The 72,089-nt window shown below is 42.9% G+C and overlaps 1 protein-coding gene and 1 non-coding gene across 3 annotated transcripts; both read left to right on the top strand.

Annotated features, from left to right (window-relative positions):
• Positions 1–23,333: 23,333 nt before the first annotated feature.
• On the top strand, positions 23,334–59,302 carry LONRF1 (LON peptidase N-terminal domain and ring finger 1). 2 transcript variants are annotated; one of them, XM_040966504.1, is made up of 12 exons: positions 23,334–24,162; positions 36,743–36,861; positions 38,442–38,564; positions 41,120–41,269; positions 41,864–42,104; positions 42,201–42,297; positions 44,203–44,317; positions 47,338–47,459; positions 50,300–50,458; positions 50,571–50,733; positions 54,588–54,740; positions 57,971–59,302. In XM_040966504.1, the coding sequence occupies exons 1-12, from the start codon at positions 23,439–23,441 to the stop codon at positions 58,127–58,129; spliced, it is 2,325 nt and encodes a 774-aa protein (XP_040822438.1). In that variant the 5' UTR covers positions 23,334–23,438; the 3' UTR covers positions 58,130–59,302. The 2 variants fall into 2 exon arrangements, with proteins under 2 accessions (XP_040822438.1, XP_040822439.1); XM_040966505.1 differs by having other exon boundaries at positions 42,234–42,297.
• LOC121146925 lies at positions 37,436–37,599 on the top strand. Its single transcript, XR_005882296.1, has one exon. It is a non-coding gene; the product is annotated as a U1 spliceosomal RNA (small nuclear RNA).
• Positions 59,303–72,089: the final 12,787 nt, after the last annotated feature.

Here is a 72,089-nt window from a genome sequence, read left to right on the forward strand (position 1 = left end):
GGAATCAGTCATTTCCCATCTGTACCAATATGCCGCAGTCATGCTGCCTTGCACGTATGCTAGCTCACACTGCTCCAATTCCTGGATAAACCCACAATTATTTTTTACTTATTTATGGCAGTGTAACTCCAAAAAGAATTTGAGACAGCCTGAAAAATTGATTAATAACCATTGGAAAAACAGGCTCTAGGGCCAATGTTGGGTTTTATCTGGAAGCAAGTTTCACCACAATAAGCATAACATTTGATCAATGCCAGGAGTGAGCTAAAAATTGTTTGGAAAGACTCATTAATACACATTATGCACTCTTTGGGGGCTTTAAAAATATGAGTGCACTTTAAAACGTCATAATATAGCAAGTTACATCAAGCTAGACCATTTGAAATAATGAAAATGTTGTTGACAGCTTCAAATATAAAGGACATTCATGTAATAAAATACACAAAGCTTGCCTTTAAATAAGAGCCACTTCTTGGCCAAATAGAAAGTCAGTCCAGCTACAAACAAAATTTTCCTATGAAGGAAAATGTGAGATTTGCTGATTTCATTTTTCTGCCAGTTAGAGAATTACCATTCCAGGAAGTTCTTCTTAAAATATGGCCACAAACAGGCAAAGAATCACCCCGTTTCCTCCAAATAAGACATGAACTAATGGGATAGCAGTTCACTTTATCGCTTGGAACATTTTATTGTGAGGAAATGAAAATATTTCTAGTATCCAAATATTCTAGCCCAAATCCCATTATTTCATACTTGGACGATAGCGGTAGCATTCCAAGTGTTGTCTTTTCTTCTGTGTAACAGCATCCCTGGCCGGCTAAATACGCAATGTTGGTAGAACACAAGCTGAGATATGACATTTTTTGGATTAGCAGTGATTGTACAAACTGATGGGATGCAGCGTGGCATTTCAGTCCCCGTATACAGAATGTACTGATTGAATCAGGACAGTCAACATTTCCGCTTCTGACATTATTTTATGATTGGCGTCCCAGGGCTTATTTGTAGTGCCTTAGAAAACACATAGTAGATTATTATGAACTAGAGTTGCCAACTCTGCTGAAAACTTCCACCTAAGTTCTAACTGTCCTGATGTGTTTAATCCAATGCCCCTTTCTCCCCATCTCACTCTACACTTCCCCTCCTCTGGCAACAGTTTATTCTGTATTGAGACTGAGATTTGTACCCCTGCATATGAAAAAGAACATACAGTTTTTGTCTTTCTGTGTTTGGCTAATTTCAGTTAACATAACATCTTCCAAAAGTGTGTATATATGCCACGTTTTCTTTATCCATCCTATAAAGTTGGAGCCTTATAAGGACCTATAAGAGGTGGCAGTTCCTCTAGGTGCCAGCTCTTTATAGGTCCTGTCATCTCACCACCATCACCCTGGGTGCCACACTTCAGCACATGAAACTCCTAGGGATAAACGCTGGCCAAACCATAGCAAAAGTATTATCTTCAGAATCATAACATTTATTATTTATTTTCTTAAATATGAAAATAAGAAGCTCATATTTGGAAAGGATTTTTAGAGAAGTGCAAAGAACAAAAGCTAAGATAACTAGTCTGCCACCATTCTAGCTTTCATCTACGATTTCCAGTATTTTTCCTGCTTCAATCAAAAAGGTCAATTCTGTGAGTTGACTTTTCTGATGTTAGTATATCGGGCAGGCATTTATCCTTTTCTGAGATTTTTCTATACTCTCATTTTATTGATTTCAAATAATTATGCCATATAAGGGATGGTTCCAATAGGCTAATCCTCTGTCTTGCAGTGGCAGCATCCCTGTCTGAGCTGCTCCACTTCCCATCCAGGTCCCTGCTTATGGCCTAGGAAAGCAGCGAAAGATGATTGAAGGCTTTGGGACCCTGTACCTGCATAGGAGACCTTGAAGAAGTTCCTGCTTCCTGGCTTCCTTCGGACCCTGCACCTGCTTGGGGGACCTCAAAGACATGTGGAATTGCGCACATCAGCCTTTGATGCCTGTCAAATAAAAACAAAATAAATCTTTGAAAAAAATACCTGTATTTAGAGGTTACGAATTATTTCATGTTAGGGGGAAGCAACAGAAAGAGATACATTTTAAATTCAAATGTATTTAAAGTCATAGGATAAAGTGTTTGGATCTTACCAAGACCAAACAATAAAGTTACCTTTCAAAGGAAAACTAGGAAAGTTTCACCTGTTTCTGAAACTCTAGATTAGAAGATGAGACATTTTATGTGATATTCAGTTAGAAGATGCTGAGATATAGTTCTTTGTAGTCAGTCCATTTGTCATTCAGGTGAAATAAAGATTTAGTCCGAAGTGGAATAATTTTGACAAAGTGTCACTCGTGTGATATGTGAGGAAAAGATTTACTTGATACAATTAGGTTTCCTAAGAATGGAGCCGTTGATTTTATTCCTTCTTTATGGTGTAATTCTTTTAAAAATGCATTTTATTAGAAAGGCAGATTTATAGAGACAAGAAGAGACAGAGAGAAACATCTTCCACCTGCTGTTTTGCTCCTCAAAATGTCCAGAACTGAGCAGATCCACAGCCAGGAGCCAGGAACCTCCCCTGGGTCTCCCAAGTGGGTGCAGGGTCCCAAGGCTTTGGGCCATCTTCTGCTGCTTTCCCAGGCCATAGGCAAGAAGCTGAATCGGGAGAACAGCTGGGACATGGACTTGTGCCCGTGTGGGATGTCAGTGTCTAAGCAGAGTCCCAGCCTGCTATTCCATAGCAGCAGCTCCCAAACACAGGCATTTGATTACTTTTGCAAAGCATTTTTCTGACCTTTCTCCTGAAACCTAACTTAATGCATACAATGCTCTCATTTTCTGTTGCCTTCCTTTCTTTTATACTTTACATCTGTCCACGTCACTTGCAGTCTGTGAGAACTCAGGTTTCTTTCATCCATTGTCCTCCATTGAGTTGTGCCACACACTCCTTCAAGAGTGATTTTACATCCCATCGAATGTTTAGTGTCATTTTGGCTTTTTCTATAACCTTCTCCCATTCCCTCTGTTTCACCATTAAAAAAACATCTTGGAACATTCATTCCTTACACTTACAACTTTTATTTCCTGGAAGCCTTGTCATTTTACATTGTACTTAGGGTGGTTTCTTCTGATTTCGGCAGTTAACTCATGCTTTCAGATGTGCTTTTAATTTGTTTTTATATGATTCTTCTTTTCATCGTCTCTAACCAAATTTTTATGAACTCCATTTATTTCTTGTCTTTACTTGTAATAGTACCAACTCACTCAATATTTGCCAAGATATTGCATTCATGAATCACTACTGCACCTCTCTCCAAATGCAAGTTGTAATTAAATTCCTTTCTCAGATCTTTGGTTGAGGCAAGCTGAGAGCAATTCCACATTTCTAATTTATGTTCGTCTACTGCAAGATAGTATGTTGTTTTTCCACTCTGGTTCTCTGATTTTGTGTAACTGTGAGTGATGGAAGAGATAAAATACAATTTCCAGCAAACTTCCTTTGTCCCTGACTCTGACGCATGCCACTCTTCACCTGTGAGGACCACAGCATCATTGATGTGTCAGAGTGACTAAGGAATCACAAGTCCTGCCTGCTCCTCGCAGCCAGGTCACTCACAGCCAGGTTATTGAGCTCGGTTTCCCTGCAGGGAGGATTCCCGCTGGAGGAAGGTAAGTACGAGTGACAGTTATCCCTTCTAGGTCCAATGAAGTAGTAGTGCCATATGTGGTCTACTCCTTTTCCCTCATCTGCTCCCTGAGTTTGATGCTCAGGACAAAATTTTGGAAGCCACCTGTGTAAGGGGGCAGAGTCTTGGGCTGGTAGGGTGGCATAACATGCTAATCCTCTGCCCTGTGGCATCAGCTTCCCATATGAACACCAGTTCTTGTCATGACTGTTCTACTTCCCATCCAGCTCTCTGTTTATAGCCTGGAAATGCATCGAAGGACAGCCCAAGTCTTTGGGCCTTTGCACCCAAGTGGGAGACTTGAAAGAAACTCCTGGATCCTGGTTCAGCTCTGGACATTGTGCCCATTTTGGGAGTGAACCAACAAATGGAAGATGTGTGTGTGTGTGTGTGTGTGTGTGTGTGTGTGTGTGTGTGTGTAATTCTTTCAAATTCAATAACTTTTTAAAAAATTATTCATTTTTTAATTTAAGCGGCAGATTTACAGAAAGAAGTAAAGTGAGAAAAACATCTTCTGTCTGCTGATTCACTCCTTAAGTAGCCACAACTTCCAGAGCTGGGCTGTTCTGAAGTCAGAATCCAGGAGCACCTTCCGGGACTCCCAAGTGGGTGCAGGGCCATCCTCGACTGCTTTCCCAGGTCACAAGCAATGAGCTGGGTGAGAAGTGGAGCAGCCAGAACATGAACTGGTACCCATGTGGGATTCCAGCGCATATAAGGCAAGGATTTAGCCACTGAGCCATCATGCTGAGCCCAAAATTCCAAAATTAAATAATTCTTTAGAAAGAGTAATGGAATGAGGAAGGGAGGGTTTGAAGGGGGGGGGAATGAGACTGAAGACAGAGAGTGTGTGTGTGCATATTGAGGTACCTGGATTCCTAAATGACTATGATATCATTATCTTCATCATCATCACATCCAATTTGGACTGTGGTGTAAAGGAGGAACCCCATTTGGGGTTAATGGAAATGTTAGGGTTGTTTCTTCAGTTTATGTACTGAAGCCAATATGCACTTGCTTTCTGCTGCAGCGTTGGTTCTGAGAGTTGCTGGATCTGGGTAGGCAGAGAGGGACACTGGAGAAGCAAGTGGAACTATACAGTGGGGATGCCAGGGCTTAGATTGCTCTCACATCACTACCGTAAGAATAGGAAGTCTCATTTGTACAGACAGCGTGGTTTTGAGTTATGTAGCAGGTACATTTAAGTACATTTTTTAATACTTCAGATGGCTTTTGGCTTATGAAGACTGGTCAAGAATGTTATGTGGACATGTTATGTGGGCCAATTTATTTTAGGGTTGGCATTGGGACTCTGCCCTCATTCTGTGTGTATTTCTGGCAGCCTTTGGTTTCTGATAATACAAGTGCTTTAACTTGTTGGGTTCAGAACAGACACCACTTGAACCTTGGCCCACTGTACAGATGTACTTCTTCTCAGGGAATATGCTAGAGCAGTCAGGGGTTACGAGGAGGAATGGTCAGTATCTATCCTTGATGGGAAAATGCCAATAAATGATTTATAAGTAATTTTCTTCAGCAAGTAAAATGAGAATCCAGGGGAATAGATGTGCCTTCTAGCCAAGTACAGTGTCTTTGGTGGGTAGGTGAGGGGACAGTCAGAAGACACCCTCCAGCCCTCCCTTTCCTTGACCTTTTATAAACTTGTAACTCTTGCCCAAAAACAGACATCCCTCACCAGTTTGTCTCTGGTGGTTCTGGGACTAAAGAACACTCAGGGTGACCTCGGGACCTGCTGGTCAGGAAACTCCCAAGAAGTATTATTAGGAATATTATCAACAATGATATCGTTAGTAATATTAATATTATCATTAGTAATCAACAGTGATCACTAATAGTAACTTCATATGGATAATGTTGGAAAGTTCACAGATACCGTTATGATAAATTTTCTCATTGGCTAAAAATCATCCATTGTACATTCAGGAAAAATACACTGGAAAGCTATGTAAATTCACATAAAGACATAAGCACAGATACACATAACTTGCATTTAGGTCGATTTGAATATATTCTTGAAAAATATTATTTTTTGTATTTTTATTTTAAATTATGTTTTTAGATGCAGAAGAGGAAAGTGGTCGAGTCGTTTTTCCCTTCTTTCTTCCTGCTTCTGTTATTCTCATTTCAACCTAGTCTCTAAGCCCCAGGCATAACAGTGTTTCAAAAATATAAGAGAACAAAAGTTCAGTTTGTAAGTTAAGTCCTCTCTTGGGATGCATGTATATCGCACTGCAGAGAGCCCACTTCAAGTAACAGAGCCTCTGCTTCTAACCCAGCTTCCTGCAAAGCAGTAGGGGAAGGCTCAAGCACTTGGGTTCCTGTCACCCAGGTGGGGACCCTGGCTGCAGCCTGGCCCAGCCCTGGCTGTTGTGGATATTTGAGGAATGAACCAGCAGGTGCAAGATCTCTTTCTGTCTTTCAAATAAAATTAATAACCAACAGAAATAAGATCCTATCAATCTTCCATTAAGAATTTCTTGATGATTTTCATTTTTTCTTGGAGTGAAGTCCAAGTTCCTGACTCCCCTCCAAATGCTTTCATTTCTACACTTTTCTTCTTTCTTCAGAAATGTCTTCAGTCACACTCTGGCCTTCCTACATGCACTTGTTCAGATATGTTGAATTCTTTCCTCTCTGTTGTCTTTCTCCCCCGTTCCTCTGTTGGCCTCAAGTCGCTTGCTGAGCCCTTCTTCTCTAGACTTGGGTTGACACTGCTGGGTCTTCCATCCCTGCAGCACATCTGTCACAGCACTGAGCCACACTGGATTACCTGGTCAGTGAACCAGACTGGTGGTTCTGCTTGTCTATAAGCTTCATGTAGGCATTGCTGGTATCTGTTGCACTCAACGCCATAGCTGCCGCATGCAACACAGGGTAGGCTCACAGAGAAGTTCAATAACATGCATTTTTAAATTGAGGTAAAATGCCCAGAGCTGAAGATCTTGCTATCACAACCATTTTGAAGTGCACAGTTCATGGGCAGTAAGTACTTTCCTATTGTTGTGGTACTGTCATCACCACATAACTCTTTATGTCGCAAATGGGCTCAATCAGATTTGCAGAAACACACAAGAAGTCCCTTTTGTAAGTTGGAGAAGCCTTAGTAATAAAAATAACATCTTCCCCAGTTTAGCCATTACAGAAGTTCTGACTTTCACAAATCTGTTTTTCTGACAAAGAAATCTCTAGAGAGCAACTTACAGACCTAGAAACCTAATACACATGGACTGGAAAAATGAAGGGTTTTTTTTGTTTTTTTTTTTTTGGTTTTTTTTTTTTTGGCTGATGACTGTTGGGGGCTAGCCAGCAAGAGAGTAGGTAAATTAGAATAAACTGCAAATAGCATGCACATTTAAATTCTTAATTAGCCTCTCCATGCTGTAAGATTGTTTATTAATGAATGCTGATTTAGATGTTATTTTTCCTTTCAATAGCAGTTTTAATAGGAGGCAGTTTGTGACCTTTTGATTCTATAAATAAATATTTGGCAGGTGGTTTATCCAAAATAACTATCCAATAGATGACTTGTATCTAGGAGGAGTCATTTAGGTATGAGGCGACTACCAAAACTACCATACTGTATCGTTAACTGATTCCAGCTGCTGTTATGCGACAAAGCACACACACACACATGCCCAGTGTCCAGGGGTTGGTGCTAGAAATGTTGAGGCTTGTGGAGACAGAAATGTATACCCAGCCAAAATAATAATACAGTAAAAGAAAAAAAAAACCACCAAAAAACCACTTTCAATGTAATAAAAAGGAGTCTAAGAAAATTAGAGGCCATTCAACAGATATGCACCCATAATTATATATTTACACACTATGCCTAAATACCAATTACGCTATGTATTGAAGTGATGAGGGGGACTAAAGTAATCTGATTGTATCATGAGCAGGTTTAATGAAAGACAGTCTCTCCAAAACACAAGCGATTTAATATCAATATAAACACTTTCTGAACTCACAGGGTAGGAAGGGACTCAAATCAGCATCCTTCAGATAAAAGAATCATTCTGAAACAGCATTCAGCCCTGAGGGCGCCAAGGTAAATCTTTCTGATAAAATTCTTCACAACAGTGCACTAGCACAAGGCACTTTTACAAAGGTCATTCTCGGATAACTCAAGGGATTTTTTAGATATCCTTAAATCAAATCCAATGACTAAATAAGAATTGATAGTGGGTCACAGCCAATGCAAAAAAAAAAAAAAAAGCAGCCAAAATCAATGAAGTGATGGCAGATGTGCAGGAAGAGTGTTCTCAAGGTGAGTGGCTTGTTACCAGATACCATCAGAAGGCAGCACCATGAAGTGCTGAGCGTTCCTGTTCCTTAGCATAATACCACTGGCTCCTTAGAGGATAGTGGTGTTATGTAACTTAAACACTTACATAAGGAATGGAGAGGGAAACGAGCAGCCAGTGCAGAGCTGTGCTAGCTGCTGATCAGCACCATTCACAGCATGAATGGTTTGGGTTGTGCTTTTGAAACAACACAAAATATTGCTTTAATAGGCTTATACAACTGCAAGCTGCTAGGGAAGTGGCATCAAAACACACAAGGCAGATGTGCATTTACCTCATTTCTTCACCTGCAGTGTTGCTTCTTCTTTTCTTCTTTTTAGCATGTATTCATATTTATTGGAAAGGGAGAATTACAGAAAAAAATACAGAGAGATCTTCCATCTGGTGGTTCACTCCCCAGCTGGTCCCAACACTGAGAGCTGAGCTGATCCGAAGCTGATCCAAGAACTTCTTCCAGATCTCCTACACTGGTGCAAGGTCCCCAACGTTTTGGGCCATCTTCTACCACTTTCCCAGGCCACAAGCAGGGAGCTGGTTTGAAAGCAGAGCAGTCAGGACATGAACAGGAGCCCAAATGGGATGCCAGTGCCACAAAAAAAAATTAGCCTGTTATGCCAGCTCATTAGCTCCACACTGTCACTTCTTACGGCATGATCATAGAAATATATGATGACTAGTGACTAAATATGTAAGCTTATAGGACAACTAATTTAATATTTTGTTTAAAAAAACATGTTGGCTATAGTGTTAACCTATGCCTGTATCTAAAACTTCCTCATCTTTGAAATAAATGTTTTTGTCTGTAGTTCACATGTACAAATTTCTTGACACTATTCTCTAAGTAATATAGTAGGATGACTATGAACAAAGCTTCTGACATTGTACTAGCTAGTATAAGTAACCTAGAAATAAAGTATTGTACATGAGTTTTGTACAAATACTACATGATTTTATCCAAGAGACTTGAACATCTGTGGATTTTGGTGTGGGGATCCTAAAGTCAACATTGATGGAAAACTGTCCATGTACCTAAGATCTGTGAATTAGCATTGTACTTGGACTTGATGATCCTGGATAATTCTCTTTCTCTAAACCTTTTGTCCCAAATGCTCAGGTACCTCAAGGTTGTTACCAAAAAATTTGATTTTGGGTTTGAATCCAGCTCCAATTATTTTTTAAGGGATCACTCTATCATCTATCTATCTATCTATCTATCTATCTATCTATCTATCTATCTATCTCTTTATCTTCCTACTATAACTTTTCTATCTACCTATGCGTCATCTATTTATTTGAAAAGGCAGAATCAGAGAAAGACGGGAGCAGAGTTTTTCCATTTGCTGGTTCACTTTCCAAATGTCCTCAACAGCCAGAAGCAGGCCAGGCTGAAGCTGGGAGAACTCCCTCCAGCTTTCCCAGGGAGGTGGCTGGAACCCAAGTATTGCTGCAAGTCAGGTGGTTTAGCTGGAAGCCAGATCAGACACGGGGAATAATCAGGACTCAATCCTAAGCTTTCTAATACGGGACTTAGGCACCCCAAATGACAACTTAACCTGCTACACTTACTAGTTATGCAACTTTGAGTAAGTTGCCAATAAAGTTTTCCTATGTGTAGAATATAGCTAGTAATGCCTATCTTGACATTGTTCATAAAAATAAGAAGATAATTTCTATCAATTGAAAAGAATTTATATGCATATTAGATCTATTATGGAAAATGTGCTTCGCTTTAAAAAAATTCATGATTTCAAAACATTCTGTGGAGAAAAATACTTTGCAGATTCCATTTTTCAAGGATCACCACACTAGCTCAGTTGGCTAATCCTCTGCCTGCCAGCACTGGCATCCCATATGCGCTGCTCCACTTGCAATTCACCTCCCTGCTTAGGGCCTGGGGAAGCAGTAGATGACAGCTCAAAGCTCCAGGACCCCACACCTGTGTGGGGAGCTTGGAAGAAGCTCCCAGCTCCTGGCTTTGGATTGGTTCAGCTCTGGCCATTGTGACCACTTGGGGAATGAAGCAGCAGCTGGAAGCCCTTTCTGTTTCTCCTCTTGTCTATAAAATATGCCTTTCAAAAAACTAATAAATAAAATACAAATTTCCTTTTTTTTATTAAAGTTTTGAAATCTCCTCCCACACTTAGGTGCAGTGATGTGAGGGGAAACACTTTCCCTCTGGTCCTTTCTTTGCCACAGAAGCCTTAATTCTGGAGCCAAGATAACTTGTCTTCTGTGGCTTCCAGAAGCTGAGCTCTTATTTTCTGCTGAGTCAGCCATTCATTTCATGACACTTTTAACTGCTTGTAAGTAAAGCTGAGAGAGGTCTGTTTCTTATGCTTTCCCAGTTTGCTTCCAGAGAAATAAAGAATTCCTCCTTCTCCCCCCACTGGGCAAATTTGCAGTCATAATAACCTCTGGCCTTCCTGTTCATGGTATAACTGACCTACCCTGCATACTTCAGTGCAATCTCTCACAAGAACAAGCCAATATGGAAAAAAAAGAATGGTATCTGGATAGTGATGTTAAAAGTACTTGATTTCAAATGCTTCCTAAAATTACACTGAAACTTAAACATACAAATGCTTATCCTGTATTAATAAAGTTCTCATTTTAGTGGGTAAGACATATTTAGTCCCATCCTTTTGAGATTCCTGGCTTGGGGTTATAGAGACTGCCAATGCCATCACACCTGACATTGATGGATGAAATCTATCATAACACTACTGAAACATACACTATTGAAATAAATTTTGAACAATTTTTCTTTTTAATAGCCACATAATTATACATGTGTATGGCATATAATGTGTGATGATTATATCAGGGTGATTGGTATATCCATCACTGTTGACATTTATCATTTGTGTGTGTGTGTGTGTGTGTGTGTATTAGGAGCATTCAAGATACTACCTTCAAGCCATTTTGAAATACTCAACTCCTTGTGACCCCTGCCAAGGGTAGGAAGACAGTTGCAGGTGCCAAGCAGGATTGCCCTTAGGAAGACAGGAAGGCCCTCTAGAGCACAGAGGCAGCCCTGAGAGTGAAGCTGCTGCTGCTTGCTGTGCAGGAAATGTTGACTGGCTTGTTTAGATAACTCTGGGAGCTGGCAGGAAACCAAAGCCTATGACCCTCCAGGCTCAAGCAGGTACAGCCTCTGGTGCCCTTGATAAATGGGATGACTAAACCAGGGGAGCTTATAGTTGGGAGCAAAATAAGGAAAAGAAATTATGAACAGCATTCAAGACCCTCCTGGCATCACACAATGTCAGGGGAACTGGGCCTCAGCTATAGGCCTTAATCTATACGTGTTGGTGTGATGGGCCTCCAGTTCTGATGCACAAAATCAGAGCAAATGAATGTTACCTAGGTGATTTTCCAAAAGCTCTTCTGGTTTGTTTTACACACCATGCAAGGCTAAGACTGGATAACATGGAGAAAGGAGCAGTTACTTGGAACCCTAAGGCAATAAGGCATTTTCTTCTCCTGAAATATAGATGCCACTCCACTCCTGCAACCCAGTTTTCTGGCTCTCTCAGCTTGTTACTGTGCATGTGAAGGGCTGAGATGTGCTTCCTGCTCAGATACTTTTTTCGAACAAGTGCAAGTTATGCTATTTTCTCATGTGTTAGGTAGCCACTGCTACACTGTAACCCTCCCATCCTCCACTGCTGAACAATGATCTTCTTTTATGATGTTTTATAGTATATTTCTTTTGGATCATAATATTAAGTTCTGCAAAGCCATTGGGTTACTGATACTCTCCAAGGGTCATTATCAGAAGGGTAAGGACCATGGTACTTGCTCTATGCTCTCTGTTCACTTCCTAAGCAAGGATGGCCTTATGGTGCTCACCCACACAATAGTCCATCAAAGCAGAGGAGACCTGTATGGGGCATTATCAAAACCAGTTTTTGAAGAAATTAAAAGATTCAACCAGTACATCGTCTGAAGCAATATCTGACACACAGTAAAGTTTTCTCCCAATATCTGTCAATGAATGTCTACCTGAGAAGTGATTCAAACGAACCTACATGGGGTCTGAAAAGAGCAAGCACATTTTGATGAAAACTTAGAGGATCCTCTTTTGGACACTCACGGTCAATTATTTAGTTGGACCATTACAGATGTTAAAATTTGAGACCAGGTCCGGGGTCATTGCCTCTGGGATCATCTTCATGAATGAATTTGCCTAGGTCTAGGAACCAGCATTGTAGAAAATTCTCAGTCCCATCATAAGATTCTCAAACCATAAGGTTCTCAGACACATTATATATTAAGAACCAGCAGGTGGGGGTCCAGTGCCATGACATAGCAGGACCAGCATCCCATATCTCAGTTTGAGTCCTGGCTGCTCCACTTGCAATCTAGCCCACTGTTCATGTACCCTAGAGGACAGTAGAAAGTGGAACAAACTCTTTGCCCCTGCCACCTACCTTGGAGACCTGGGTGAAATATCCTGATTCCTGGCTTTGGCTTGGCCCAAGCAAGACCATTGCCAACCTTTCTTTGTAACTGCTAAAAAAAAAAAAAAAAAAAAAAGAAAGAAAAAAGAGAAAAAGGAAGGAAGGAAAAGAAAAGAAAAGAAAAGAGAAAGAACGAAAGAGAGAAAGAAAGAAAGGAAGAAAGAGAGGAAGGAAGGAAGAAAAGAAAGAAAGAGAAAGAAAGAAAGAAAGTCCGTCCCTAGGCTAAATAAATGTGTAAGTTTTGGAGAACAGAATAACAAGTTAGTCTTGCAGAGGCCCACTGTACCACATTTTTCATTCCAGGACTAGAGACAGGTATTTTTAATTTTTCCTTCTTCCTAAGACAACAATCTTCCCCAGCATACAAGCATGAACCTCATCATGAACAGACAAAAACCTTTGCAGCTTTGTTTCATTCTTAGAGTATGTCCTACTTACTGAAATCAAGACCAGGTGATCTGGTCTCAGGGTTCTGATGCCTTTACCTGCTGAGCCTCAACGCTACTGTCCCCTGGGTCACCAATGGTGTCCCAGTGACCCCAGGTCCCTGCCACAGTCAGCAATCTGAATGGTGGTGCCCATGCAGCATCTTCCACCATCCTGCTCTTGAAGCTACCTCCCCACCAGGAGCAGTAAGGTAAGCTCTGAAATCTACCAGGAGCCATGGGGCTGAAGACCCTGTACCCCCATTATAGTTTGGCCCTGGCCCAATTTTTGAGATAGCCTGAATTCTTCAGTAATAGGGGTGAGGCTGATGTTTCCCTTGGAGGATGTAGAGGGGAAGGAAGCAGTGTCCCCAGCATTTGCTCTGCAGGATTCATGAGCTTTTCCTTTCTGTTTCACCCCAAGTGAAACATGTGGTCCTCTGACAGGTTAAGGACCAGACAGCATGGATGACCTTTCGGTTGACCAGTTCTCCCCAGTCCCCTGGTGATGGTGGTGATTTCTTGCGGGTATGAGTTCCTTATTTGCCGCTCCCTCTGGGATCCAAGCTTTGGCTTGGGAGACTTTCGCTTCCTGCTCTTCACTCATGTGTAGCTTTTACTCTGCAGGATGTGAGGTCCTACTAGGCAACCTTCATTTTCGCAAGACTTGTCAGCTAGTTCCATGATGCCTTCTGGGGTAGAAACTAGCAGCCAGGCAATGCAGGTATTATGATTAGGGGAAAGGTGAGCTTGCTTCCCTATGTACAAGAGCAGGGGAAGGCTGTTGGTGATGATCCTCCTATCAGGCACTGTGGCCTCTGGGCTCTGCCTCCAACATGTGTGTGTCCATCATGTGCTCAGCTGAGATGACCTCGGCACTGTTGCTGCGCAGCCCAGGTGGATGCCTTGGGGAGCAAACAAGGTTTTTTCCAGTGAGCCAAAAGTGCTTCCTAGCATGAAGGGGCTACAGTTGTGGGTGAAAGGAGTAGCTGGTAGCTCTTGTACTCATGACTGTACATGGTTGTATTTACGCCTTCCATGGAAGTAACCAGCCTCCAAGGTTTCTCTAGGCCCTGCAGCCTCCTCCTGGGGCACTAGCCACATCTTGCAGGGGCTTCACACCAAGCATCGGGTCTTGAGGCAGGGGTTTGTGGATACTATGCACCTTTGCTAGTGTAGATAAGTTCACTCTCAAAGATGAGTGTGTTCTTGGATAATTTCATAACATGCTCTCCTCCCTTGTAGGTCATTGGTTGTTTCTGTTTCCTCCTGGGATGGACTAGCTAAACACGCCTGTGCCCTGTCCCCCATTCCGTGCCCTCTCCCGTGCCTTATAATATGTTACATACTCACTCTTCTAAGCCTTGTTTCTGTATGATAGTTCCTGCCGGGGCCTGTGTGTCTTGCTAACCACACGTCTCGTGTGGCCCAGGCAGCTGAGGGAGCCGTGACCCCTCATTGCTCCAGAGCTGGCCTCTAAGATGGTGCAAGAAACCCACTGACGCAACATTCAGGCCTTCGGTACGCAGGGGGAAGTGGGGGGCATCTTTCTCCCAGCACCTGGAGCATGTGTGCATCAAAGGCGCAGAGATGCAGGGACACAGGGACGCAGGGACGCAGGGACGCGGGAACCCGGGGAGGCTTTTGGGAAGGCTTCCACAGCTGGAGCATCCTAATCACCACTGGTTTTCCCTTCCTCGGGCTGGGCGCCAATACACAATGGTCTGTCTCCAGAGCTGCCACCTACGACCTCCTGTCCTGCCCATTATGACCTGTCACTGTGGTCACCATCTCTGCTGCCTTCACAACCTGACAGCTGCTCTGAGGGAGGGCCTTGGATTGTTTTACTGTGAATGACGACAGCAACAATAGCAGTTGTGGGCTGAGAGGGCTTCGCTTTCCACTGTAAGCTTATCAGAAGGCAGGTTGTGTTCAGAGACTTTAGGATCTGTTATCGCCCCACCCCCACCCCTCACCCCCTTGGGGCACAGAAGATTCAGAAAAATTTCACTTGCACCTGGGTGCAAAATCAAATGGCATATCCTCAGGTCATATGGTTTTCACCAACATTACTTGAATAGTTTGGCATTTTCCAGTTTTCCTTGTGCCCATAAGGGATTCTTTCAAAAATACAAAATAAACCTGGTTACCAATATAAACAATTCAAAGAACATTCTTTTAAGCAATATTTTTTTTTTAGATTTATTCATTGTTAATGATTTACAGAAAGAAGAGAAAGAGAGACATGTCTTCCATCTGCTGGTTCACTCCCCAAATGGTTACAACAGCCAGAACTGAGCTGATCTGAAGCCAGAAGCCAGAAGTCTCCTCAGGCAACTGGATCCCAAGGACTTGTCCCATCCTCTGCTTATGTTTCCAGACCATAAATCAGAGAGCTGGATGGGAACTGGATCAGCCAGGTCAACGAACCTGAGCATATTTGGCATGTAGACTCTTGCAGGTAGCGGATTTGCTTGTTTAGCCACTGTGCTAGCCCAGTCTTTTAAGCATGCTTTTAATGTAAACTAATGGAGGAAGACTTAGCAAACACAAGCTAGATGTGTTTGAGCTATCTATATCTGAAGTCAGATAACTTGGCTACATCAACTTTAGGGGAAATGAAAATGGAACAGTTAAAGAATTACTCCTTTTGTTCAGAAGGGTTTAATCTAAATCCCAACAGCACCTGCTATGGGGGAGGCCTGAACTCTTGTAAGCCTGAGTTGATGTAATAGGAATAATGATGAATGCCATTCGGTTTAATAAAGGCTCCAAAGCCAAAAGTCACAGAAGCCAAACTACCTTGAGCATTAATGCACTTGTGGGAAGCTTTGGTTCCTTCGAGACAGGTGTAGAAGGGCTGTCAGCTAGAAACAAGAATCAGAATTGAGGTCTCAGCTTGGAAATTTTCAAACAATGCTCGAGGTTAGAATCAGATTCACCTGGCAACCAGCATTCTGGGGACAGTGGGATGGCCAGCTTACTGTGTCAGACCGCCAGTTTGAGTCCCAGCTGTTCTGCTTCCAATCCTAAGTTCTGCAAATGCATCTAGGAAGGCAACAGAGGATGGTCCAAGTAGTAGGCTCCCTGCCATCCATGTAGGAGAAATGGATGAAGTTTTGCCTGTTAGCTTCTATCTGGCCCAGCTGCAACTATTGTGGGCATTTGGGGTGTGGGGGGGTGAACCAATGGATAGATCTTTCTGTCGCTCCTTCTCTGCCACTTTGTTTTTCAGACAGATAATTTTTTTTTAATAAAAATGCTCATCAAAAGGTGTTGTACTCAAAGTAATGTGCTTGTGACTCAGTTTCATAAGGGAGTTGATAGAATTATTAAGTGGAGGCCCTGGAGTATGAAGTTATCCTACCACACTAATCTTCAGACTGCTGAACCCAGTGCTGTCTTCTTAGCAGAGATACACAAAGCTGGAGCCTAGAAAAGTGTTATTGTGTTTCTCAAGGAACGGAAAGCACAGTGGAGTCTGACACCACTTACTGGTATTGTGACCGCACTATTAAAACATCATGGTTTATGACATCATGCTATCTTTTGGTATTAATTCTTATGTTAATTTGGTGTTAATTAGTTGCCATTGTCTGGATGTTGGTATCCCTTGAAAAATCATACATTGAAGCCTTCATATGCAGTAGTTTTCAAGAGGTGAAAATGTTATGAAGGTAGGGTCTGTGTTAATTAAACCAGTGCCCTGACAAGAGACTAGAGGCAGGCTCCTCTTGTCATTTTCTGTGCGAGGACACAGCACCAAGTCTCCATCTGTGATGTTAGAGCCACATCAGACATCAAGTTGCCTGGCACCAACTTTGAAGTTCTCAGCCTTCCTAACTGCGATCACAATTTTTTTGGCTGAGGCGTTGGTGCCCTCTGCTAGATGAAATAGTCCTTCATGTTCCTGATGTAATTAATTTCACTCAAGTTTGAAAGGCTGTCCTCTCATCTGGCCATCCAGAATTGGAGAAGTGGATCCTTCTCTTTGGTCCATGACCCTAAATACATCTAAAGCATGCAATGGACACTGACTGAAAATTAGACTAGAAAGCCCCATTTAGAAAGATGTTTCCCATGCTTTGCTTCTCATCTTATCTCTCCTGACTTTTCAGCCATTGACCTAGTTGCTTATTTTTGTTTGACTTTCAAATCCGTATGTTTTCATTTCCTGGTTATTTCTGTTCCAGTAAACTGATATGTCAATTTTATTTCTACTTATCTCTCTAAAATATAATTATTATCTTGTTAGAGCCTGCCCTTGTGGAAACCATGTCAAGGCTTCCCTCCACATCCTTGATCCCACAGGCTTCCCTCTAGCCAGAGTATAAGTGAATGCAGCCCTCCCATAAAGAAGCTGAGCATTTGAGAAATATATTTTTCGTTACACAAAAGTCTCTTACATATATTTGACGGTTTTCTTTTGGTTGTTGTTGAGGACTTATTAGATATTCTAGGCACTGAATATTCAGTAATGAATAATGAAGTTAAAATCCCATGTAGAAATTTTATTATTTGTGGAAGATAATAAAATATTATAAATTAGGAATAGAGGTTAAAGGAAAACAAAGCTGGAATGGGGAATGATGGTGACATAAGTCACCACTAAAGGGGTGACATCCATACTAAAGTCTGGGAGAATACAGGAGGCTAACCTTGGGAACAACTATCAGGAAAGCTTTCCAAGCAAGACAGGACAAAGGTCCTGTGGAAGCCAGTGTGCCTAGAGAGGAGTGACAGAGTGAACATAGAAAAGATGAACTTGGAGAGATCCGAGGGTGGGGATGGAACAAGTGCTGACTTCAGGGTCACCCTCAAGAAGTTGGAATTTCTTCTGAATGATACAAAGGCAAATACTGTGTTTTGAAGACCAGATTGTTTATACTCTAAGATGATCCCTTTGGCTTGATGTGCTGATAAAGGAATGAGGAATGTGATGCCAAAGGCAGAGACTGCATTGCAAAAAAAGAGATGCCAGTGGTTTGGATGAGTAAGGAAAGCATGAGAAGGGTCAGAATGAGCTAGATTGAAGGTACAACCTGAAATGATCTGACAGACAGGATGGGAAGAGAAAAAGAGGAACTGAGGATGACTTCAAGATTTTTCACCAATATGGACATCCCAGCAAATCTTGTCAAATTTCCAAAGACTTTGTTGATTTTTCCAAGAGATTAGGGACACTTTAAAACAACAAGGCTACTAGTAAGACCAATGAAGGAATTCTTTGTTTTTCTTGATTTGTTATTCTACATAGATGTGCGTGTGTGTGTGTGAAGTCTGAGCTCAAGGTGTCAGCATGACTAGCTTTGGATGACGGTGCATTGCTGACTTCTCACTGTTTCCACAGGATGGGAGGTGATGGAGCCAGCTCTCTGTCTTCTTTTCTTTAGGATGTCAGTCCTATTCATGAGTCATGCCGAATCACCATTCCCTCCCAAGCTCCACCTAATACCATCACAGATAGATGATAGTCAGACATACATCTGTCTGTTTCCACTCGCAGACTTATTTCTCTTGCCTAAGGAATATCAGCCATCTTGATTTCATGACCAAAAAAAAAAAAAAAAGTGCTGATGGCTTGGGCCAGGGTGATGGTAGGGCTCGGGAGGGTGGGGAGGGTCAGAAAGGGCTCAGATTCAGGACATATACTGAAGGTGAATCCAAAAGAATTGTCTGACAGACCAGATGAGCGGTATGAAAGAAAGGGAAACTGTCTTGTCTCTCAGGATGCTGTACTGAAGTTCTCTAGACTAGGGGAATTGTCACTTACAAATGATAAGTACGTGCTCCTCACAGTTCTGGAGGCTGGAGAATTTGAGACCAAGGTGCCAACATGGTCAGCTTTGGGTGAGTGCAGATGGCTGCCCACTTCCTGTAGTGTTTTCATAAGATTGAATGCAATGGGAGCCAGCTCTCTGGCCTCTCCTTCTGAGGGCACTCATCCTGTATGTGAGGGCGCCACGCTCATGACCTGGGAACCTCTCCAAAGGCTCCACTGGAATACCATTGTAGGAAATCTGACTGCAGCCTATGCATTTGGGAGGAATACATTCTGTCTGTAGCAGAGGAGAAATAACTGTGTTCATGCTAATTGCATTTTTTCACTAGCATAATTGAAGAAAATTAGGTATCTTCAACCGTGATCTCATGTCTTCTTGGTGCCTTGGTGTTAGAGACACTTCAGAAAACAAGTCGGGCAGATATTGCAGATCTTAAGAAGCTTGCTTTGTAAGGATGGACACAAACAGCACACACTCATGTATAATAGATCAGATGATGGTAAGTGCTGCAGGCATGGGTGGCAAGGAAGGAGGGTGGGGCATGCCAGGGGAACTGTTCTGTGGCCAATTCTTAGAATGTGTTAAATAATACATGGGGTTTTATCTCTTTTTAATAGCTTGGTACTCAGAAATGCTTTCATGACATCAAATGAAAATAGAGCCAATGAAACAGAGTACAAGTTACACACTTCCCATTTCTAGATTCTTCATTAGAAAAGAAGAGTTACTCCCAGCAGCCTTGCTGGAGGCAGAAGAGAAAGAAAAAAAAAAGAAAGAAAGAAAGAAAGGAAAAGAAGAATTACAGATTGTATCCTTCCTGCATGGTGGTAGAGTAAGTTAAGCCTCAGTGTGCCATACCAGCATCCTATGTTGGAGAAATGGTTCAAGACCCAGATGTTCTGCTCCTAATGCAGCTCTGTGATAGTGCCTACAGGAAAGGAGCAGAGGACAGCCCAAGTTTTGGATTCCTGTCATCTACCTGGGAAACCCGGAAGGAGTTCTAGGCTCTTGGCTTCAGCCTAGCTCAGTCCTGACTGGTGCAGCTATTTGGAGAGTAAGCCAGCAGATTGAAGATCTCTTTCTCTGTGTTACAATGCCTTTTAAACTAATAAATAAATCTTAACAACAGCAGCAAATAATGGTACCCCTAATAAGGGCAGTCTCCTTGAGGCCCCTTGCTCATGAACTCCACAGGGACAAGGGAATATTTCAGTAATGAGTCGTAAACTGTCTTTGCTTAGAGAATAGCCAGTGCAGACAGTTGGGTTTAAACATCTAGTCAGAATCACCTTTATTTAACCTACTCTGGTTGCTCTCATTAGGGCTTTTCACTTGGAATGCTATTATAGTAGTCATATATTATATTTTTAGCATCTTATATAAACTTCCCCACAATGCCTAAGTTATATAACCCCTCCCGTTCCCCACCTTCTCCCCTCCCCAGGGTTTCTTCTAGTCCCTGGGAGAGCCACAGTATGGATGAGGCGGTACATACAGTGGGGTGGGGGTGGGAGGTTGTCCATAGCCAGTGATTGCAAATGTTCCTATCTCAGAGGTTGGTCTCCCTCTCGGGAGCTCAGAGCACAACAGGGTCCAACCCGCAAGGTGTGTTTCCTAGTACCCCCCTGTTCTCAGTCTTCACCTGGGGCTCCTGAATTATCATCAGCTGTCACAGGGCTCTGCTCCTGGGGCTAGGGGACTATCTTCCTCCTCTCACTGTGTTCAAACAACCCTCTCCAGGACTCAACTCAAAATGCAGGAGGCACCTTGGAAGCAGGTCCACTCCCCTTTGCTTACAGATGGCAAATGGGGTCCGGAGAACTCCGATGACATGCCCCCCAGCAGAGGCAGGCCTCTGGATGCCCCCCCCCCCCGTCCCACCCAAGCAGGACTTCTCAGCAACCAGGAGACCCTGGGAAATCAGCTTCCTCCTACATACAAAGCGCGAGGTATAAAAAGGCACCGATGAGATGAAGTTTTAAAGTTTGCTGTTCTTAGTGCACTGAATAGAATGTTATCAACTGAAGTGAATCAGAAAGAGGACGTGCTTTTTGGCTTGGCTCCTTAAAACTTAAATTCAGTCCCTCCTTTATAATGACAAGAATGGGAAGAAACCAATGGCAAATTCAACCTTTGCCAGGAAAAAAAAAAAGAAAAAAAAGAATGTCCCAATATACATCTTCAGCTGAGCTGTGTACAAGGAGAGCACAGTGTTGTGTTCTTCTTAAATAGGAGTTTACCGAACTATATCAGGAAGAGTCTTCCAGTGGGGCAGTGGGCGGGAGGGATAGGCAGGGAACCGTGGTGATAAGCATTTTCCAAATTAGGAAACAGATACGCTTTTCTTCTCACTCTCTTACATAACTGATCTATTTTAGTACACAACACTAAAAACCGAAACGGAATACAAATCTCATGATTTTACTACTTTGTTAGCTAAGAATGACACAGGCAGATCTCCTGGGAGGAGAGAGGAGGGTTCGTTCCCCACCCCTGTCCCCCTTCCCAGGGGCTGTCTTGTAGGATTCCCTTGTCTCCATCACAGCCTGCTGGCTCAGAGACCAGAGGCTACACTTTAAAAAAAAATGAATGAAAGGTATTCATTTCTCTTTTTCTTTTGAACTTAAAAAAAAAAGCAGTTGTATCCAAGTGCAGGTTCCTTGTCAGGGACACAGAATGCAGAGTGACCTGTTCAAGTGCCCGTGATTGCATTGCTACACTTCCTGATCGGGAGGGAGGCTGTGCGGCATCCAAAGGCCACAGCAGCTGCTCAGCCTCTTACATAAATAAGTTACATAAATGAGAACAAGTTATGTAAATGTATAAACCAGCAAACACGCACTAGAACCATTCACAAACGCCAAGGAGAACGCAGCAAGAGTCCCCCCACAGTCTCGTTCCTCCTCGGCCCCTCCCCCCTCACACCCACACTACTTCCCAGCAGAGGCGGATATGCTTCATCTTATCTGTTCATACAACGAAACTCCGATGGAAAAATGCTAGCTCCCGTTGTTACTTCGGGGAGAAATTCCAGAAGAAAATCCGATTTTTAAAGTGTCTTTGAAAAGTAATGTGTTCCTACATCCATTATACTCGTTGTGTAATCATGGGCATTTATTCTAACTGTTGCTCATTTTGCAAGCTGCTGCCACGGACCATCGCATCAGTTCATGTGCATGGACATATGGGTACTCACAGCCCGTAGGGACTGCGGCTCCAAGCCTGTCTGTGTGCATCTGACTCAAGTCATTATTTTGCTTGTTGAAGAAAGGTGGTAATTCAGGAGCCGGGGATTAGATTCAAGTTCATGCCTATGAATAAACAATCCTGGTTCTGAATGATTTCACAGTGGTCCTTGATCTGGCTGCAATTTGCTTCAGGTGCAGTGTGAGTGAAAAATGAACGTGCGTGTGCTCCCTACTGGGACAAGTGTCTCAGTAGTTTCTCAGCCTGCTTTTTTTATTCACTCTCTTGTGGATAATGCATCTATGAACTATTACTACTAGCTCCCTAGCAATGGATCTAGAGATGGTAAATTCTTTCTGCGTTATTTGGGTGATTCAGGACAAGTGACTTTCTTTCCAAATCATTTGCAACAATGGCTCAAAGTTGTTTTTTTTTTAAGTCACTCCCAACATGAACAATCCAGTACCCTATCATCAAATTTATATTGTTTTTTTCAGCAGAGAGCTTTAAACTCGCTGCTGTCAACTCTAAAGCAAATAGAACCCAGTATTGACAAGCTGGATCATTTCTTTTCATTCTGTTAGCAAACCTGCAGACCCAGCTAGGGTTGAAGTGATACGGTACCTGCCTGGCGAGAGAGATCTTTCCTGAGCAAATGCTGACCTGCACCCTAAAGCACACCTAAGGGTGGGGGGGGGGAAGGGGACGGGAAGTAAGAGTCTGAGAATAGCTGCCATCCCCCAAACCTGTCGGATTCCTCCCTCTAGAGGGGATAGGAGTTTTGAACCGGAATGGCCGCAACTCACTTGGCACCAGGAAAACCCGGAGGTGAAGGAGGGTATAGTTTTAGGATCGCAGACTTCTTTTGTGTCTGCAAGCTGACCCGCCGTGCTTGAGTCACAAAGTCATCAGACGAAGCTTTCTCACGCCCCGCCACCTCTACATGCCCATCTGTAACGCGGGGGCGTAAATTAAGGAAAACACAGCTCTGCACCTGCCGGCCCAGGCACCCACCCAGGTGGGGCAGTGGGCGTCGAGGGCCTCACTCCTGCCAGGCGGATCTGCTCAGCAGCACGAGGGCACCGGCCCGACAGGGGCTGGCGAGGCGGTCACGGCGGCAGGTGAGTGGGTGGGGGGCGGCGGGCCGGGGCCCGGGCGGGACCCACGACCGAGGATCCTTCGGGCTTTGTTTAGTAACAAGCCAGGCCTTTCTTTCCCGACAGACCAATTACATCCCCGCCGGGGGATCATCTGACCCGCGTCCCCCACCAGTAGGGGACTCGGAAGGGGGCGGGGCGGGGCGAGGCGGGGCGGGGCGCGGCCGCCGGCGTCTCGGAGAACGCGGCCGCGGGTGGCGTGGGGGGAAGTCCCGGGCGTCGCCTGCCGGGCCGAGCCCGCCCCCGCCGCGCAGGCCCCGCCCCCCGCCGCGCAGGCCCCGCCCCCGGGGCTTCCCGGGCGCGCGCGCCGCCCCGCCGTGTCCGCGCGCCACGCCCCCCTGCTCGCGGGCCGCGTGCGGAGCCGCGCGCCCCGTCGGCTCCGGGACCGTGGCGGCGGCGGCGGCGGAGCGGCCGTGCGCGGGCCATGTCTTCTCCGGCCGTGGCGAGGGGCTCCCCGGGAGGGAGTCGGGAGGTGGCCCCCGGGCCGCGGAGTCAGGGCCGGTTTTGGGAAGTGGGCGGCGGCGGCGGCGGCGGCGACCAGCTGGAGCGCGCGGCCGCGGAGTCGGAACGCTGGGAGCTGCTGCTCCGGCGCGGTGAGCTGCTGGCGCTGGGCGGCCACCTGAAGGGAGCGCTGGAGGCGTACGCGGCGGCGCTGCGCCGCGGGGCCCCGGTCAGGCCCGAGTGCCTCGGCACCCTGGTCGACTGCCTGGTGTTTAACTACCGGCTCCGCCACGGACTGGGCTGGAGCGCGGCCCCGGCCGGCGGCGCGGGCGCGGGCGGGCTGCTCAGCTGCCTGGGCTGCCGGGGTTTCCTCAGCGAGCCGGTGACCGTGCCCTGTGGCCACAGCTACTGCCGCCGCTGCCTGAGGAGAGAGCTCCGGGTCCGCTGCCGCCTGTGCCGGGACCGGCTGCCGCCCGCCGCCGCCTCCGGTGCCACGGATGCTGAAGGGACCAGCCCGCGGCCGCCGCCTCTGGCCGCCGCCATCGCGGCCTCGGACTTCCGAACCAGCGTCGTCCTCAACCACCTGGCCGAGAAGTGGTTCCCGGGTCAGCGCGAGCGAGCCCGGGCGGCCGGTCGGCTCGGGGAGCTGCTGCTTCAGGGACGCTACCGGGAGGCCCTGGCCGCCGCCTGCGAGGCGCTGCGAGCAGGTGACCGCGCGGTGATGCGGGGATGCGGCGCGGGCCCGACCGACCCCACCCTCCTTTCCCAGACGGGCCGGGTACCCGGGGTGGCTCTGCACCCCGGGGAAGCTGCTGCTCGACTCCCCCTCCCCCGGTCCCGCTCCTCCTCTCCCTCCCCACCGACACCCCCGGTTTGGCACTCGGCGTGTCGGGATCTCGGGGTGCTTGCGGGTGTGGGAGGGGGCGGCGCCCGGGGTGCTTCGGTCACAATGGGGATCGCCCCGGGAGCCCACTGTGACGCGGCGCGGGGAGGGGCGCGCGGGCGCGGGGTTCCCTCGGCTGCGGCCCCGTGGTCGGCGGCGCGCGCGGCTGTCCCGGCCCGAGGCCGCTCCGTGGCGCGGGATGGGTGGGAGCTGGGTGATCCCCGAGCGGCCACCCGCTTCCTGCCGCGCTCTTTTCCGGTAATTGGCGCCTCGGGCCAGGCGGGTCCCCCTCTCCTGTCCTCTCCCTGCGGGAGAGGTGACATTTCGGCGGGGTGGGGGATCCCCAGCCGAGGGTAGGCCAGCAGAGTATACCTTCCTGACCCACAAAAGTCACCGGGGCAGTGGGAAGCCGCGCGAGGGCAGAATTGCATAAGCTGGGGTGGGGGGGCGTTGTGTAACGGGTGACGTCCGGTGGGCGTGGCGGGAGCTCGGCGCCCGCACCCAGTGCCGGGAGGCCCCGCCGGCCGCGGTGGTCAGCCCTTACCTGAAAACGCCCCCAGAATGGGTTCATCTCGGCAGTGTCCACCTGCTCGTTTGAAAGCATTGCGCTTTACGTGCTCACTCCGGAATACGCCCAGCCTAGGGCAGAGATGCCGAGCTAGTCTGACCAAGAATTCGCCACACTTTGGTTCCACTGTGATCGCATAGGGAGTGTGTGTGTGTGTTGGAGGGTGTTGTGGGGAAGGCCCCGTCTGCTGCTTTTGTCACTTTGTCTCCTAGAACTCAGCCTCAGCAGCCTGGCTTAGCGCTTTTCTGAGGGCATATGTAGGTTGTGACAGAAGCGCATGCAAAACTTCTGCTGGAGGACAGGAAGAGTTCTAGGATCAGTGGTTCTTCCTACCCCCTCCCCCATCTCAGGGGACGTTATTATCTAGAGCCGCATATCTGGCAATGTCTGGGAACATTTTTGTCCCACCACTTGTAGGCACCATGCTGGGCCCAGCACTGTGCTACTCGCCCTCCTGTGACCGGCTGGAGGACTTGCCACAACACAGTGCAGGCCCCAAGCAACGGCAGTGGCACTGCTGATAACACTTGTGAGAGCATATTTCAGGATGTTAGCGTCTGTGTTATGAAAGAAGGGTGTGGGAGAGGTTGTCCACAAGGAAGGCCATGTGAAACTGATGTTGGCTGTCAGGTACATTTATAAACTGGAATTGAAAGTGCCCTCTTGTGGATCTTTCTGTCCCCGAGTGCTTAGTCATATTGAACTAGTGACACAATATCTTGAGTTATTTAGAACTTTGGGAGCTCAGAGCACAGACCTGCCATGTTTTGGTAGTCCTGTAGTATCCCTATGTGGAGCAGGCAGGTGTGAAATAGTCTCAGGATAAAAGGGAAATCTTTGGAATATCACATTCTGACACAGCTGATTGCCTCTTGGGACCAGTAAAGTATGGGGAAGCTGGAATTGGCTAGATAGGGCACCTGGTGACTGGCTGGGGCCTCCTGGGCTGTATGAGGAAGCAGAGGTTGGTCGCCCTGCTGGCAGCTGGGGGGGGAGGGGCGGCTGTATCTCCCTTCTACACTGGGGTTTGGGTGCTTCCCACCCTTAGAAGTCATCCAGAACAAATGTGCTTCTGCATCTCCCTGGAAGATTTTTTTTTCCCAATGATTAGTATGAAAAAGAGAGTGAAATTTAACAACAGCACTGTTTTAGTATTTGCACCTGATTGGACATTCCTTTAAATGAGGTGTTTTACAAGATTTCAGATCTTACCCCTGCAAGAACCATGAACAGATTACAGAGTAAGGTCTGGCATTGTTAAGTGACTAATATTTTTGAAATTTTATTTATTTGAAAGGCAGGGTGATAAGGAGAGAGAGCAGCAGCACTGATGTCTTCTGGTTCACTCCCAGATGCCCTGCACGGCCAGGCGCTCAAGTCAGGAGGCAAGAATAGCGCTCGCCCGGGAGCTCCAGCACTTGGACCATCACGTGCTGCTGCCCAGGTGCATGGCAGGCAGCTGCACGGTGCCCAGAGGACTTCATCCCAGGCATTCCCATGTGGGATATGGCTTGCTGCCCTTATTGCTGACCCCTGGGCCCTGGATGGAACACACACACACACACACACACACACACACACACACACACAAAATTCTTCAGATGATTCATTTTATTTTTATTGGAAGAGCAGATTTACAGAGAGAGGGAGAGATGAAGAGGAAGATTTTCTATCCACTAGTTCACTCCCTAAGTACCTATAATAGTTGGGGCTGAAGCCAGGAGCTTATTCAGAGTCTCCCACACACGTGCAAGGGTGCCAAGGCTTTGGGCCATCTGTGGTACCTTTCCCGGGCCACAGCCAGGGAGCTGGATGGAAATGGAAACAGCCAGGAAACAAACCACAATGCGTAGGATATGGGATTCCCATGCTTGCAGCAGAGAATTAGCCAGTTGGACTATCATGTTAGCTCCACAAACTTTTTTTTTCCAAGTTGCATAGACTGCACATGAGGATTTTTCCTATTTAATTCCTTAATCCTACTTTTGTAGGACTAGAACCATCTGGTTCATTCCTCAGATGGCTACAACATCCAGGGATGGGCCAGGGCAAAGCCAGGAACCAGGAGTTTCATCCAGGTTGGGCTGTTCTTTTCTGCTTTCCCAAGCATGTGAGCGGGAGACTGGATGGGAAGCAAAGCAGCTGTGACCAGTACCTATATGTGATACACACAGTGCAGGAGGCAGTGCACCACGCTGGGGCACCATGTGTTGGCCCTGACTAGCTTCTTTACCTGTTTGATTTCTTAGTATGAATTAGGAAGAAGGAGCTACAGAGTTAACAAATGATAGTAAAAGGCAGGATTGTGAGTTTTACCATTTATGAATATAAATAAAATATTAACTAGTAAAATTGTATCTGTCTAGTTAGGTTTTAACTTCTTTGGAGTTGTCAGGTTTGCTAGATAGGCATCTGAAATGTGTGTGTATAATTGTGTAGTTGTAGTTATTAGTGATAGTGCCAGTGTTGGTCATGAAACAGACCTTCACTGTAATTTCATAATATAATTCTTTCAATGAGTCAAGTAAATGCTGTGAACGAACTAGAAAAAAAAAAATAGTCTACACTTAGCCCACACACACTCAAACGTATCCTTGTCAACAGAAACGGAAAGCTTGAAAACCTTTGCCAAAATCACAAGCTTCCCATTGGGATTACATAAGTTCCTGTTGAACTGAATTATATTTAGATAACATTTAATCCATTGATCTTTTGGTATTAACTCTCAGATGTTTCATAACTTTCTTTTCAGTAGTCAAGGATATTATGTAAAAGTCTTGTCTGCACCCGAGCTTTACCCTTGGTTCTGGCAAATGATCCCACCATGTGAGCTGTCTTACATTTCTTTTTCATTTGTTTTTATTCTGCCTTGACTCCTTCCTGTGCTTGTCCCAGTCCCCCAGAAGAAGAAAGTAGAGTTTTCTGTATGGCTTGGCTTCAGTAAGGGTCTTAAAGGGCAAGACATTTTATCTAAAATATTTGGGGAAGAAAAAAAAATTCATCTTTGATATTATATAAGACTTGACTGTTAGCCAGTGTTTTTACACTCTTTGTATTACAGTCTTTATAGCACTTGATCATCACAGAGAATCCTGGGGAATAACCTTACCCTCAGAGGGAAATGGAGGCACCTCGGTGGAGAAGGGAGTGTGGTACAGTGATGAGAGTGGGCAGGCTGCAAGTTCCACTTACTCCCTGACCCCAGGCCTGTGGCCTTCCCCTCTGTTTCCTTTGGCTGAAAAGGAGAATTGTACCTGCCTCTTGGGCTTGCTGTGAGAATCTTTACTTGGAGCATGATACAGTCAGTGCCCAGCAAATATCAAATCATGTACTTCTTGAGTATAAAACTTATACTACAGAGAAAGATAGCTTAGTGGAAATTTAAATCCAAGACTGTGATTACAAGTTTTCTATCACATTAATAGTATAACCAGAGTATAGGTGAAATCATAACTCTAGTTTGCACATATTAAGTACTTTTAGCTCATATCATTAAAATACATATACTGCAACGCTCAGGCTATTAAATTAGCCAAATGGTACTAAGTAGTGTATACCATTAAAGAATAACAACTTGACCAAGATACTTGAGTTTCATAACGTTTGTGTCTTATTGTGCAAAGAATTTGCAACAGTAAAAAGTATAGTGCTTTATAGTTCACAAAGTATTTTCACTCCCATTTTCTTAATTCTTACAAGAGGATTTGAGATAGGAAGGCAAAGCTTAGGATCCATAATTAGCAAGTAGAGGAAAAAAACTCAAGGATTTTAGATGTTTCTTAAGGCAACTAAGCCATCAAGTAGAAACTGAACGCAGAAAGCATAAAGTTGGTGCAAGAATTAGCATAAGAAACTTGAGTATTCTGTCACTCGCCAAATGTTTCATCAGTGCTTATCATATACAAAGCGGTCTTGGGTGCAAAATAAAGTCCTGTCCTTAGTGATTTTGCAGTTTTAATTTCTTTTAGAAATGTAACAATTTAGATGAGACTCTAACAAATAGGGCTTACTGCTTTATTGACTTCTAATTAACAGAGTATATGCAGAATATCTCAGATTCTTGTAAGATCCTTTAAAGATTCTTGCAATGCCTCGGAACTACTACAAAGATCAGCTATAAAGGCACATTCATTCTTATTGATGTAGATGGAAACATCTGATCTATAAATGACTATTAAGTGCCTTTTATAACTAAGTAATTTTCATTTTTAACCTGTTTTTGTTCATCAAATGATATGAAATTTACCACAATTCAGTTGTCTTAGATTTTTAATTTACACCTGAACTTTTTGTTTATTCAAATTCATTTTTATTTAGTTGACCATTTCTAAGAAGCTTGAAGATAGATAAAATTTCTGGTTGTGGTTGTGTAGAAATCTGCTTTGCTCATTGTACAGGTATCTATTTTAGATGAATGACCAGAGAATACTGACGTGCTAGAATGTCCTGGTGAGCCAGCAGCATCTTTCTTGACCCTCTGTTGTTCGGTCTTGTGTCCAGTTTGTGTTGCTGACCCCAAACAGATGGGTCCATCCCTGTTAAAGGTTAAGTGGGTAAAAGACACTGTAGAGAATACTCTCCTGCAGGTTGTCTGCAGCTGCCCCGATTCCCTGCTCGGCCTGTGAGCAGCATTCTGTGTTGTGACTGAGTCACTCGTGTGCCAGGCAGTCTGCTGGGTTTTCTTCCTCAGTCCTCAGGGCAGTTTGGAGATATGGACGTTGATGGTGAGCATTCTGCTGATGGGGGGCTAAGGTGCAGAAGTAGATAAATGAAGTAGAGCTGAACCCAGTTATCTGAATGCATTATTGATCTCTGACTCTCCTCAGCTGTTCCTTGACGCTATTCCTTGGGTAGGCTTCAGTTTAACTGTGATAACCCAGTCCTACTGGGCTGAATTTAAAGCAGTGGAACCAAAAAAAATATTAGGTTTTGTTTAGTCATTAGAAAGTTTGATAGCTGGATATGTAAATCTAAGAAAAAGATACTTGAAAGAGTGAGAAAAAGGATGTGATCTTGGAATTTTATACAAATACAAAAAATCCAAATAACCCCCAGTTACCTAATTTTAAATATCATACTCACTGAGGAAATGCAAATTGAAATTGAGACTTTCTATTGTTTTAGTGGGAGTATAAAATAGAATTTTTATTACAAAGAAGGTAGAATGTGGTAAAAGCTTTGTGCATATTTAAATTGCTCAATAGTCATTCAGCCATTGAAAATAGTAAGAAAATGAAGAGATACTAGATATATTGATATGTATACTTTTTAAAAAATTTATTTGTTTGTTTGTTTATATCTGAAAGGCAGATTTTTACAGAGAGGGAGAGCTGGAGTGCTTCGTCCACTGGTTCACTCCCCTAATGGCCACAGTGGCCAGAGACAAGCTGATGAAAGCGAGGAGCCAAGATTGCACTTGGCTGGGATGCACACGGCCCATTCTCTGCAGAGAGCTGGATAGCAGGTCGAGCATCCGGAACACAGAGCAGAGCTCATACAGGAATGGCAGTGCCACAGGGCCATGGAGTAGCTTGCTGTGCCATTGTGCCAGCATTTTCTATACTAAAAAGTATAAGTAACATAGTTGCAAACCTAAGGGGTTTTAAATAATTTTTTTTCTTAACATATATTTTTATTTATTTGAAAAGCGAGTTAGGGTTAGAGAGGAAGGGGAACATCTTTCATACAGGGGTTTACTTCCCAAATGGCAAGGAATGGACCAGGCTGAAGCCAGGAGCCAGGAGCTTCTTCCTGGTCTCCCAAATGCGTTCAGGGGCCCAGGCACTTGGCCGTTACTGCTCTGTTTTCCCAGGTGCATTAGCAGTGAGCTGGATCAGAAATAGAACAGTAAGGACTTGAACCATGAGCCAGAGCCCAGATGTGATGCAGTTGCTGCAGGCAGCTACTTAACATGTTATGCCACAGCACCATCCCCAAGTAGGGGATTTTAAAATAAACTGTGGATGTAATAAAATACTTTGACTGTCAAAAATCTCACGGACTAGTATTTAATTATATGGAGGAAAAGGTTATGAATAGTACATGTGGTATATCTTATAAAACTAAACATAATCTGCACAGATGCAAGAAAAATTCAGAATATATACTGCCATTGTTTTGGAAATAGGCTATTATTTTGGACTAGCCTGCTACACTGGCCCCAGCAGACCAGAGCAAACCAGAATGGAGTCACTTGTGCTAAGTGCCAGATAATCAAACTGAACTTTGAAACAGGCCAGTTTAAAAAAAAAAAATGCAGCCGATTCCAGGCACCCTGCGTCAGCACAATAAGGAAGTCCCCTCTATTTTAACTCCCTAAGGAGGTAAGGACCAACCTACATCCCTTTCTGCTTTCTCAGCCCTGTTTCCTCCTGCAAAGTCGACTTCCTCTACTGACCTCATCTGAGTATCATTTCTGGTTTGTGGAATTGTTGCCTACTGGAATCACAAAAGCCAATTTGATGTTGAAGTTTGCAGTAACTCTGCCTGTTGATAATGTCTGTATTTCAGTATTTGAAATCCTAGATGTTCCAAAATCTTAAGAATTTGTGATTGTCCTCTTGGCCAGCATTCAAAAATTTGAGGGTTGTGGGGCATTTGTGATTTCAGAATTTTAAATTAGGAATGCTCAAGCAGTAAGGTCTGTGCAAATATTCCTGAATCTGAAAAACTCTGAATTTGGGACACAGGCATTTCAAATAACGAACACACAGCTCCGCCACCCTGCTACTCTGCTCCCCTGAAGAAATGCACAGCCTGTAGTGGTCGTGGGTCTAAGAAAAAGGAAAATAGCACCGATTGAGCATAAGGAATTGAATTTTAATGAATTTCTTCTAGTTTAGGCAACATTCATCATAGCCAGGATTTGAGGCTACAAAGACAGGACCCAAGAGACAGCTCAAAAATAGGCTTTACAACTACTCTAATAAATGCTGTGCATATTCAGTACAGGAACATAATTATAATAGCAAACACTTAAATAGTGCTTTCAGTTTTTAAATAATGCTTTCAATCTACTGGTTCCTGTTCTAACTACCTTAAGAATTTTGAATAATCCTGTGAGGTGTAGATACATTGACAAAGCTTAGGTGTAAGCATAAGCACTCTGGGTCCAGACTCCCGAGTTGGAATCTTGGTCCATCACACACCCACTGTGCTCAATATCCTTAGCTCTGGAAACCCGCGTAAGAGCACGCACGTAGCCCAGTGGTTACAGGTAGCATAACGAAGTTACGTTGGCTTCTGACTTGAGCTTCCTGCTGAAGTAGACTGTGAGAGGCAACGGGCAATAGCTCAAGTCACTGGATCCCTTCCAGTCTTGGGAGACGGATTGAGTTCACAGCTCCAAGCTTTGGCCTGCCCCTACCCCAGCTGTTTCAGACAATTGAGGAATATACCAGCACATGGGAGATCTCTCTTACTTTCCCTTTGTCTGTGATGGTCAAAAGAAAAAGGATGATACTAGATCCATATGAGATTGTTCTGAGGATTACAAATTTTTTACAATAAAACATAATGATTCTTACGGATAAATTTTTCAGGGACCAGTGCCACCATATATCAGGTTCAGCCTCTGCCTATCGTTCTGCAAGTTCTGACTTATGTAGCTCAAGTCCCAACTGTTCCTCTTCCAATCCATCTTCCCTGCTAATGTCCTAGGAAAGCAGAGTGGATGACCCAGGTTCTTGGACCTCTGCACCCACATTGGAGACCCAGAAGAAGCTCCAGTATGCTGGCTTTAGATTGGCTTAGCTCTAACTCTTGCAACCATTTGGGGAGTGAACCAGTATGTGTGTAATACTTGCAGCCAAGTCCACTGTCACTGTACTTAGCGCCACATTGTCTTTGTATGAAATGCTGGACACTTGCAGTGGTTGGCCTAGAGGATCCTCCCCATGGGCAAGGTGGAGGAGTCTGCTCATTCCAGTGTTATCAGGGTCATTTGGAGAGCAGGCAGGCAGCATGTGAACTTTCAAGCTTGAGTTAATGAAACAGTAGGAGCTGATGCCTGTTTGCCAGTTTTTTTTTGTTTGTTTGTTTTAGATTTTTTCATTTCCATTGCAAAGTCAGAGAGGAGAAGAGATACAGAGGAACATCTTCCGTCTGATGATTCACTTCCCAAGTGGTCATGATGGGCCGGTGCTGTGCCAATCCAAAGCCAGGAGCCTGGAGCTTCTTCCAGGTCTCCCACGTGGGTGCAGGAATCCAAGGCTTTGGGCCATCCTCAGCTGCTTTCCCAGGCCACAAGCAGGGAGCTGGATGGGAAGCGGGGCTACCGGGATTAGAACCAGTGCTCATATTGGATCTCAGTGTGTTCAAGCTGAGAACTTTAGCCATTAGGTCACCGCATCGGATCCACCAGTTGCTTTTCTTAAAAGTTTATGTGTAGGGCAGACATTCTGTAAGTTTCAATTATTTAAGAAGCTCTTTTTCTAGAATTAAGAATTTAAAGTAAGTTGGATAACCCTAATTTTTTATTTTGGGGGAAAGAAAAAAAAACGTATTTTGAAGAGAGATATCTTATCCAGTTGTTTACTACCCAAACACCTACTTTGAAACAAAATAAAATCAGGTGTTACATTTGGTGCTGATTGTTAGGACATAGGTTGAAACACTCAAGTCTTGTAGTAGAGTCCCTGGGATCAAATTCCAGCTCTACTTCCAAGCCAGTTCCATACTAATGCACATCCTGGAAGCAGTGGGCGTGGTTCACAGAGTTGAGTCCCTGCCTCATTGTAGGAAACCCCAAGAATATTCCCATCCCTGCTTGTGCTTGGCAGACCCGGCTGTTGCTGGCATTTGGGAAGTGGACCAGCAAATGGAAGATACTTTTGTGTGTCTCTGCTTTTCAGATTTTTTAGCTAGTATGAGGAGTTGTATGTAAATTTCTTAAAGTATTGGAAGGTTGAACTCACCAGAAGAGTTTTTTTCCCCTGACAGTTATTCAAATGAACTATTTTATGACATTTGAAATTTTCAAGAAAAACATGACCAACAAGAAATTTGAGAGAAAGTTTTTAGTATGACTCTTTCCAACCTAGAGGATAACCTGTGTCATCTTACACTGACATACACTAATAATTTAGGGCTTCTCTGGCAATCTTAGTAGCTTGAGTGCTTCTGTGAACTGAGGAGAAGACAGTCTTTTCACTTGGTCAGAATGGAAAAACTATTTTTTGGATGTATATTCTTCTTGCTTGGTTCATACTTGGCATATTTATGGAGTGCAATGTGATGTTTCATTGTGTCTGTGTATATGTGTGTATGTGTGTGGTGCATGGGACCAGTTAAGGTAATTAGCATCTCTATCACTTTTGTAGAGTTTTTCAGACAGGTCTTCTGAGGCCCTTCTTTCACTACTCCCTAAAGAAGCTGTGAAAACTGCGTAGTGAAAGCAGGGATGCATTAAATGTATACAGCAGTAAGGACTTGTTGTACAGGAAAACAAGTTGAAATAAAAGCAAATGCCCAGTTAGGGATTCAGAAATGGAATGGCTCCTTGCCACAACAGTGAATTCCTTCTCAAGGGAGGCACTGGTGCTGGGTGTCTGTCCGCAGGACACTAGCGAAGACCTAGGCATGGGTAGAAAGCTGCATTTCCCCGGCCCGTCCTCTCCCAGCCTCCATGTTGAATGCCAAGCCCTGTACATTGGCATACGCTTCTGCCACCTAGGCTGTGCTTTCTGAGTTCATATTTCTCAAGTCAGTATTACACAATGCTCTTTCACAATGAAGTAATTTCTAGCTGGATCGTAAATTTCTCAAAAAACAGGAATAATGTAAAATACTTTTAGACAACTCTGATGAGGTAGAAATTCTGAATTACTGATGGATTAATCATCTTTGACTTTTAATTCTGTGTGCCTTGGTACAGAGATAACAATTTGTATTTACATTGAAGAAACATAAAATGTTCTAGGTATATCTTTAGGGTGTAAAAATATTTTCATAGATTATAATTTTGTTCCCAACATTTTGCTTGATGTAAAATTAAGAGAATGCTATAATTGCAATTCTCAGCACCAGCAACTGAAAAGGTCCGATTGTATTGTTAAAAGGAGAATTATCTGTAGGAAATCAGTCATTTAAGGACTAGCTAAAGTCCAGGGGAGCATTTGGTGCAGGGTTAGGATTCTGCTTGGGATACCTGAATGCCATATTCCAGTGCCTAGGGCTGGGTTCCCGCTATTTTCCTAATCCTGGCTTCTTGCTAGTATGCGTGCTGGGAGGCAGCGGGCGATGGTGGTTCAAGGCCTGTGATCCTAGGTTTGGCTCCAGGCCTAACTGTTGCAGTGATTTGGGCAGGGAATCTCCTGCCAGTGCTACCCTCCCCTACCCCTTGTTCTATGTTTCTAACAAGGAAGAAGATGCAAAAAAATTGACAAGGTCAAATAAAAGGTTAAATTTATAAGCGTAATTTTTGAAGGCTGAGAAACTTTGAGAGAAGAGTCCAGGTAGCATTACCTGCATATTTATTGGAAGTTCATTTCTTGTTTAGACTTCAGTAGCTGATCCCAGCTGTACATGCAGCAGCTAAGTGAAATGCTGAAAGCCACCAACAAATTTATCTTGGCAGGTGCAGATGTAGAGGATAGTGAAGTTAGCAACAAAGCGTATCTCTTAAGGGATATTTGAGATTAAATATCTATACATACAACTTTTGCATATTACATATAGGTGTATGCATGTAAATTAAATATATTCTAAGAGGAGAGAGAAGAAACAGACAGCTTCTATCCACTAATTTCCTCTGCCGTCGCCCAAAATGTCCAGGTCAGGATCAGGCTAAAGTTGGGAGCTAGGACACAGGCCAGACCTCCCCGAGTGACAGGTACCAGCTCCTGGAGCCGTCACCTGAAGGGTCTGCATTAGCAGGCAGCTAGAACTGAAGCACAGTCGTTCCAGTAAAGGATATGTGCATTCAGACCGCCAGTTTAAATGCTGGGCCAAATGCCTACCCCTTGAGTATATCTTGATATGTTTATATCAGTTTTGCTGGTGGCAGGAATTAAAATTTTGAGCTTCTTCAAGCTGACTCTTAACCCATATCCTTTAGAATCAAGACCATTGATTCACTTGATAGATTATGTCCTTGTCATTCTGGGACTTCAGTATTCAAAAGTTACATTTATATTCACTTTTTGTAAAATTATTATGATATTTATGTAAAGGTTTCAAAATTGACAGTTACTATAAAAGACAAGTCTTTTAAGTGTCTGAGACAGGTTTTCAAAAATCTTTTTCTGGGCTGGTGCAATGGCTCATTGGCTAAGTTCTTGCCTTGCACACAACAGCATCCTATACAGGTGCTGGTTTGTGTCCCAGCTGATGCACATCCCTTCCAGCTCTCTGCTTGTAGCCTAAAAAGCAACACAGGACAGCCTAAAGGCTTGGGACTCTGCACCCATGTGGGAGACCTGGGAGAAGCTTCTGACTCCTGGCTTCGGATCAGCTTAGCACCATCTGTTGCAGTCACTTGGGAAGTAAACCAATGAATGGAAGATCTTTTTATCTCGTTCTCTCTGTAAATCTGTCTTTCCAATAAAATACATATTGTAATAAAAAAAAGATTTGTCTATTAAGAATTATTTTACTTAGGGGTGGTTATTCATATCATAAGCATTTTCACTATTTCCTCCACCAAAATAACTCATTATAATTCAATCATAACATCTAGCTAAGACTCAACGTGTAAATGGGGTTGTAACCAGAAACTTTGGTTTGGTAGATATTGACTTTGGACTCACTAAATCATTTCTTACTGGAGTATGATAATATTTTCTATATTATGTAGTAATGTTTTAAAAATATAATCCTATTCTTGATTTTATTTCAGAGCCCAGTGACTTGACTCTAAAAATTTATAGAGCGGAATCCTATGCTGGTCTTCGAGAGTTTAAAGCAGCCATAGAAGATTTAAATGCAGTTCTTTTTCAACTTCCAAATTGGCCTGAGGTAAAATTACTGTCTCTTTTTTTTTTTTGCATAAAGTTAAAAATTTAACTATAGGAACATACATTCAATTATAGTCTTAGTGTAAGAGGTGATTTTTAACACATTTTTAGTGAAATGGATAGTGGACTCTAAGCAAAAATCCTAACATTCTAGAAATCTGGAGTCTGTTTTTAAATGGTTTCAGATCACCAGACAGTTTTTTGAATTATTTGAAATATTTGCTTTGAACTGAAACACAACTGAAACATGTGGCACAGGAAAAAATAGAGAGGCATTAAAATTTTTCAGCAAAGAAATACAACTTGCTGCGTTGTGTAGACCCAGAATGGGCTTTATTGAAGGAAGTTAATTAATGGAAGAAGATCTTTAGGGATGAAGAATTGTCATCATATTAGCAAAGGGGTGATTAGGCAATCATTTTATACAATAGATAAGGGCAGAGAAGGTTTCCTTCCCCATGCAATTATAAAAAACTCAAGGAATGTGTATAATATGATCTGTTTACCAGTTATCTTTTTTATTTAACTACAAAGGCAATCTGTCATTCATGTTCTTTAAACTAGAAGTTATTTACATACTTACCTGGCAGGGGAGATGCCGTGATCATGCAGTTGGCTTTCCCAGGGCGAGGCTCATCCATTGCACTTGGGATGTGCTGACCGCTACGATTTCCCCAAATGTGGGAAATTCAACTGCATAATGTATGGTAGTTGGGGACTGCGTTCACTCTCTCCCCTGAAAATAATAAATTGTATATGTCTGTTTTTCCTCCACTCAGAACTGTGCCATTAAGGACAGTGTAACAAGAATGTCTTAAAAATTTTATGTTAAAAGAAAACTGATATTGAAATTCCATGATGACATGAGTGGTTAACATAGTCAAATATAAATCAAGGACAGGAGTGCAGTGGTCTGTGAGAATGGTGTTAAAACCGTTTAAAAAGAAGAGATCCCTTTGGACAGAGACGTGGTTTTCTTCAGTGATTTAAATGGTAACAAAATGACTATTTGACAAGAATATATTTTAGGCCTCTCTGATGTTATTTAAATAACACAGTTCTGTGGCTTCTAAACCCCTTTCATTTTAATTCTTCAGGCAAGCCACATTTAGAACTTGCCAGTTGACACTTTACAGTGGACTGCCCATAACTGAATTTTTGGTTTGTTGGTGATCAGCAGGCTACAGTGTTTAGGTCATTGGATCTTGTTGAATTCCTACAATGAAAGAAAAACAAAGGCAAAATCTTTATGCATCTTAAAATCAGTATGATTGTATATTTTATTTCTTTTTTCCTCCTCGCACACTTATGAGTAAATCAGTAAACTTTAAATAAGTAATTTTGTTAAGGTGAGGGAACTAGTGTTTCTGCTCTTGCTAAACCCTGGAAGTTTGGTCAGGCCAGTGCCAGGCCTCAGTTTCCCTTTCTGCTGCTTCCCCAGGGTAGTGGGAAGACGCGGGACCAGAAGACTTTGACCTCCTTGGAGTCATTATTTCAAAAACAGTCAGAGCATGTTGTTTGATTTTCTTTACTTGATAATGATTTTCCTGAAGGTTTTTTTGTGTGTGTGCTTTACTGAAGGTCTACTTCAGGAAAGGAAAAGTACTCCATGATGCGGGCTTTTTAGGTGATGCCTTACAGCTGTTTCTTCAGTGCTTAGCCCTTGATGAAGATTTTGCACCTGCAAAGCTGCAAGTAGAAAAGGTAATTGGTTTACCAATAATAATGCTTTCAGGCAGCGCTGGAACACACACTGTGTTTTTAATGCTTATTGGGAAGTTAGTATATATAAATAAAACTAATTCCAGAGTCATTTAAGAGGATGATTAGTGTGTTGAGTTCTCAGGTGAAATCAAAACATTTCATTCACAGATATTTCGGGGCAATATTTTTTGTTTTATTAATCTAGACTTTCCCTAATAGCTTATCCAATCCAAACTAGACTGATGGTGTTTAATTAAACACTGATGTTCTACACAGGAATCTTTATTCGCCTGCCCTTGGTCCTCCACTTCGGGCCTAAGCTTGGCTTGCTTTCTATGGTTGACAGTAGTATTGCCCCCAGTTTATTTTGCCTTATTTTTCTCAAAACTTCATGTATCATTTTCCAACAAGTGTGCTGCCTGCTGTGTTAGTAGTTGTTAATGAAGCAGAACAGAGAAGGGCAGTTCTCTGATAAGACGGCCATCAGTCTTTGCTGAACATGCCCGTAGGTATCTAGCAGGAGTCACCTTTAAAAAATTTCTAATGCAAATTCTGACTCTCCTCATTTCAAAACCTGCCATATCATTTGTTACCATTGTTATGCTTCTGTAAGTGTGACTGTCAGACTCGCTGGAGTACCTGGGAAGCATTCTTCCCCCCACCCCCGCAGCCACAGGCCTTCGGACTCCACCTGTGGCATGGAGGCAGTGGTCGGAATGAGCATCCCAGATCCCTTTGTTCCCTCAAGTGGGAGAATGTTTTTCTCAGATATCAACTCCCTTAAGGACCAGGCTCACATGGTACATCCTCTGTAAGATTTGTTAGTATTTACATTGTAGCTGCTCACTTGACAAATTTTTGTTTCCTGTGGTGTGTTTTCTGGCTAGTCCTTGTTACCTTCCTGGTGAGATGGAAAACTTTTTACAAGTTTACAAGTTTGCCTTTTTATGCTGCTAAACATCTTTATATTTCTGTAACTGTGTGTTGCTTAATAAGGTCGGATGAATGCAAAACAAATGATGCTTTAAGATACTGGGTTTTTCTCAATATGCTTTTTGTGAATTGTGGTACAGTTTACATATAATGAAACACAGGTTCGATCTTTGGGCAGGTTTTGAGAAAATGCATATACTTGTGTGAATTGAATTGCAATAAAAAATAAAGTATATTCCTGTCATTCTAAAACATGCCTTCAACTTCTTTCCAATACATCTTCCTTCCTCTTGCTCCCAAAGGCAGCTAGTGTTGCATTTCTGTCACCACAGAGTAGGTTTCCTGTTCTAGAACCTCATATGAATGGAATCATCTACTGTGTATTCTTTCTGGGTGTGGCCTTTTTTTTTTTGCTTAAATATTTAAAAAATGCACATTGTGATTTTTTTTTGTTATATTTTTGTTACTTCGTTCGATGAACAGACCACAATGTGGCATTGTGATATTCAGTAAATGATGATTTGTATTGGGATTGTTTCCAGTTTGCTTTCTTGTCTAGTTTAGTTTCGATAATTTTGAATAAAGCTGCTATGAAAATTCCTTTGCAAGTCATTTTATGGACATATGCTTTTACATCTTTTTGGCAAATATCGAGGCATGGAGTTGCAGAATTCGAGTTAGGTGTGTGCTTGATATGTTTGTTTGATATCGGGAAATATAAAATAAGTAAATATTAAATGCCAGGTAAGTGGGATGCTGCTTGAGTACCTCCGTATATTTCTTTTTATAATGGTTTCTGAATTACTCTGACTTTTGTGTAATTGAGAGTGAAGAGCTAAAAAACAGAAACTCTAAATTTAGACATGAAGAAATGCTGTGTTGCTGGTAAAAATGTAGTTTGTTTGACACCCAGAAGATCAGAGCCTGTCTCATTGTCTGCCAGCCACGTTCTTCCCCCATATTAACCTGCCCTGTTTCTTTGAGAGTTCAGATTTGTTCCAGATATAGACACCCACAACTTGTGATTCTCTAGCTATGGCCTAGTTTAACTCCGGCTGTTAGAGCAGCTGCTGTGTGGTGCCCCATGCAGTTGCTGGGTAGTGGTGACCGCCACACAGATTCATTGTTCAGTGAGAAGTTAATCCATTTTAAATATAGGGAATTTTAGAATGTCATGGTTAAAGGCCCAGATTGCTTGATTTCATATAAGCATTCTAATTCCTACTTTTAAATCTGCATTGATGTGAGCCATGAATAGTTTGTGAGGGGTAGTTTCACAAATATTCAGAGAGGCATCTTTTCTACTTCACAAAAGATCTTTGCATTTTATACTCTTGTATTAAAGGTCTACCTTTTCCTTGGGTACTTTCTCAGTCACCAATCTAACCAATCGCCGCCCTTCCTTTGTGCATTTTGAATGATTTCTTTGAGATTGTGTGACACCTATGGGTGTTTTACTGTTTGTTTTGTTACCTAACTGGTTCCTTTCCTCTGCTTATTAAAAGTAATGTCTAGAGCAAACATTCTGTAAAATCTTAAATACTGTATTAAGTATGTTTATATTGAGTTATCCCTAGCCCAGTGTTTAATATCTTGTTACCTTTTTACTTTTTCTCTTACAGATTTTATGTGATTTATTATCACCTGAAAACTTAAAAGAAGACCTAAAGGAGTCTTGCTGGAGTTCATTGCCGTGTATTAAAAGCAAACCCTTTGGTTTTCCTGCAGTAATGGAGGAATCTCACTCATCCAGTGAGCTTAGCCCAAAGCAGGTAAGGACTGAGAAAGCATTGTCGTGATTTTAGCACATAAGCCTTCCCAAGTAAATACTTTCTTTAAGAATTCCAGGGACTAGTACCTCCTTACGCTTTTTGAAGCTGTTTACTTGTCTTAATAGAATTTTGTCTGAAACCTTATTTGTAAAATAGTTGCTCAGTTATCATATTTTTAGGCCACCTGTATGTTTGAATTTTTGGTCTCTTAGATTATGTAAAGCACTGTGTGAGGAGAGTCCAAGAAGTTTGTAGGAAATGAAATTTAAAAATGTTTATTTTGGTGCAAAAACAAGCATCTTCTATGAACTGTAAAAACGTCCTCATGTTTATTTTAGTTTCTTCAGGGTAGAAATAGCTAGGTTTACATAACAGCTTTTAAACTTCATTATAACACAGTCAGTTTGATGTCTAGGTCTAAGTATTGGCAAAAATCATTTACTAGCCAAGATTTTAGAGTTAAAAAAAAAAAAAGTTAGTGCTGTTAAAATAAGTATTATGCAGATTTGGAACTTAATTTCAGTTAGATTTTTGGCAAGAGGAATAAAGAATAGCATAGAAACAGTGGTACCTTTGTTTATTGTGTCTTTGTAGAATGAAGAAATACCAGTGATCACTTCGGAACCTGTCAAAGGCAGCTTAAGCCGTACTCAGTCCGTACAGGCTATCAGTTCAGCAGAAATGCCTGCCAGAGGGGATTGTTTAAAACGAGTATCCTCAGAACCTTTACTGTCTGTGCAAGAGAAGGGTGTTCTGCTGAAAAGGAAGTTGTCTCTCTTAGACCAGGATGTGGTTGTCAACGAAGATGGAAGAAGCAAGCTGAAGAAGCAAGGAGGTACACGCTCCCTTAACTCCCACCTTAGATACAGTGGTTCAGAGGGGCCTGAAGCTGTTTTCCTCAAGAAACAACCCAATTTGTTTGTTTTAATAGAAAATCCCAGTGGAGTCTGTATGTTTTCATTAGCTGATGGTGACATCCCGGAAGAATTAATAGATGTCTCGGATTTTGAATGTTCTCTCTGCATGAGGTAAGCATTTAAAATTTTACAGAGAATGACTGTTCTCTAAATCTACATAAAATACAGTGCAGAAAAAAGGTAGTAATAGGCAGCCCAAAATAACAGAATGCTGGAATAAGAACGAAAAAGTGAATTTTAATCCGAAGTTTGCCTTTCACACCTTGGGCAAATGGCTGAATCACCGTCCCTCAACTTGCCTTGTTTAAAAAGTGGAGTCAGAGCTTAAGTCTCAGTCACAGAATTGTGGGCGTCAAATACATAACAAAAGAATCTGGGAATTTGAAAATTACTAGGAAAGTTGCAGTATTATTGATACTTAGCTATACATATGGTTTTCGATTTGACTAAGAATCATAACTAAATAAATATGTTATATGTATTATCCTGTTTTGTTTGTGGATACAACCACAGAGTCCATTTTCAGTAACATTGGATAAATTTCTATTACATAACTTTCTTAGGATTCTAAAACCTTAAATGTTTTAAGAGAACATTTCCAGTTTACCTACATTATGATTGAATCTAAGGATTGATGAAGGCGGGAGCCTGGGACTGTTCAGGCAATACTGACAGGAACCGATTGTATTCCCAAATCAGTCTCTTAACTTTCACCTTGGTTTGTTCATGTTTGTGAAGTCAAGGGATTAGACCAGGTAGCTCTGTTTTTTTTTTTTTTTTAAGGCTTATCTTTATTGGAAAGTCAGATATACAGAGAGGAGAAAAGTCAGAGAGAAAGATCTTCTGTTCACTGGTTCACTTCCCGTGACTGCAACAGCCGAAGCTAAACTGATCTGAATCCAGGAAACAGGAGCTTCTTCTGGGTCTCCCATAGGGTACAGGGTCCCAAGACTTTGAGCTGTCCTCAACTGCTTTTCCAGGCCATAAACAGGTCACAAACAGGAAATGGGGCTGCCAGGATTAGAACCGGCGCCCATATGCTATACATGCAAGGCAAGGGCTTCAGTCACTAGGTTACCATGCTGGGCCTGGCCAGACAGCTTTTATGCATCGATAGCAGCAACAATACTAGGAAATTCAGAAGTTAATATTTAGGAAATAATTATTAAGTTAGCCTAATTTTACAACTCAATTGTAGCATTTAAGTGCATTATTCTTATTTATGAATTTTATGTAGTGAAGCTTTCACAGACTTATTATAGTCATTTTAAGTTGTTGATAAAGTGAAAATGTAAAGGCTGTGCAAATTAATTACTTATTAATGAAATAATTTACACTCTTTGAGATCTGCCACATATGTTTAGGGATTGTGACATTGTTGGGTCCAAATTGGTCCCTGGACAAGCAAGTTCCACAAGCAGCAATGCAAAAGCTAAGAAACTTTATTAGTAGCTCAGGCTAGGGTCTGAGTCTCATCCAGTGTGGTGGAGTCTTGACAAGGACCCTGCCTATACATCTTAACAGTTTATATAGGGTTTGGTTACATAAGTACAGTGGTTAGCAAATTCCAGGAAAAGTGTATGGGTTTATTTGTGATTGGTTGGCTACTATCGCCTGCGACCACCTGTGACCAGGGACTTTCCAGGTCCCTTCTGATTGGCTGGCTCTACCTGAAATGGGTAGCAACCCACTTGGGTGGGGGGGGAGGGCGAGAGGGGGGAGTGGGTGTGTCAATTCTAGAAACTGAAACTCAGGCCTAGGCTGGTCTCAAGCCTGTCATGGCATTACCTTGGTTCTCTATACAGCAAGATAAGCACTTGTTACAGAAGCCAAAATTAGTAATCAGATTAATAGAATCTACTTAAAATGGATTAACAATGTTGTAGTCCGGGTAGTTGGCCAGCCTTTCTTTTCCTTCCTGAAATAGAAATCAGTGCTCATATTTCTGTCACTGATTTAGGCTTTTCCAATTGATAGTTGAATATGAAAACTGACATGTGTTTTGATTGATTTCAGGTTGTTTTTTGAGCCAGTAACAACCCCTTGTGGACATTCATTCTGTAAGAATTGTCTTGAACGTTGTTTAGATCATGCACCATATTGTCCCCTTTGCAAAGAAAGCTTGAAAGAGGTAAGTAAGCATTTGTGTATATGTGTGTACTTTTTGGTCTTGAGTTTGACAGCATTGTTTAATTTCTTTTCAGCCATACAAATAGCAGTTACCATGTTCAGAATGAATTACATTATATGTGCTGAGTGACCAAAAGCAATGTTTTTTATTGTTCATATTCTAATGTTGGAGAACAGTGAGATTGAGGGAGTAGGGGAAAAAGGCCCTACAGGACAAGCACTTCACACTCAGCTTTTTTTTTTTTTTTAATGTTCGTTTGTTTAGAATAATGTTTGTTTTTTCATATAAAGGGCCATATGATCAGTTATCCAGTCAGGGACAGGTTCAGTTTTCATGAGGATAGTATTGAGGGAGCCCTACTCCCCGACCTCCCAGTCCCACTGATGGGCTGGCTTTGCTGCCTAGTCCAGTACTCTTAGTAACTGTAACAACTCTGTCCAGCACAACCTGCTGCACCATAGGCTTGTTCCCTGTCATCCCTTTCCAGTGCAGTAGTAAGTAGCCGCACACGGATATTAAGCATTTGAAATGTCAGTGTGACTGAGAAACTGCATCTTGAATTTTTAATTAAACTGTAGTTTAAGCAGGCTAATGTGTCCTAGTAGCTCCCACACAACTTAGTAGCTATCCCCATCAAGCAGTGCAGCTCCACCAAGTGGCAGACTAGAAGGAGAGGAAGGCAAGCTGCCCAGCCCTTCCCCTAGCCAGTGATGAGCACTAACAGCTTGCGACGGGGCTGTTGTCTGCTGCTGCTGGGAGGACAGCACCCTGTCAGCCGTGCTCACCGGAGGTGAGGCTGCAGCCGGCACTTGCAGCGGAGCTACGTTCTCTTTACAGGAAAAAAAAATCTTACAAATATTAAGAAATTCATAAAAACCATTTAAAATATACAGCTATTTCCTTTATAGAAAACAATTTGGTACAGAAAAGCATAATAGCATATGTGTATTGTCATGAATCAAAGTGCACATGTGCCGGGTTGATGTGTGTATGCACATGCACAGAATGTTCATAGAGCCAGAAATCATAAGCTTATTCATAAATAGTTTGCTAATTGTATTTTCAACTAATATGTTCAGTATTTTCAGGTGAAGAACCTTAAAAGTGTTGTTCTAACAGGCTTCCGTAGGAATTGTCCAGTTTAGAAATATGCTTTTTTCAGATAAACTGTTAGGTGCATTGCTTTAATTTAGGATATTTCATTTTTTAAGATACTGTGAATGAAAGAAAAATATATTAAGCATATTTTTGAAAGATAACTAACACACATATGGTTTAAAATGTGTATCCTATGTCCAACTTTTTAACTTATCAACTCTTAGACATGATTAACTTCTCAATTCTTAACGTATGTAATATGATTTTTAAAAAATCTTGCTGACATGCCCTGCAGTTTTATGTTTTTCCTATTTGTCCTTTTATTTTGCTCATTTTTTTCCATCTGAAAGATGGTTTTCGCAACAGCACAATAGTTCAGTGTTTAACCATTTCTTTGTTGTTGGGCATATAGGCTGTTATAATCTCTCTTTTAAAATACATATATATATATATATATATATATACATATACTTTCATGGCCATCATTTAAAATGAATAATTATATTCATCTTTAGGTTAAATTCTTGGGAGATGAACTATTGGATCAAGAAGTTTTTTGTTTGTGTTTTAAAAATGCCCTGAAGACCAATCACCTAGCCTCAGGAAGTGCTACATTAGAGAGAGAGGCCGTATATTTATTAAATTTTCAAATATTTTTAGTAAATTAGCAAGTAAGTGGTAGAACTGCTTCTATAGTATCATTAATTTGATAAATGTTATAACAAACCTTAAGTCACCTGATCTGGGATATCTTTCTCCAATCTGTAGTTCAGTTTCTTAACACAGGGTCCTAACCAACAGCATCTGTGTCCTGCAAGAACTTGTTAGAAATGAAAATCCCTGGCCCTGCTATAGCTCCACTAAGTCAGAACCTCAGCTAGGTCTCTGCAGACAGCCCTCATCCATGGTCAAGTGTAAAAACCACCACTATAAACACTTTCCCAACCTCTCCCACGTCCTCATCTACTCTTCATTGGCTATTGATAAAAACCCCTGTTTTGCTGGCCCTCAAGTTACAGTAAGGCATCTCTTTATCTTGTGGTTGTCTCCCAAGAGTTTTTCCACTTTTAGTAAATGAATTGGATAATTTTTTCTACAAAGTTTTATATATAGTCTGACCTGATCCCTGGCCCTATACAATTTTTAGTTTAATTTTAGAGATATAACATCTCCCTACCAATGAATTGTGGTGCAGGCACCTTTCATGCAGTACAATGTAGGATTCTAGGGAGACAGAAAAACTAGAGAAGGCTTTATGAGAAAGATAAATTGCAGGTGGACTTTGAAGGATAGGTTTTTCATAGGAGTGACATGGATAGCTTTTATCAGAAGAAACTGTGCAGAAATGCACAAAGACAGCAGTTGTTTTTAGAGCGTTTAGGAAGTAGTGTCAGTGTATCATTTTGTAGAACTGGAGGTGGAGGGGTCTTACAAGAAAAGCCCTATCATAAGGGTCTGAATGAAAGCAAGTGACAGCAGGAGAGTCTGGAAGGAAAATTATCTGGAGATTGCCTCTGCAATTGGGAACAAAACAGTGTTGATTTTCTTAAACTTTTTGTTTGTTTGTCACCATTCAAGTGGTAGCTCCGGGACCTTTGAGCTGTCAGGTTGAAGTGGGCCTTACTTGTGCCAGAGAGCAGGGGCAGGACTGACTGCTGCCAATGAGGGATTTGTGATCATGGCAAGAAACAGTTCTTTCATTCAGTGCTTGGTTCCAGTTGCTACTCTAATGCTCTTGAGCAAAGCCTCAGACAGGTCTGCTTGTTTAGCCTTGTCTATTATAATGTCGCCTCTCACTACTTGCCGCTAATTCAGAATCGACTGTATAAAAATGTAATAAAGGCTTTAAACTGTATCAGTTAAACTGTTTTGCCTGTTTGATACTGTAGGGACTTGGAATGTAAAATAATATTGTCTTTTAGTATCTAGCAGATAGGAGGTACTGTGTCACACAGCTGTTGGAAGAATTAATAGTGAAGTATCTGCCTGATGAACTGTCTGAGAGAAAAAAAATATATGATGAAGAAACTGCTGAACTCTCACAGTAAGTTTCTTCTCATAAAAAAATCAAACTATGAACCACTACCTTTAAAACACCAATGAGAAACCTTATTTAAGTCAATCTAGTCAAGGCTGGCCAGTTTCCCCTGTCCTCATAGGACAAAATTTTATGAAAGCCCTTCTGGTATCATCCGGATATGGGATATGATGTTACTGACTTGGCCCTCTGGGCTAAAGCAGTATTAGCGGTGGGGGGGTGAGGGGGATTTTCTGCAGTGACAGAAGGTAGGGGGTGGGGATGGAGGGGGACTTGTTGACAAAGGGCGGCCATCATGTCTGAGGCAGGGTAGGAGGAAGTTTGCAGGTGCAGGACTCAGAGATTTTTACGCAGCTAAACGTTTGGAGGAAGATCTTACAAGCTGGAAACTTGAGACTGAAACTGGCACGGGTGACTTAGGGACCAAATCTTCAATGACTAGAGATCCTGCCAGGGAGCAGAATGGAATTAGTGTCAGGAGAGCCAGGCCCCCGAAGTCAGTGGTGCCTGCCACTATGAGGAGGATGTGGTGGCTGCCAGGCCCCGCGGCCTAGCTATACTTTCCCTGTGTGTCTGTCTGAAAGTGTTTCTCCTGTTCTTTTCCCATTTGTTCTTTCCTCTTCAGCCAGGCACTTGGGGGTCTCCAAATTTCACAGTTTTTTAGTTCCTTAATAAAGTTGAAGAAACTTTATTTTAACTGAACAACTCACCATTAAAGAACAAAATTTTAATTTTGATACCGTTCTATTCTTTTTCAAAGCACACTTAGTATATCTCATTTTCTAAACACATGAACTGTGCTTGCAGACTTTTCTTTCACAGGTGTCTTCAGTGGGTTTATAGGGGCCTTCATAAGAGGAAAAATATTCAGACCTCACTTTGCAAAAATCCATACAGTTTTGACTTCCCATGAATTGATGTTTTATTGTGTGATTTTATGATGGAAAATATTCAGATGTGAAGATTACAAACCATTTTTGGTCAGCACTGGCAAAGCTAGATTTTGGACAGCTGCATTTATGCATTAATGGTCAACCAGGCCCCCGCAGCGGGTGGGGTAAGCCCAGGACAGATGTAGCTCAGGAAAGCTGCATGATGGAGGGAGACTAGAAGGACTCTTGATCCTCACCGGCGGGGGCTGTCTTATTAACACATGTCCTCAGTGTGTTTCTATTCAATACTGTGTTTATATGAGACAGTTATGATCATTTTGGAGAAAAACTAAAAAATGTAAATAGGGAAAGAAAGCCATCATCTGCAACTCAGAGGAACTTGAGTTACATATATGTTACATATACATACATATGTATGTACGTTATGCACACAAAACATACACATAAGTAAGTTACATATATATGTGTATATATATATATTTAACTCCTATAAAATATTTAGGAAATGAGAGGCCAACTTAGGAGATGGTGGCATAGCAGGCCTGCCTACAGTGCCAAAATCCTATATGGCTGCTGATACAAGTCCTGGCTGCTCCACTCCCCATGCAGCTCCCTACTTATGGCCTGGGAAAGCAGCAGAGGATGGTCCAGGGCCTTGGGTCCCTGTACCTATGTGGGAGACCCAGAAGAATCTCCTGGCTCCTGGCTTCGGATTAGCCCAGTTCTGGCCATGATGACTATTTAGGAGGCGTACCAGTGAATGAAAGATCTCTCTCTGTCTCTCCTTGTCTTTCTCTGTAACTCTTTCAAGTGAAATAAATTTTTAAAAAATATATTTAGAAAATGGGAACATAGTGTTCATTTTCTATAACTTTCTCTCCTCACTTATGGAATCTCTTGTCTTGGTATCATACACATCATTGCTTAATGGAAGCACTGAACAGTCCTGTACCACCTAACAACATGTCAGTTGATGGGAGACTTCGTATGCAGCAGGGATCCTGTCCTGTAAGATTATCTCCACTGCCATCTTGGCTGTCTTAGTTTTTGTAGGTACACTGTGTGATGTTTGCACAAGGACAAAATTGTCTAATGACATGTTTTCCAGGGCATCCCTGTCATTAAGCAGTGCATGACTGTATTACATTTTATGGCTATGCTATAATTTATTTACTGGTCTTTTCTTTATGCTTCTAAGTTTGGACTGCTACCCACAATGCCATGTGAATACTCAAGTGGTACTTACAGAACTATTTCTAGAAGTAAATCTTCTGGTTCAAAGATTGTGAACATTTTTAAGTTTCTCATGTGCATAGCCAAATTCTTGTTAATCGTGGCTGTGCTGTTCCACCCTGCCTTCCACGCTGCCAGTTTTTGTCACACTCTTACCCAAGCTGGGCATTGCCTTTCTCTGTCTTGTACTTTCTACTTCTCTGACAGTGAGAAATAGTCTTGTTTTAGTGATGTAGAGAAAATATTATCTTGTTTAATTGTGCTTGGATAGTCAGTTTGAGCATATTTTTATGTCCAAGAATTTTTACATGTTTACTGTCTGTTGTAGAATCTCACTTTTTCATATTGTTATCTAAATATAACCATGAATGTTTTATGGATAAAAGATTACTGGATTGATCATTTTGTAAGTATTTGAATCAGGTTCTTCATGTAAAATATTAGTTATAATAAATTCCCCTTTGAACCGTTAAGAAACTGTGTAATAACCTGGTGTCTCAAAATTTAAACTTTTATAAATAAAACCCACAAAGTTTATGTGTGAATGTTACATCAATTTGAACTTACCAGAGGGGAGATTGAATCTTGTTCTTGGCATTGAACTTGGAATTGAAGTTACCTTATTTAGAAATGATTTGTTTACATTAATTGATTATTGTTGGAACTTTCACTCATTGTTGTATGTTCTGATCTAATATAATGAGGCTTTCTCTCCTTCAGCCTGACCAAGAATGTTCCCATATTTGTTTGCACTATGGCCTACCCCACTGTGCCTTGCCCTCTTCATGTGTTCGAGCCAAGATACAGACTGATGATTCGAAGATGTATACAGACTGGAACCAAGCAGTTTGGGATGTGTGTCAGTGATACGCAAAATAGGTATGTTGTTTGTGAACTTAAATATTTGTATGGCAACTTTCTTTGAATATGGATGAGAATTTGCACACTTGTGCTTGAACTTTTGATACTAACTAAAGTTTTTCTCTTTCAGTTTTGCAGATTATGGTTGTATGTTACAAATTAGAAATGTGCATTTCTTGCCTGATGGAAGGTCTGTAGTTGATACAGTTGGAGGAAAGCGGTTTAGGGTGTTAAAAAGAGGCATGAAAGACGGATATTGCACAGCAGACATTGAGTATCTGGAAGATGTTAAGGTATGGAAAACGTTCTGCCCAGGGATTGGTTGGCACACAGGCTGGTGTTTCCTAGGCACATAAACTAGTAGTCTGCCTGTCAGTCTATGATCATTGCTGCCTGGAAGATTTAGATACAAGATACTTTTTATCTTCAAAATTATATATAACATTGATTTTATTGAGAGAATCCTACACCTGCTGACTCCCTCCCAAATGCTCAAGGCCAGGAGTCTGGGTCTCCCATATGAGTGACAGGGACTCAAGTACTTGGGTTATCACCTGCTGTCCCCCAGGAGTACCTTAGCGGGAAGCTGGAATTGCAGGCAGTGCCAGTGCGTCAGGAGTGTCCCAAGCAGCATCTTAACAGCTGTGCCAAATATATGCCTTCCCCTATTTGCCATTTTCTTATCATACTCCTAAGTCATTGTATTTTACAAGAAAACTTGGAAGAAGAATCCCAGACCTTCATTTCTGCAAGCTTGACAACCTACACAGTGTGCACATGCCCATGATATATTGTGCATATATATATATGTGTGGTAGGTCCTTAACAATAAACACCAAGGGGAACTTTCCACCCTTCTGCATTGCAAAGGTTGCTAATCTCTGCTCTGTCTTTTGAATCTATTAATAGTCAAAGCTATTGTAATCAGTAGGTTAAAATTTGATTGACAGGTAAACACAAAATTCTTTTAGAATTATTTTTATGTGTTAAGATTGTTCTAGTGTCCAAGATAACCTTACTTGTAAAAATACAGTTAGGTGTATTAAAATTGTGTGGGTTCACTGCTGCAGAACTGTCAATGAATGTGTTGATGAAGTATTACCTGAATGGGGTTACTGTTTCTTGGATACAGGTAATGTGGTCATGCTGATGTTTCTAAAATAACTGAGCAACTGCAGTTAGTTTGTGATATCAGAAATCAAGATGAAGACAGTTTCTTTAGGAAAGGCTCTGTGAAAACGAAACAAAAAGAATGCAAAGCAAAAACTCAGATATTATACTATCATTGTTCATTGATGAGCCCTTCATCACAGCCAGTATTACTGAGTATTGAAGTGGACATTTCTATAAGCATCAACTCATTGAACTTTCATAGCACTATGAATTAATAAATGAGGAAAATACAGTTCAGAAATTTTCATCTCTCTACCAAAGACCCTGTGGTTACATCACAGCACTGATTAGAAGGCAATTCTGGCTCAGTGTTCTGAGCTGTGACGTTCTACCACGTTGCCTCTGTGCTGACACAATGATTGCTCTGATATTACTATCGTGCTGTAATGATGAGGGGATACTGCGCTTTGTGGCCAAAGTATTGTGTGAGTTGAAACTTTGAGTTGATTAATATGCTCTATGACCTAGGATTGCTTAATAGGATCATTTGCTAAAGGCAATGTTCTTTGTCGAACAGATAACTGTTTTAGTTCTAGGTAAATTTATATCATCTATATGTAAATACATATTCATTTTGTTGAATCTGATGACAAAAATCCCTTGAGAATGTGATCAAATATTTATGACTCTGCTATTTCTGTATCTGTACACACGTGTACACACAAACACATATGTACATGAAAGTTCTTCCAAAAGCTCATGGAAGATGGAATTTTAAAATAAGCTTATTTTGGTGCAAGATTTCTTTTTTAACTTCATGCATAGATTTTTTTCATAGTACACATTTTCCTTGAGCTTTTTTGAATACTTACTGTATACTTTTTTGAGTTTGCATACACACATACAAATAAAGGAACTTAAGTTTATGGAAATGCACAATTTAAAAAACTGTTTTGACATCCAGCATAGGTTTTTCATAACACACGTTTCTAGTGAACTCTTTGAAGGTTCCTTTATATATAAAGACAATAGAATAGCTCATTGAGTCCATTACAGATTGGATGTTTTAAAATTTTAGTTCTCTATATCTTTGTGTTCTTAGGAATATCTAGCAATTTTTTCTCACTTTAGTGTCTTTATCCATATGATTTTCTTGTTCATTCTGAATCAGCTTTACAAAATTATTTTTTATGTTACAGTCTTTTTTTCTTATTATAGTCATTCTATTTTCTGTTACTCATAATGAAATTTCAAGATGGTAAAGTTCTTAATTCTAAAGCCTTTTAAAATGTTGACCTGCTACTCTGTGGGTTCCTTTTTCTGTCAGGATTAGGATTCTGGTCATCCATGGTTTATTTCCTTGAATTTTGTGAGTGTTAAAGCTGAATAAGTCATTAGTAAAGAAAAATTTATTTTCACTATGGTAAAACATTACATTTGTATTATTTATACCTCAGAAGTCTTTCGTCCTTTAATTACACTGGCCATGCCATGAATTCATTGGCAATAGGTTTGAGCAGCTCAGGCACCTGTCCACTGGTTCTGACCAGCAGAGCTTCCCGGGAGGCTGCGGGGCAGCAGGCAGGCTGATGCTTTAGTTGAACCCAAGTGCCTTTCTCTGTTGCTCTTTCCTTTTTCTAACTATTTTTCTTCACATATCTCAGAGTGCTTAACACACTCAATACACACATGAATTGTTTTGGCAAGGCCTTTGATTTGTTTGTTTGCAATGACAGCAGCATGCTGGTTAATGCACACTCTTCCAGTTTTCCATGGTATCTTTCCTGGAGTATTCCTTTATAAACAGTACCTATTCCTTTGATTGTCTATAATATCACCCTGCTTGCAGATGCACTTATATGTGGCTCAAGGATTAACTCCAAGTCTTCTAAAAGACCTGGAGAACATAGATCATTGCCTGTGTTTTTCCCTTTATGTTCATCATCTTAATGAATTTCTAGAAGATGGCAGTTCTAGCCGAAAGGAGGCCATGAAATTTATAGCTTAGTAGCTCTAAATACATTCATGTTATTGGACAAAATGGAGATGCTTTTTAAAGTTTAGTTATTATTTTACATCTCTTAGAATAAATGCTGTTTTGTCTCTGATGTGCTGTAATCTTAACTTTTAGATTTCAAGATATTTTAGAATTCTTTAGTTGTTTTTGTATTAGTCATCCTGTAAGAATGAGGGACTGAGTCAGGCCTAGTATTTACTCAGGTGAGGTAATGTATATACAGCTAAGCACTGCCCGGCGAATAGCAAATGGGCTGTGCCTGTCTTAGCGAAGTCAGTGTGCAGTGGGTGAGTTAATGTCAGATCCCTCCACCTGTGTTCTGTGACACTGCTCTTGTGGACCTCAGCTCAAAGGCTAAGTGTTTTACACTGGCAGGTTGGTAGCCCAGTAGTTGAAAGGATGTTCTGACAGGTTATAGAGATAGCCATAGGCCTGGGAACTCTCAGCAGAAGTTGATTATTGTGCAATTTGTTCTCTAGCTATTGATATACTGGATTTTGTGCTAAGTTATTTGTTGCTGTTTTTTTATATTGTTTTTATGCGTTGTCCTAGTTTTCTGGTAGAAGTTGTAAAAACCTGTTCCATAACTCAGTTTCTGACATGTCTGAACTCTTGATGTTTTTCATCTTTTATTGCAACAACTATCTTCTACTTTTTTCTGCACTGCTTTAAAAAGGCAAACAATCCCAAATTTGTGAAGACCTTTGAGGCAAAGTGCAGTGTCAGTCGTAACCCCTCCACTCCACATGCTATTATGTTAGTAGCTTCTCTAGTATTCACTGCCATGTTAACAGGGCTCCTGATTGAAGTCAGTCTGTGATGTGTTCTTTCACTTTGACCTGTTAGCACTGCACGAAGCAGAAACGTGTTGTTAGAGCATAAAAATGTGCTCTGTGATGATGCTGCCCTGAAAAGGGGTTCCCCAATTCTTCTGAGACTTGCAGGCATTTCTCTAGGATTAGTGACAGGGTCAGGAACGTTGGACGCAAAAGTCTCATTACCTGTTTTTGTTTCTAGGTTGAAAATGAAGATGAGATAAAGAACCTCAGAGAGCTTCATGATTTGGTCTACTCTCAAGCCTGTAGCTGGTTTCAGAATTTAAGAGACAGATTTCGGAGCCAAATTCTTCAGCACTTTGGGTCCATGCCTCAGAGGGAGGAAAACCTTCAGGTATGGTGACTTTGATATTGCTTCCACAGGTCTGCCTTTTGTGTAAGGCCAAGTTAGTGGAATTTTTATAGTGTAGCTTTCATTTTCCATTTATAAAACATATATTTATTTTTGAAAGATAAATATATACACAGAGAAAGAAAAGTCTCCCATTTACTGATTCACACCCCAAATGGCTTCAGTAGGAAGAGCTGGGCCAACCCAAAATTCAAGATATGGGAATGTGATTCTGGGGTAGGTACCCAGGTGCCTCAGCCATGAGCCGGTGCCTCTGGCATGTGCATGAGCGGAAGTTAGGACTGGGAGCGGAGCCAGGACTTGAACTGACTCATGATTATATGGGATGTGGGCATCTCCAAGTGGCATCTTCACTGCTGGGCCACATTTTCCTTTTTGTACAGCATTTCTGTTGACTCCCTGTTTTTAGAACTGTGGTCGTATTCTCTAGAACAGTGATGTGCACTACATTTTGCATAGATAGGAAATAGGTGTCAGATCAAGTCACTGTAGGATGCAGAGGCAGATGAGGAGAAATTCTGTAACTGACCATTTCCTAGGAGGAGGAGTAAAGAATATAAAAACAGGACTTGGTCATCAAGTAAACTAACAGTACATTAGAGTATCTCAGTTGAATACAAGGCTGCAGTGTTTGATCCCAGTTTTTACCCATTTCTGTTCAAGAGGCAGCAGCCACTTGACCTGGATTGAGTTTCCAACTCAGCTTTGGCCCTTTCCCAGCCTCAGCTGTTCCAGGCACATAGAGAGTGTCCCACTAGATAAGGCTCTCTATTTCTGCCTCTCAAATAAATATAATCTTAAAATATATATATTTTTTTACCTCTCACTCCCAATATTTTACTTCATAGCTTCTCAATCCATTTTCTGTGTCTTTGTACTTAATGATCTGGTGTGTTACTAAGATCTTTTACAAATACTTACAGTTTTTATTTAAGCTTAATCTAATTCTATATATCAGACACTTCATGTGTAAGCAGATGTGTACAGTAGGCAGTGAAGGAGGCATGAAAGAAGGGTTGCTATCCTGGGAAATCTGATTAAAGACTCAATCAGTGCAGCCTTTCAGGCACAAACATTTCAACCTGCATGGTGTCTATGGTCGGAAAATGACAGATTTTGTAAAGGAACTGCTCTAAGTAGACAGACCAAGAGGGAGAGACCCATGTGATGAGTGCTGTCATTCTAATTTCCAAAGGTTGTGTAAGTCTGGTTGAATCCTTTGGTTGAACTTGAAACTCCATCATCAGACCTTTAAACATAGTTGCCACTCATTTGTTTCCTTCTGGCTACCTGAGCCTCTGAGAAGAATTAAATGGGATGAGTAAATTGTAAACATGAAAAGTAGCTGATAGAACAAGTCAGCCTTACTTTCCCCTGACCTTCATCACCCTCACTTTGTGTCTCCCAACTGTTTCCTATCACTTTCTGCCAGACATTGTATAGATGGAATCTGAGGCAGGAAAGCTAAGATGGTAGTTCCCAGTCCAGGAACAAAGAGTTAATGTAGGTAGAGTTTGTATGACAGCTGAGAGAGTTGTGTGAGTGCAGGCCACGGTTGTCTCCAGCTGGGCTCAGGGAATCTGTGCACAGACCTCTGTGACTTCAAAGCTGGGCCCTTGTAATTTGTAATTTTAGAAATCCCAGGGTGTCCCCTCAGTGTGTCTGTCTGCAGCTGTGAATCAGGTGGCTGTCTTTGGAAAGCTGCTGCCCACACTTTGCAAAGTCTCTAGGAATAGTAGCTTGCCTTCTAGTTTCCTAGTCTCACAAGAGTACTGACCTGGAATCAGACTGGGCTGGGGACTCTGACAAACGTAGTTTCTAACACTTCTGAGCTACAGAATGAGTTGAGAACAGACAGAATACCTTGTAGAAATGAAATCCAATCCTAAAGGGCACTTGTTAATTTGAAAGATTTACTTACTTTATTTGAAAGCCAGAGTTAGAGAGAAAGGTCTTTATTTCATGTGCTGTTTCACTCCCCAAACTGCATTAATGGCTGGGGCTGGGCCGGTCCAAAGCCATGAGTTTCTTCCAGGTCTCCAGTGTGAGTATAGGGGCCCAAGAACTTGGGACGTTCTCCACTGTTTTTCACAGGTGCATTAGCAGGGAACTAGATTGGAAACAAAGCAGCCAGATTTCAAACTCCCACAGGATGCTGATGCTGCAGGCGGTGGCTTTATCCACTATTAGTGCTGGCCTGCAGGAGAGCATATTTAGATCAATGCTAAATGGGGCCCCTGCACCCATATGGGAGACCTGGAAGAAGCTCCTGCCTCCTGGCTTCGGCCTGGCCCAACCCTGGCCATTATGACCATTTGGAGAGTGAACCAGCACCTGAAAAATCTCCCTCTTCCAAGTCTGCATTTCAAATAAATAAATCTTTTAATACATCAGGGCTGTCATAGCTTCATTTGTCACCCCGATACTCCATATTTCAGATCAAATGAAAAGCAGTTCAGTGTAGGAAAAGCAACTTGTAAATTCTTCTGCTTATGTTTCTAGTTCTTTCAATGTTCTAGTTCTTTCTTATGTTTCTAGTTCTTTCTCTTGGTAACATCAGAAGGGCCGCTTTGTTTTCAAAGTAAAAGCAGCAGAGATAGATGTCCTCTTTTTTGTATCTTTCTCAAGATTCTATAATTCTTTGAAGAAATTTTAAAATGTCAGTTAACTTTTCTTAATGCTTTAAGCTTTAAGTGCTTATTTTAAGAAGACAGTTGTCAACTAAAGGCACTTCTGTCCCTTGGGGCACTTGTCACTGTGGAGAGTTCTGTCCATCGCACTGCAGGGGTGCTGCTGGCATCTGGTGGGCCATGGCCAGAGATGCTGCTGAGTACACTGCACTGCACAGGGCCAGCCCACACCACTGAAGGACTGTGTGGCCCAGAGGTCAGCTGCTTGGGGCCAGGGAGCCCTGCTGTAAGGCCATACTGTGCAAAGGGGAGCATGTTGGCTGCAGAGGCAGCTCTGCATTTGGATCTGTATGGATAAGCTGAGAGATCTCATGTTTGTGTCACATTTCTGAGGCTCAGTTCCTCTGTTTTGTATGGTCATAATAATAGCTTACTTTACCTGATTGTTAAGGAAATGTGGGCTAGGACTGGCACACCCCAAAGTGCTGGGCACATAGTAGTGTAGTAACTTTTTGGTTGTGTGTTGCTGTTGCTACAAGTACACTTGTTTCACTAACACTACCAACTGTTGATTCTTTTTAGGCAACCCCTAATGGACCTGCGTGGTGTTGGTGGCTTCTGGCAGTTCTTCCTGTAGATCCCCGATACCAGCTGTCAGTCTTGTCAATGAAGTCTTTGAAAGAACGATTGACAAAGATTCAGCATATACTGACCTATTTTTCTAGAGACCAATCTAAGTAACTCACTGCTTGGATCTCACTTTGAAGTTACCCTAATTTGGCTGCATTAACAGCCAGATTCTCCGCTGCCTTTGCACATCCAGTGCTGGTTTGAGAAATGTAATGAGACTTTTTTTTTTCCTTCAACCTCCTGAATCATGTGGTTCTGCAGATGAATACCTTCAACTAGGATTTAGACCACTCAGAACTTGCACAGGAAAACACGCACTGAATGTGTGTCTAACCTCTACATTGTGATGAAGTTGCACTATGTACCCTATTCTAAAATGAGATAAGAACTCTGTGTATGTATGTGGGGTGTGCAAGAGTGTGTGCGTGTGATTGTATGCGTGTGTGGGGGGGTTGTGTGCATTTTCTCTGGCTTTAAAATTTTAAAAGAAAAAAAAAAGCCATAGAGAGCAGAACTTGCCGAGGGTCACTTATTGCCCAAGTTTACAACAGTAGCGTTACAAGTTTTTGCAGATTGAATTTGCCTCAGATTTTTCTGTCCTAATGCTTATATTTGCACATGTAACATATGGCATTGAGTGTCATCTTTTGTTGGAAATACTGCTCTTGCTGAACTGTCTTGACCATTAACTCTGACACAGTTTCTTATTTATGTAAATATTTGCGTCCTAGTGGCCACCAGGCCTTGGATGCAGAACCTAGAGCCAGTTTTCAGGAACAATTGCAAACCTGACATGGTACTGTGCATCTATTCATAAAACACTTAAAACTGTGAAAATATGGTTTACATTTAACTGTACATAAAGGTAAATGGAGAACTCAATTCAGTACCAGTTACTTTGTGCATTTTAGGGGGCTTTTCATGTTAACTGCCCATCTATGTAATTTATAGTTTGACATGATGTGTTTGTTGGGAAAATTACATAGTAGAAACCCACTAAGGATCGGGAAGAGGAGAAGAAAATGTAGAACTAAGCTTTTAAAGTGTTTTATTTTTTAATTCTGGTCTTGGTGCAAATGTTAGTTATGCCTTATTCACATCACAGCTAGATCACCATGCTGTGACATGGTTTATATTCACGCTGCCCTAGATACTTTTGTAATTATTTGTTGCAAAGTTGTGACTGTCCCTATTAACTTTCTTTTATGTAAGTAATTTGTAAAAGTTTCTTACAATTTTTGCTTTTGCTTATTTAATTTTGAATAAAAGCTAAATTCATAATAATTTCTTTCTTAATTTTAGGTTACTCGGTGTAAAAAAATTCAGTGAAAGAATCAAACTGCACTTGGTGAAGAACACATGCATTTTGCTTACTCTTTTGTAGCATGAGACACATGCTGTGGTTTTCAAAATATGCATTAATTATTTTTGGAGTGAAAAACACAGTGCATTCAGGAGACCTTAAAAGGCCCTAGACCATCTGCAAAAGCATATTTTTTAACCTCTTAAAAATCTATGTCCCTCAGATCACTAGCTACATGAGGTCTTCGAAATCATTTGGTCTAGCCCTGCCAACGCAGACACAGGCGATACTCAAACTTCTGTATATCAATAACAGGTTGGTTTTTAAGTTCATAAGCTTATTTGGCCTGAAATGCTGTTAAGGAGCCACATGGCCCTTGGCAGTAAAAAGTCCCCTACCCCTATAGTTTTTGTGTATTTGCTAACCCCCTTTGAGATTTTCCTTATTACATAGACTTGACTACTTCTGCAAAGTTTTCCAGCTAAATTTGCCATATAGAAATAAATCATCTTTTAATATGAAATCTTTAAATCAAATATGAGATCAGAAATGACTCCAGAGTACCACCCTTGTTCCTGCAATTATGCAGGAACATAATTCTAACAAAATCTGTTAGAAATTCCGTAGAAAGTATCTGAAGAATGGCCGCTCCTCACCAGTATCTTATCAGCAGTTTCTGAAGTGCTGGGTTACTTTTCCTGTAATAAAAAGCCACTAACTGTCAGTTAACCAGAGCTGTGGTCTAGTATAAATGAGAATACCTGTGTACTTCTCAGTGTCAGGTGACGGACTGCTGAGTCCACATGGTCAGTGTATCCTGCCTGCACGCCCTACCCCCACACACAGAGAGATGGGTTTCTGTGGTTTTCATGTGTATGAACACATAAGCTAGCAGAAATTTCATTTAAACCCCAATTCTGTGATAAAATCCTAATAGTCTATAAATATTTTTAAACCTCTGAAAATTTTTCTTTCTGCATCTTCCATGTGGTTTCCAAAGAAACAGAACAGCAAACGGTTCTGACAGGTGTTTTTCTCTTCTCTTGCTAGTGCCTGAGTTCAGCTAGGACTGTAGCAGCTGAGCCCGGGTAGCCAGCTGCCACAGCCCTGAGACACCTGTCTATATGTCCTGCTCTCGGTCATCGAGGCACAGTCCAGTCTCCTTCAGCCTGGTTTCCGTAACACTCTGCTTGCCCTTTGCGTATAACACTTAAGGGAGATAGCTGAATTAAAAGGTCCAAGGATCTGTGGGTGACCACTAAACAAAATAGAAATAAACGCCGGTTAAGAAAGGAGACTGTGCAAAGACGAATAGTGAAAAGAAAGCAAAACAAAACCAAACAGAAAACCTCTGCCTTCATTTACTCCCCAAGTTTAAAAAAGGGACCATAAAGAAAATCAAATAGATGGCATTATGGAACCCCAAATCCCTCTAGTGACTCATGCTTTTGAGGAATGTCTGAACTACTGATGAGGAATTCAGTGAGGCCAGAGGATAGAATGGCTTTGCATAAATGGAGAAGCGCAAATGCAAAGCAAGTAGCTACAGGGAAGTGTGAGCGTTCCCAGAAGGTCTTGGCACCCTGGTGGAGCTGTTCCTGGGAAGGCTGGAGGTCACTTGACCCTCCTTCCAATGTGGACTCAACAGTGGGGAGTAGCAGCCATTGTTCTCAGCCCGCTATGTTGAGTGTGATTCTTGGGCCACAGGAGACCTGGTACAATAGCAATGGCAACCCAGTGGGAGGGGGAGTCCTCAGGCACAGGCAGGCTTCCCTCATGTTCCAAGTTTCCCTGTGGCCTGTAGAGACAAGCCACCTTTGAACTAAACCCCAAATGATTGCCCCTCAACAACAGACTGTGAAATTAGACATTTGAGGAAGGTGAAAGTCCTAGATGAGGTAAACTTGTCAGACTTAAGGATGTTGCTGCACCTAAAAAGATTGAAGAATTGAAACCAGAAAGAGTGCTTCAGGGGCCTGGGTTGCGGTGCTGTAGGTTAAGCCATCACTTGTGATAACAGCAGCCCATGGTGAAGTGCCTTTTTGAGTCTCAGCTGCCCTGCTGCTGATCCAACTCCTACCTAATCCCCCCTGGGAACACAAAGGTTACACGAGAACTTGGACCCCTGTTACCCGTGAGAGGCCAGGATGGTGTTCCTAGCTTTGGACTGACCCAACTTATTTGGAGAGTGAATCATCAGATGGAAGGTTCTATTTATCTCTGCCTTTTAAATAAATCCATCTTTAAAAACTAAAAAGCATTCCTCATACAGCCGCTGTCACCAGAGAAACCTTGAATCAAAGTTTAGTGAATCAGTGTCTTAGGAATCTACAGTCAGCAAGCAGAGAGCAGCACCCTGCCTGTTGCCTTCCCACGTCAGAACTGCAGCATCCACTGGAATTGTTTGCTTTTGCACGTGAATGATCCTGTGTGGGAGGAACTTCGGTTTAATGCACAAAGTGCAGTACGTCATTAGAGCATGTGGCCGAAGAAGTCACAGAAGTGTTTGTGTCCTTCCTAGATGACTGTAACCACGGACACCCAACTCGGTCACTCAGGGCTTCACTTTCTGGCCTCAGAAGTTTGGTCTATGGGCCTGGCGCGGTGGTGCAGTGGTTAAGGTCTTCTCCTTGCACGCCCGGGATCCTATATGGGCGCCGGTTCTAATCCCGGCAGCCCCGCTTCCCTTCCAGCTCCCTGCCTGTGGCCTGGGAAAGCAGTCGAGGAAGGCCCAAAGCCTTGGGACCCTGCACCCGCGTGGGAGACCCAGAAGAGTCTCCTGGCTTCAGATCGGCATAGCATCAGCCGTTGCACTCACTTGGGGAGTGAATCATCGGACGGAAGATCTTCCTCTCTGTCTCTCCTCTCTGTATATCCGCCTTTCCAATGAAAAAAAAATCTTAAAAAAAAAAAAACCAGAAGTTTGGTCTGGCACAAATCATAAAAGTGTTCTATCAATCAAAACCTATACCAGTGTAGCACTTATGCAAATTTCTGGGAAGATGAGAAGAGAAACCATCGTGAGCATTAGTGAAAGGAGGTTTTTAAGGTAGAGATCTAGAATGTCGTGACAAAGTGGGAAATCTTCATACTGCTCCACCTTCTTCCTTAATATTTGGGAGGAGCCAACTTGGTGCTGCAACTAGAGGGTAGGATGTGAGACAATCGTACTGCAGGTTACCACAGGTGCCCCAAACCCAAACAGAATGCCACAGAAGCAGCAGAGTTCTTACACCTGCAAGGGAACTTATAGCTTGGGGTAATGAATAACCATCCCATAACCAAAGACCTTTGTTGGGTTTTTTTTTTTTTTTAAGCTTTATACATTTTTATTGGAAAGACAGACCAGATTTGTGGAGAAAAGGAGAAACAAAGATCTTTCATCCACTGGTTCACTCCCCAAATGGCTGCAACAGCTAGAGCTGAGCCAATCTGAAGCCAGGAGCTTCTAATGTGTCTCCCACATGAGGGCAGGGTTCCAAGGCTTTGGGGTATCCTCTATTCCACAAGCAGTAGAATACCTGGAACTAAAAACAGCACCAATATGGGAGCCCAGCAAGTACAATGTGAGGATTTGGCTAGTAAGCCATTGGGCCCAGTTTTTGCACAAGAGGATATTAAAAATAGCAAAATTGGCATAAAATTCCATCCTACCGGAAAATACGTTCAAAATCAGACTCTGGTTTATTTAAAGAAAATGAAGAAATGCAACATTTCTTGCACCCCTGAAGTTAGATTCGGACCCTCTGTTTGGAAACAGAAAAACGGGCAACTGAGCAGCCATGGACGTGGGGAGATGGGGCTCAGAGCAAGCCATCACACCAAGGTGGACCTGCTGATTGATACACAGGATGGGTCCCAGCGGGCAAAGGCAGATGAGGCATGCCGGAGGGTAGCACTTCATTGGAAGGGAGTGAGATATTTCAAAGGCCAGAGCATTTTGGAGTTGATAACTTGCCATTCTCTGTTGGGGAGAAGGCAGGAGACTAAAGTTAGAAGATTCATTGCTGCCCCTTTTTTGTGTAGGAGAATTCAGGTGAATTGTAGAGGGGCTGAGACACAGATCCTCCGCTGGGATCCTGGGGAAGCTTGCGTTATTTATATCCCCATTGTGACAGTTCTTGTTGGCTGTAAGACATAGAAGCAACTGGGCTTGGTACAATGGCCTAATGCCTAAATCCTTGCTATGCACCTGCCAAAATCACATAGGGGCACCTGTCTGTGTTCTGGCTGCTCCACTTCCCATCCAGCTCCCTGCTTGTGGCCTGGGAAAGCAGTTGAGATCATCCCAAAACCTTGGGTCCCTGTACCCATGTGGGAGACCCAGAAGAAGCTCTTGCCTGGCTCCTGGCTTCAGAGTAGCTCAGCTCTGGCTGTTGTGGCCATTTGGGGAGTGAACCAGTAGATGGAAGATCTTTCTCTGTGTATCTCCTTCTCTCTGTATATTTGCCTTTCCAATAAAAAGAAAGAAATTGAAAAAAAGAGACTTGTATGGCAAGAGCCACAGTCACCTGTTCACTTATTTCTGAATAGACCCAGTTGAATGTCTCCATGCCCCTTACATGTGCTGTATCTACAGACATGCACTCTGGAAGGCTTCTTCAGGCTGCCTGCTTCAAGCCCAACTTCTCGCCACCTGACCCAACTTCCTACTAAGGCACACCCAGGAGGCAATAGTGATGGCTCAAATATGTGGGCCCCTGACATCCGCCTGAGGGGTCCCAGATGGACACTTAGGCTCCTGGCTTCTGCCTGGCCCAGCCAGCTGTTGTTGACATTTAGAAAGTGAACCAGAAAATGGAAGATCTATTTCTGTCTGTCTCTGTGCCTCTGACATTGAAGCAAAATGAAAATAGTAATTGGAAAGTAGTGTTGGGGTGCAATGGATTAAGCTACTGTCAGACGCAGGTATCAATAAGAGCATTAGTTCAAGTTCTGGCCATTACAGTTCTGATTTAGCTCCCTGCTAATGCATGTGGTAAGGCAGAAGGATGTTATCTCGAGTGCTTGGGTCCCTGTCATTCCTGTGAAAAATCCAGACGGAGTTCCAGCCTCTTGTCTTTCTCCTGGCCCAGTCCTGGCCATTGTGGACATTTAGAAAATGAACTAGCAGTTAAAAGATTCTTTCTCTCTCTCTCTCCCTTCTTTTCTCTGTCTACAATCTTCCTTTCACATAAATAAGTAAATATTAAAATATTTAATATTTTTTAAGAGACAGTCTTAACATAGAGACATATTTTACTTTCTAGATTGATCTTGAAATGTTTTGCCAGTTTCTTTGACTTCCTCACTGTCCACACCACTGTCCTCACTGTCCTCACTGTCACACCAGGGTTTTCCCCCCCGAATGGCCTGACTCTGCCTTTTTTCTCTCTGTCATCTAGTTGCTGGCCTCGATTGAAAGCCCTGTTCTACAAGTAGAGAAAGTGTGACAGGGAGGTATGCAAAACTTCCCGCAGAGCAGGTAGGCATGGCTAGTTTTTAAGAAAATCCATTTTTGTACTTTCAGCTTCAAATACAAATTTCCTAAAAATTGATCTGCCCAAGAGCTCAGGCAGGATGGATGCAGGGAAAGGTCTGTGCACCCAGTTTGCCACTTCAACCAGAACTTGTCTCACATTTCGACAGACATGTCCATATCGTTGCCCACCGTCTCAGGAACAGGAGGGCTCAGATGTCGATGTTATTGTGGACAATGTGAAGGGCTCTGATAGCTGAATTTGAATTTTGCTTTGCAAATCAGGCAATGTAAAACAAATATTTATTTGAAAGGCAGAATAACACAGAGAGGGAGACAGAAGGCAAGAGAGCGAGTGAGAGATCTTCCATTCCCTGGTACAGTCCTCCTGATGCCAGGAGCAGGAGTCTTTTCTCTGTCTTCCACGTGGGCAGCAGGAGCCCTAGCATTTGGGCCATCTTCTGCTGCCTTCCCCGGCACATTAGCAGGGAGCTAGGTTGGAAGTGGGACTGCCAAGACTTGAACCTGTGCCTATATGAGATGCTGGCATTGCAAGTGATGGCCCAACCTGTGGCACCACAACATTGCCCCCAGCGCCTTGACTGACACGATTCAGTGCTATTGCTATATCCAAATACCTTCCATTTCTAGCTACTAACCCACTGCTTATGACTGAACTACTTATAAGTGCTTTCAAGGGTTACATTTCTGAAAATTAACAAAATTGCTAGTGAACGTTGTATTATTCAGTAAGTGAATAAATAATATTTGTTTATTTGGATGCACAAACCAAAAGGATGAACTTCCTTTTTATGTCTAAATTATCAAAATGTGTAAAATATTCGTAAAACTTGAATCAATGATATGTCATCAGTAATTATGACACAAACTCAACCCAGAAGAAAAGTTCAACAAAGCTCTAAATGTGAGTCTTCCACTTGTGGAACCAGCCTGCTTGCTGGAGCTGCCTGCCAACAGCAGACCCAAAGGACCTGAGGGCCTCCTATACCATAGTTAACTCAGGCATTGGCTCTTAAGCCTTTGTTAGGCCTTCACCGTGTAAACATCAGTGTGAACTGGAAGGGGCAGATGCTGCTGAAGCAATAGTAGAATTCAAGAGCAAAAATGTTTGAGGACCACTGACTTAGACTGTCTCTTTCTCCCTAAATCACTCTCAGACTCTGCCCATGCCACTGACCGCCCTGGCTGCCTCCAGAGTAATCTTACTACGACACTGAGCTCACCACCCCCCCCCCACCCCCCCGCACTCCGGAATTGAAACCTTCGAATGGTCCCTGGCAGAAAAAAAAAGAATAAAGTCTCAACTCTAAGTTTTGACTTCAGTCCACAGTGTTTCCCAGCCTCTTAATTTCATTTTTAGCATTTTATTTATCTGGAAGATAGAGTTACAGAGAGTGGGAGGGACAGAGAGAGAGTTCTTCCATCTGCAAGTTCACTGTGCAAGTGACTGGAAGGCCAGGCCTACACCAGGCCAAAGCCAGCAGTCAGAACCTCCATCCAGGACTCCCCGTGGACGGCAGGGACCCAATCACTCAGGTCAACCTCCGCTGCTTTCCCAGGCCATTGGAAGGGCGCTGGGCCGGAAGCAACGCCACCATGGCTTGCAAATACACATTGGGACGCTGGCGGCACAGGTGTTGGTGACCTAACAGGCTACTACATTTTTGTCCAAGTGCTCAGAATGCAAACTCAAAGAATTCCAGCCCATAGCCTGTGTGCTGGTACCTGCCTTCTCCCCTCCCTCTCACCATGCCTAACTTGTGCCAGCCTGCCTGCCCGTGTCTTCCTCTTGGAAAGGTCTGACCTAGCTTGTTTCCTTGGAGTATCTTGACTATTTCCAGTGACACTGGTTGATACATGAATTGTAAGTAACATTTTAGAAGACAGCTAAAACACACCTAAGGAAGGACAACCAACCAAATAAATAAAACAAATGGTGAGGGAAGTCTTTACGAAACCCTGTGCAAGACAGGAAGTGGGGAACAATACATTGAATGGCTCGTGTCGTGGCACAGCAAGTGGGGTGCTGTGCTGCCATTCCGTATGGACACTGATTGGAGTCTTGGCAGCTCCGCTTCCCATCCAGCTCCTTGCTAATGGCCTGGGAACACAGCAGAGGACGGCCCGATTGCTTCGGTCCCTGTATCTACGTGGGAGACCCGGAAGGTGCTCCTGGCTCCTGGCTCCTGACTGCAGCCTGGCCCAGTCATGGCTGTTGTAGCTATGTTAGGAGCGAACCAGTGGATGGGAGACTTGTCTTTCGCTGTAATTTTACCTTTCAAATAAATGAAGTATGTCTTTTCAGAAAATATCCCTGTGTTCACATTTCCACGGGAGCAGAGTTAGGGCAGATCCCTGTGGAGGGAGTTTTTACCCCGTAAATATTCCCACTCTCAAAAGTTTGATTCTAGCCAAAATCAATCCATCTGTTACTTGTTGAGCTTTGCTAGCAGTGCAGCGTAGGTGATGGTTAATTCTGTGTGTCAGCTTGATTGACCCAGAGGACGCCCAGACACGATTCTGGGTGTCTGGAAGCCGTTTCAGATTAGGCTCACGGCAGACTGGTAAAGCAGACTGGATTTCCCTCCCTGCAGGTGGCAGCCCCTCTGCTGGATGCCCAGACATAACAAGGCCCATCTAAACGGAACCTCCTCTCTGTCCGACTCCCCAGTGCAAGGTCTCTTCTACTCCTTTCCAAGCAGCACCGTTTTCAGGTCTGCTGGGGGAGGGCAAGTCTGAGACAGAGCTGCAAAGAATCAGCCAGAAGCTGGAATGCGGTGACTGTGCACATGATGCACATTGTACTTAGTGAAATGTGTGTGTCAAAGGTCGTGGCGATCAAATATTCAGAATGCTACCTTTTCCTAAGAAAAACAAAATGTCTTCAAAGATAAAACTTTCCTGTTCTGTGCTTTTCAAAAACTAAAAAAGTAAAAAGCAATACCTATATAAGGGGACTTCATAAAGCACACGGAAAAATGGAACTAGAAGATGGTTGTTTTGGTGACAAATTATTTTGAAATTCACTTTTTTCCCCCAGATTATGCAATTCCTATGATCTTTTACACCTGATCTTAGCCAAAAGGCCGAGAAGCAATTCCTATGAACTTTTAAATATCCCCTGTGCTGGGCCCGGCGCAGTGGCGCAGTGGTTAAGGTCCTCGCCTTGCACGCCCGGGATCCCATATGGGCGCCGGTTCTATCCCAGCAGCCCCGCTTCCCATCCAGCTCCCTGCCTGTGGCCCGGGAAGGCAGTGGAGGACGGCAGTGGGACCCTGCACCCGCGTGGGAGACCCGGAAGAGTCTCCTGGCTTCGGATCGGCATAGTATGGCCCGTTGCGCTCACTTGGGGAGTGAATCATCGGAAGGAAGATCTTCCTCTCTGTCTCTCCTCTCTGTATATCCACCTTTCCAATAAAAAAAAAATAATAAAAATAAATCTTTAAAAAAAAATATCCCCTGTGCTTCATCTCCCTGGGGGCCCATTTGATGATATATTCACTTTCTTAAGTTTTTGTAAATTCCTGTTAGGGTTTGCAGTGCTCAAAACTGTCTTTCCCTGGAGGAGCACACAGTGCCATCTGGTGGCCATAAGGAGCAGTTGCAGCCCAACGTCAAGTGTATGGAAACGTCTTATTGTTAGTTTCTTTTCTGAAACAATTCTGGAAAAAAAATCAAGGAAATAAGAACACTTGTTTGTAAATAACTAAAAGCAGACTCCCTTTCTGGCCTCCCTCTAGTATCCAGAAAGACTCGAACATTCAGGAAAAGTGCCCAAACCCTAACAGAGCTGGAGCCCACGGCTGCTGGAGCCCACGGCTGCTGGAGCCCACGGCTGCAGGTCCTGTCCAGACGCACTTTTAGCCAAGCCCCTCAGACACTGATTTAGGTGATTTGTACCTACTTTATCGTCGTACATCTACAAGTATAACTCATAATTCTAAGGGGAAAATGATGTAGGCATAGATGAAGAATGAAACTTCCTCTCCGCCCCTCCCCACTGTGCCAATTGGTCACCCTGGAAAGTTCTATCTTGGGCTTGGATGAGGCTTGGTGAAGGTTTCTTTATACGGAATTGGTAGAAAATTGGGAAAAAATGATGTAGCAGAAAGCACCACCTACCATACTTCCTCATTTGTAGGAATGCCTCAGTGAATAAATACAAAGATGTGCTATTAAAGTGTTTGGAAATCCAAAGGTTGTAACAGTTGACACTAAGAAATGAATAAATGCCATGCTGGTATTAGAATGTTATCATTTAAGGAATTATAGGTAGCACTTAAAAAAAAATCTTCACCACAGAGGTGACATGGTGGCTCAGATGGGTAATCCTCGGCCTTGCAGCGCTGGCATCCCGTATGGGTGCTGATTCATGTCCCTGATGTTCTATACCCCACCCAGCTCCCTGCTTACGGCCTTGGAAAGCAGTAAAGGATGACCCAAGTTTGTGGGACTCTGTACCCACATGAAAGACCCAGAAGATGTTCCTGGCTCCTGGCTTCAGATCAGCTCTGCTCTGGCCGTTGTGGCCATTTGGGGAGTGAACCAGCAGACAGAAGATCTCTCTGTCTCTCCTTCTCTCTAAATCTGCTTTTCCAATCAAAATAAATACATTTGAATAACAACAAAAAAGCACACACAAAAAAACCTTTGCCACTGTCTTTGACGAGCTTATCCTATATTCGGAGATTTTCTGGTCGCTGGTGATAAAACATGACAACTTAAGATTTGATGCCCAAAGTGTACTTTTAAATGGTTTTTTGGTCCTAAAGACATGCGTCTCTCACAGGTCTGCTTGTAGCCTGACTGTGTGCCTGCTGCTGAAGCACAGGAGGAAGCATGGGCTACTCCCACACCGCCCACAGGACCACGGATGGTCCGCTGAGGTTTGCTAGCAGCTGTGAGTGCACCACACCGTCACTGCCGCGTTCCGCCCCCGACACGGGCCACGCCTCCAAGTCAAGCCACTTCCCTCTCCACCTCACCCCTCTTTGCCAAAGCACAGTCCGAGCACCCTGGCACTGACGCTCCCTGGAAGCCACTGCGATCTCCGTGTGTCCAGCCATGCGTGGATGTCAGGTGCCGTGGCCTGGTGTCTCTGGGCTCCACATCAGCGGAGTGCCCTGGATGGAAAATACCAGAAGAGGCAAATGAAGGAGAAAGACAGTGCTGGACACATCCGGTTTTCTTGTCATCATTTCTTACTCGCACACATATATATATATACATATAGGTCCCTATGCGCATCTTACTTTACCTTCTTTCCATGACTTAACTTTGTGTTAAGGTTTCTGAACTTCAGGGCAAACCCAGGAGGACAAACTGTGATCTCCGCTCCAGGAGATGTCGCTGCAAGGATGCACAGCAAGATGGGCCGGCGCATTGCCGAGGCTTTTCACTTTGACCTCGGGGTATGCTGTGTTCTCCATCCGATAGAAGTGGAAGTTGGTTCTTCCATGAGATAGAGGGCAACCCTGAATTTTAAATAAACAATATTCACTTAGGTTTTCTCATCTGTGTTTCCGTGTCATGCTGCTTTTGCTGTTTTGCTATTTGATATTCACGGAACTTCCTCAGCTTCTGCCTTCATAACTTACCAGGAATTGATAACTTTCCTAAAGTCAAAGAAAACTCTTTTTCTGATTGGCCTGTTGCCTGATGGCATCACAGTCTTTTTGGAACCCTTGGATTTGTAGCTTCCGAGAGGCACAGCTGGCTGTGGCCCAATGTGGCCTGTGGTCCAGGAGTAGGGTATGACCACTGTGGCCCACTGAGGTCAGGGCTGGGGGCATGGCTCACTGTGGTCAGGGCTGGGGGCATGGCTCACTGTAGTCAGGGCTGGGGGTATGGCTCACTGTGGCCCACTGTGACCTGGAGTGTGGCTCACTGTGGCCCACTGTGACCTCGAGCCCATGGCATGGCCCACTGTGGCCCACAGTGGCCTGGACCCAGGGGTGTGACCCATTGTGGGCCCACAGAGCTGCCGGGGCCTGGCTTTGAGTCTTGTTGCTCTCCTGAGGGACCACCTGCGGCCGGCTCCACAGGTCATCCACAGAGAGCTGCCTCACAGACATCTCGGGCCTCCTCTCCGTGCTCTCCCCAGCCGGGCTAGGAGCAGGACAACTTCCCGAAGCTGCGGCGTCCTTCAGGTGACGCTGGTGAGTAAGGCCCCATCCAGGTCGGCTACATCTTTATCCCTGTGAGCCTGTCGCCAACCTTTCTGTGTCCGTGGATTGCTAACGTTTCTCTTTCATTACCTCCATTTCAGGAACACTTTTTGAGACAGAGGAGATAAAACATAGTTAGCCTTTTTGTTTTCGGTTGGACATCTGCTCAATGAATTTGTCTCCCTTAAAAATGGGAACTTACTCCCGGGGGAGGGCTATGTCTCCTCGACACCACGAGAGGGCGCTGCAGACTGACCCACAGGTCAGCCTGACGAGTAGGGATTGGGTGATTGCTCTTCATCAGGACCTTTTTCTTTTTTTTTTCATTTCGACAAAAAATTGTTTTTCTCTGCGACTATCATGATTCTTAAGAAGCTTTCTTATTTTTTAAGAGTATTTTTTATATAAATTTTAATTTATATTTCAAATCGCAGCACACTGATCGGATTTACTCTCCGCATTCCAGCACTGGCCAGGACGGGGCCAGGACCTAGCCAGGAGCCGGGAACGCACACCAGGGCTCCTAGAGGGATGGCAGGGACTCAGCTGCTCGAGCCATCGCCTACTGGTCCCCAGGGTGCACCCAGGATGCAGCTGAGCAGGACCCGGAGTGAGGAGCGCAGCAGGGACTCGCACCCAGGCACCCTGAGCAGAAGGCGATCTGTGCAGACACCTGCCGGCCGCCGTGTGCGAACCGTGCCTTCGGAACCTGAATCCCAGATGGACTTCTCACTGATGGCAGATGGGTTATTTTATTTTTCAGTTCTCTCATCTGTAATCTGATAAAGTAAGCATGTATTCCACATTTTGGAGAGCTGCATGTCTATTATATGTCTCATAAGTACAAAGCAGGCACCCAGAAAATTTACTACAAGTGATTTGGTCATCTTGACGAGATGGATAATACGCTTTCTGGCACCATTAATTTTAAATTGAATTATTTATGCTCAGTCCCTACCATGTCTCACTTTAAGAAGCAGAAGATGCTTTAGGTGCTAAAATAACAGAAAATATGCAAAGATCCTCTGGATTTTCCAGTCAATGGTCCAGCTGGAATTGAACACACACACACAAGCCAAGCAGGAGGTGGTTAGAAACATGACCAAGGCTGGGTGACCTATT

This window comes from Ochotona curzoniae, unplaced genomic scaffold (assembly GCF_017591425.1).
Source record: "Ochotona curzoniae isolate NIBS_2020 unplaced genomic scaffold, NIBS_Ocur_1.0 scaffold_4505, whole genome shotgun sequence".
NCBI classification, from domain to species: domain Eukaryota; kingdom Metazoa; phylum Chordata; class Mammalia; order Lagomorpha; family Ochotonidae; genus Ochotona; species Ochotona curzoniae.

Coding starts and splice junctions, on each gene's coding strand:
- LONRF1 (XM_040966504.1), top strand. CDS start 23,439: ATGTCTTCTCCGGCCGTGGCGAGGGGCTCCCCGGGAGGGAGTCGGGAG. Junction 24,163..36,742: donor CTGCGAGGCGCTGCGAGCAG/GTGACCGCGCGG, acceptor ATTTTATTTCAG/AGCCCAGTGACTTGACTCTA. Junction 50,459..50,570: donor GTCAGTGATACGCAAAATAG/GTATGTTGTTTG, acceptor TTTCTCTTTCAG/TTTTGCAGATTATGGTTGTA.